Raw genomic sequence first — 72,089 nt, 5'->3', positions numbered from 1 at the left:
GATAAACGTCTTCATTGTTTCTTAATTTCCATACCTCTGTATTTTTTGGTGGCCCAAGTGCATGTTGAAAGATTTTTCTTTCTAGGACTTCAAGTTTGTGTAATTTGCAATTCAGCACAACACATTCGTGGTCTTGCGATAGCGTTCTCGCTACCAGCGCACGGGGTCCCGGGTTCGATTCCCGGCGGGGTCAGGGATTTTCCCTGCCTCGAGATTTGTTCATGTGTCGTCTTCATCATCATCACTCATCCCCATTATGGTCGGAGGAAGGCAATGGCAAACCATCTCCGCTAGGACCTTGCCTAGTCGGTACAGATTCTCCCTCATCGTCCCATACACTCCTTGGAGTATGGGACCTCATCATCATCACTAAACATTCACTTGCATACAGAGATTCTGGTTTTACTACTACGGTATATAGTGCTGAATCTTCAAACTTTTAGACAGACGCCTTTTGTTTTAGACTTTCCTAGTTATTCCATAAGCTCTCTCCATTTTATGTATTCTTTCTTCCAAAGCGAATTTTTCTAAGCCATTTTCTTGGATAATATCACCCAAATATTCAAATTTATTTACCCTCTTTATCTGGCCAATATCTGTTGCTAGGTATTCTAGATCATTTTTTATATTTGTCATAAATTTTGTTTTTTTCAAGAGATTCTTAAAACTACTTTGTTGGCTATTTCTTCCAAGAGATTGATTTGTATTCCAGCATTTGTTAGGTTTTCACAAAGAATGACAAAATCATCCGAAAATGCTAAACAGTGATTTTCAGGACCTTTGTTCTTAGTTCCTATTCTGATTGTTGATAACCTCTGTTCTTTCAGGTTTTATTTTTTCTGTAGTACGCAGTTAAACAGGAGGTGGAGACAGGCTATCACCTTGCCTTACACCTGTTTTTATGTTGAATGACTGATATTTCACCGCGAAACTTTACTTTTGATTTGGTGTCAGTGAGCGTTTCACGAATAAGGCTTGCTAATTTAGATTTGATGCCAAATTCTCTTATCACTTTATCTCGTGTTTCCCTATCAACCGAGTCAATGCCTTTTTAAAATCTGTAAATGTTACAAGGATATCTTTGGAGTTGGTAAGTCTTTGACGCATTATTTACTTTAGGTTGAAAATCTGTTCTGAGCAAGATCTGCCCTTCCTAAATCCACTCTGATATTCTCCAACATTGCTATCAAGTATTGCTTCTACCTTGTTTGGTAGTATTGTTGAAAATATTTACCAACCCACTGGGAACAATGACGTACCTCTGTAGTTATTTACCAATCATTTTTCTTATCATCTTTCTTGTGCAAGCGATGGATGAGAGCCACTTTCCTGTCTTCTGGTATCTTTTCAGTCTCCCATATTTCTTCAAACATCAGCTGAAGGTTAGTTATAATTTTTGGTTGAGACCATTTAATAAGTTCGGCTATAATAGAGTCTTCTCCACTGGATTTGTTGTTTTTCAGGGTACTTATTCCTTTTGCAATTTCTTCAGCTGTAGCTGATGGATCTGCTTCTCTATTTTCACCAAACACTGCGATTCATTGGCAGAACACTTAGAAGGTGCAACAGGTCTACTAAAGAGACTGTTTACACCACGCTTGTCCGTCCCATTCTGGAGTATTGCTGTGCAGTGTGGGATCCGCATCAGATGGGACTGACGGATGATATCGAAAATGTACAAAGAAGGGCAGCTCGTTTTGTATTATCACGAAGTAGTGGAGATAGTGCCACAGACATGATACGTGAATTGGAGCGGCAATCATTAAAACAAAGGTGTTTTTCGTCGCGACGGGATCTTCTCATGACATTTCAGTCACCAGTTTTCTTCTCCGATTGCGAAAACATTCTGTTGGCACCTACCTACATAGGGAGAAATGATCATCACGATAAAATGAGGGAAATCAGGGCTAGCACAGAAAAATGTAAGTGCTCGTTTTTCCCCCTGGCCGTTCGAGAGTGGAACGATAGAGATTTGAAGGTGGGTCACTGAACCCTCTGCCAGGCATTTTATTGTGAATAGCAGAGTAATCACGTAGATGTAGATGTAGACGTAGATGGAGATCTGCAAATTCTAGCTTACCGTTTGGTTCTTCACAGTTCAATAATTTTTCAAAGTACTTTCTTAGTATTTCATACTTCTGGCTGTTTCTTAGGCCTACTTTATCATTTTCATCTGTGAAGCAAATACTTAGAGCTTGGTAGCCCTTTAGATGACTTCTAAACATCTAATAGAAATTCCGGGAGTTATTTTATACAAAGTTGTTTTGTATGTCAAGAAGATGCGATTTCTCAAAAGATCTTTTAGCACTCTTTATTGTTCTTGCTGTTTCATTCCTTTGCATTCTAAATTCATGAAGGTGTTCAGGCTTACCAGAACATTTCCATTTCTTCCATTGTTTTGTTCTTTCTATAACTGCTTTTTCATAGATTTCATTCCACCAGACTTTCTTCTTCATTTTTGTTGCTCCAATTAAATTTTTGGCTGTCCTGTTGATTTCTTTCGACATTTATTCCTATTTCCCCGATTTAGTTACTTTAATTTCTTCCTGAAAATTTTTTATTACGTCTTTGGTGATGTTGAGCCTGTCTGTATTATGTTTAATTCATTTTTGCTGTATCTTTTGGTTTTTATTGGGACGAAGTTTCAGTTTAATTTTAGTCAAGTAAAGATCAAAATCAAATTCCCTGTTTCTTGTTACTTTTACATTCATGATATCATTAAAATTGCGTTTAGAAATAGCAACGTGATCTAACTGGAACTTGGATTCGGAGAGATCCATGTTTTTGGCTTTCTTGGTACTTTTTTGAAGAAGGTTGATATTACCTTCAACTGAAATGTTCTACAAAGACTGATTAGTCTTGTGCCATTTTTGTTTGTTCTTTTATGGGTTGGATAATAGCCTACTATTTTTCGAAACGAATTTTCCCTCCCTTTTTGTGCATTAAAATCCCCTATCAGTATAACAACAGTTGATTTTGAAATTTTTGATATTTCTTCTTTTAAAAGTTCCCAGAATGCTTCTACTTTACTCGGATTTCTCTTATTGTCATCATTGATTGGAGCATGACAATTACCAAAGGTATATTGTTTATTTTTGCATTTAACTGTGATAACTGAACTGGATTTGAATTCTGTAATATTATCTACTAAATTTTTATGAACATAGAAAGCGGTACCAAGTATTGGCATGACTTTCATGCTGGTTTACCCTTAAAATTCTATGGTTTTTGGTTTGTGCAACATTTTCATCCAAAAATCTTTTTTCTTGGACTGCTAAAATTTGTATTTCATGCTTATCTAAGAGAATTTCAAGTTCTTTTTGTTTACAAATTTTTAGTAATGAGTTTACATTCAATGTGCCTGCAAAGAATTTTCTTTTGAACTTGACTTTTGAAGGATTCCAAGGATGCTCCGACTCATCCTTAATGCAGATATTGGGACTCCCCAGAACCATAGGGCCCGAAGCATTGCATAAAGCAATGGTGGATTCCTCTTTCGAGTTATCACCTGGGATAGTGCTTTCTTCAAGCGTACTTACAATTCTGCAATTGAAATTATACATTGTACATGATAGGAAATAAATTCCAAGGTAAGATCGGATTGCTAGCCCGAAATGATTATTTTTCATGTTTTCTTGCATTAGGTTCTTCGATCCTATCTGCTGTTGGGAGTTAGGAATCCTTCTGCCTTTGAGGCCGATGACCGGGCTTCACCCGTAACTCTAGGCAGGGGTCATCACAGGGTGCTACCATCTGGAGCCAGAAGAACCCAGATTTTTTTTACGAGGTATTACTCCTCTCCCTCCTTCTTCCACATCCCGTGCGAGATGAGCCCCCGTACTCATCTTGTATCAAGACACTGACCATTCCGTTCAACTACCCTTCCAAGTGCTTCGCTATCTCTGACAGTATTACAATGTCATTGGCAAACCACAACGCTTTTATTTCTTCTCTTGTATTTTAGTCGTACCCCAAATTTTTTTTTGGTTTCCTTTACTGCGCACTCAATGTACAGATTGAATAGCATCGGGGTGGGCTACAATCCTGTGTCACGCCCGACTCAACCACTGTTTCCCTCTCATGCCCTTCGTTTCTTATAACTGCCGTCTGGTCTCTCTACAAACTGTAAATAGCCCTTCGGTGCCTGTATTTTATCCCTTCTGGCTTCTGAATTTCAAAGAGGGTATTCCAATCAGCTTTTTCAAATGCTTTCTCTAAGTCGATAAATATTATAATCGTAGATTTGCCATTCATTATCATACGTTCTAAGAGAAGTCGTAGGGTCAGCACTGTCTTGCGTGTTCCTACATTTCTCCGAATTCTAAACTGATCTTCCCCAAAGCCGGCTTCTACCAGTTTTTCTTCAGTAAATAACTCGTGTTAGTATTTTGCAACTATGACGGTTTGGTAATTTTGACACCTCTCAGCTATTGCTTCCTCTAGGATTTGATTTATTATTACACTCTTCTTGATGTCTGAAGGTATTTCGCTTGTGTAATCCATCTTGCACACCGGATGGAAGAGGTTTGTCATGGCTGGCTCTCCAAAGGCAATCAGTAATTCTGATTGAATGTCGTCTAATCCCGGAGCCCTGTTTCTACTTAGGTCTTTCAGTGCTGTGTCAAATTCTTCTCGCAGTGTCATACATCCCACTAAATCTTCATCTACGTCCCCCTCCATTTATATAATAATGCCTTCAAGTTCATCTCCCTTGCCTAGAGCCTCTATATACTCCTTCCACCTTTCAGCTTCCCCTTCTTCGCTTAGGACCGGTTCTCCATCTGAGCCCTTGACATTCATACAGCAGCTTCTCTTTACTCCAAAGGCGTCTTTAATTTTCATGTAGCCAGATCTATCTTTCCCCTATAAATATATGCTTCTAAATCCTTACATTTATCCTCTAGGCATCCCTGCTTAGCTATTTTACACTTCCTGTCAATCTCATTTTTAGACTTTTTATTCCCTTTGCAAGCTTCATTTACTGTGCTTTTATGTTTTCTCCTTTTAAAGTTAAATTCCATACCTCCCATATTATCCAAGGATTTCTACTAGTCCTTGCCTTTTACTTTTATTTGATCCTTTGCTGCCTCCACCATCTCACCTCTCAGAACTATCCATCCATCTTCTACTCTATCCCTTTCCCATCTTCTTGTCAATCGTTGTCTAATGCTATCCCTGAAACTCTCAAGAACCTCTGGTTCTTTCAACTTATCCAGGTCTCGTCTCCTTAATATCCTACCTTCTGGCAATTTCTTCAGTTTTAATCTATATTTCATTAACAGTAGATAGTGATCAGAGGCCATACCTGTTTTTGAAAGTGTCTTATAGTTTAAAATCTGCTTGGAAAATCTCTGTCTTACCATTATATAATCTCTCTGAAACTTTCCGGTGTCTCCAGCTTTCCTCAACGCATACAACTTTTTTTCATGATTCTTGAATCAAGTGTTAATGATGATTAAACTATCCTCTGTGTAAAATCTGCCAGGTCCTCTTCCATTTCTTTCCTCCAGTCCACATTCACCTACTTCGTTTCCTTCTCTTCCTTTTCCCACTGTCGATTTTCAGTACGTTCGCCGGACCTTCACTCATGCTTTGAGTGGTTCCGAGGCGTCCACGTTTTTACCACATAAGATCTTAATCAAGTTTAAAGCCAGATACCTTTGAACAAGGAATCAAAGCCAGTCATTGCATTCGCCACTGACTGGAATTTATTTGAATTTAATAGAATTTCTTTCGGGCTGGCGACAGGGGCTGCTGTCTTGTCAGTACTGATGCGTTTTGTTTTTTCTGATGTGAAGATCAAGTTCATGCACCACTACTTAGACGACTTAGTGGTCTAAAGTAACTCGATACAGGAGCATCTGGTACATCTGGAGGAAGTATTTGGGCGGTTGCGGAAGGCAAACCTCACAGTAAATCCTGAGAAGGTGCTTTTTGCCTCTCCTTCGATGAAATTCGTGGGACATATTGTGTCTGGAAAGAAGATCCGCATCGATTCTGACGGAGTGAAGGTTATAAATCAGGTGCTTCATCCTTGTAATGTTTAACAAGTTGCTCGATTTGTCAGGATGGCGAAATTCTTCCGTAAGTACATTGAGGGGTCTGCTGACAAAGCGGCTTCTCTGAATGAATTGCACGAAAAGGGGTGTAAATTTACTTGAGGTCCTTCTATGGAGTCTGCGTTATTAGCGCTTAAACAGGAATTACAGTCTGCGCTCTACCACGTTTTAGTGAAGAATTTATTTTACAAACTGATGCCCCGGGACGAGGACTTGGCGGGGTTCTGTTATAAGAAAACGAAGGGGTGCAGAGGGCTATTGATTATGTCTCTAAGGGGCTAAATGAGTTGGAGAGAGTGTACTCCATACATGAGCTAGAAGCCCTCACTGTTTTGTTTGGGGTGGAGAAATTTAAGTATTACCCGAAACACCAGAAATTTATCCTGGAAACAGATAATCAAGCCCCTGAAGAGAGGACGAATTGTGAGGTGGGCTATCAGAATTCTCACATTCAGATTTGGGTCCACAGTATCAAGGGCTCTGAGAAAGTTTTGGCTGACTCTTCAAGATGCATGTATGAACAGTAGGATGATAGTCCAACACATCATCCTTCAGGCGATAAACAGAAACTGCAATTAAAAATAGTTCCATCCTGAAACAGATCTCTAGTCTGTTCGAGATAACAGAGAATTTCTAGAGTGATATGAACGCCTGAAGTGAAGCAGAGGACTGAGGATGATGAGCGTGTCGACCCTAATCTGATGAAAGATCGGATGATGTGTTGTAAGGTGCGCAGCCTGGGACAACCGAAAGGTCTAGCACCTGAGGAAGTGGTTCCGCTGTTATTTAAGTATTTCCATCAACTTCCAGTGGGGGCGAGGGGCATTTCGGGGCATACAAAACACGCGAGAAGTCCTGGGAGTCTTCCCTACGGCCGAAAATGGACACAGAGGCTCACAAAACAGTAGTCAACAGTCATACGTGTGCTCTGAGTAAACCTGCTCAGGATACCAAGGTCGTGTACGTGGCTTTGTAGCCCATAACAAGGCACTTCAACACAAGTAAATTGATTTTGTCGGCCCTCTGCCGAAATCTAGATAGTGGAATAAATATGTACCTGTTTGAATTGATACCTGTACTAGATTTGTATGGTTGTTACCTACCAGAGGGGCGATGACCCGGGTGGTCACCCAGAATTTGAATAGAATAATGGAGCCCTTCAGTCCGTTGAAATCCATCGTTATTGATAATGCGAGCTGTTTTACTGCCGAGGCACATAAACAATTTTGTCCTAGCCCTTCTTGCGCTGAGTGCCTTAATTGCAATCTCATATCTGCGCTGATGGCCTACCATCATAAGGATCAATGTACTTGGGACCATTCTCTGCCCTGATTGATCAAGGCATTCAGTAAATTCTGTCAGTAGGCTCATTGATCAACGCAAGCCAAGTTACTTCTATGTTATCAGATAGCGATTCAACTGTGCAACCTGTAGGCAATCGAGGATCTGTTGCCTGAAGGGAAGAATCCCCGACAGATTACTGTGTAGTGGAGACTGACCGGCAGAAATATCCATCAGGCTCACAGGAATGAAGCTAAGCATTACAAATAGCAACACCTACTAAATACTTGCCGAGTTGGTGATTTTGTATACATTCATAATTTCCAGAGGGTCAATAACGGGGTTGAAGGGATCTCTAAAAGAATTTTTGCCCTGGAGTAGAGGGCCATTGCGTATTAGAAGAGTTCTTAACCTGGTAATAGCGCACTGGTAAGGAGATTACAGCGCTCCTCATCAGATTAAGCCGAGAGTTAAGAGTTAATGAAGCTTGTTTTCGCCACCGTCTTAAATTTATGGGGGGAGGAGGAGTGGAGTATGTGTCACGTCGACACTGTTCCCGACTATTTTCTATCGTCCGCCTTTTATAAGGATGGAGGTCGTGGTCTGTACCGCCTGTGGGCGTGAAGAGTTCGTGTGGCGCTCGGACACACTAGAAGGCACACGCTTGAAGATGCAGTGACGGACAGTTACGATGTGACAGCGAATTTAGGAGGACTATGGACTGGCGGTGCGCTCTCACTGCTGGTCTCTAGAGTAACGTGCCCCCGCCCTCTATCAGTCCTGGTGGTTTGGTGGAACAGGTCTGAGAACTCTGTGCGATGGTTGTATTCAGACACGTGAATTAGCCCTGGCTGAATTGATATCGTTCATGTGGTGGGGCACTCTGTCGCCATTCAGACTTGTAATGTTGGAAGCACGCCATAGTGGAATCATAAGACATTTCGGAGGTTGTGTAATTTCTGTGAGTCACGACTGGTGCGGACATGTTGACTGTGAGAGTAAGCTGGCCTCTTGTCACCAAGCAGAGAAGGGAAGATATGTTTTGTCTTTTAAACATTAGGGTACTGTTTTAGTGTATGCTTGTTCTGCAAATTACTCAAGTTGACAATGTATTTGACAAATAAGTTTAACGCACCATGTTATTTGCCTCTCATGGATTCTTGAAGGCTGTGCATTTCAAAGTTTTGGTCATAATGTACTGCCTCACATTCGGGAGGACGACAGTTCAAGTCCGCATCTTCCCATCCAGATTTAGGTTTCCCGTTATTTTGCTAAATCACTCCAGCCAAATGCAGGGATGGTTGCTTTGAAAGGACATGGCCGATTTCCTTGCCATCCTTGAATCGACCTGAGCTTGTTCTCCAATTACCTTACGTTGATGGGATGTTAAATCCAATCTACCTTCGTTTTTCTTCCTAATATACGGTTATATGGCTAAGACCGACTTGCTGAGTGCTTGGCATGATGATTTTCCGAACAGCCTTTTTCTAATGAATTGATGTCAATTATTGGTTCTCCACTTTGTAAACTGCTAAATTCAAAATGTTTCTTTACATTTTTATCTCATACCTACGAGCTTAATGCTGGTAATAGGAATTAGTAATCTTACGGCTGGTTGGTTAGATTCTTGTTAATGTCAATTAGTGCATAATTTTCTGCTGAATTTGTGTTTTTCAATTATTTTTGTGTTACTGAGAAAGCGTATCATTGATACATGATGGATCGTTTGGATCCGCTATATCAGTGGTTATTAGTTTGTGTTTCTGCATGAGCTCAGGTATTCATGCTGAGTCATCAGTCTGTTCCAGTCTAGTCTATATTCAGAAAATGTAGTATTTTATTGCTGTTTTCTTGAGACTGTCTCAACCTGGCAGATCTTTAAAAAATGATTTCAAAGTTGTATCCCAACTCACACTCAATTAATCGCTCTCCGTGTTTACCTCCATTTCTTGTTACAAGCCTTATCGTTCAACAGTTCATTTCCATCCGCGTTCCCCCGGAAATATCAGGGAATATTTGATGATTTATTCACCTAGAACATTGAATCAGTCTAGGGTAGTGCCTATAAAATTCACTGATTTTATACCATCGACAGTAATAGACCGACTTCCGGTAGCCTTAAATCATTCAACCTCCATTAAACTCACCACATTACATGAGAAACTATTTCTTCCACATTAACTTTCTCCTTCTCCTCCTCCTCCTCCTCCTCCTCTTCTGTGCTACAGCAGGATAGTTCTCTGTCGTGCAGGCTTCTATTCACTTCTTTCACAAGTTCGCCCAGATCGATACTTAACAATGGTGCCATTTTTCATAGTTTTCCTTCTTCAAAATAACGTTTAATCCTCCCGTATATAGTGTCATTTCTGAATGACTCTACAACTTTTCAATATCTTAACAACTCTGTTTCACACATCGCTGTATTAAAGATGACTCAACAACGGTTCATTATCTTTACAATTCTCTTTCACACATTACTGAATTAAAGCACTGCGATTCCTCTTGCTTTCTTTTTTCAGTAACCTAAATTTTGTTATTTATAACCCTGTCCTGTGTGGATTTCGTTATTTTAAATTTGTTCTGGAGAGTAAAATTTTATCAAAGGGAGAATACGTTACATTGCCGATAAGAAAGAAAAACACATAATAGTAAAACTGTAAAGAAGGTAATAGCTTTCTTAGTCTTTTCTTATGGCACCAAACGATTTTTTTTTTTTTTTTTTTTTTTGCACTGAGTTCATTTTCATTCTCTTATATGTATTAGCTCCAGGCCAAGCAGTCGTCGTTGGAAAGGAGCGAGAAACCGAATTGTCGTTAATCGTTAATGCAAAGCGTTAGTTCCTCATATCAATAATCAGACTTCATTGAGAGACATAGACTGCAGGTTAGAGTTACAAATGTTGAACTGGGAAAAAGATAGCGCCCTTATGGCGCACAGTCTTCGTGTCACTGAACTGACTACGTACTTTCAACTAAGTTACTTGCCAAAAACTATACAAAACAAGCTTCGTTAGTACTGGAACGTTGGATTCCGTGCAAGTTTAAACAGCATTATTATTCACGCAGAATGCAAGTTACAGGAATTATTCAACAATATATCAGCGTAGCTCAGCGAGGAAGAAGAAGAAGAAGGAAGCAATATCAATTTTATAAGTTTAACAAAAAAGACTCGAAAATGTCTTCCACGAATAATTCTTATATAAGATGAAGTTGATTTTCTAAGACGTAATTTATCTCTAATATCTAATTGTCAACCTCAGTCAGGTGGCTGCTTGAAATGAAATGTGTTGTTATAGAGTGTCCTTGAATAGCGGATAAAATTTCTATCGTAGCACATGGATACGTCATTCAGTATCACTTTAAACATTTCACTCAAGAGTTTGAACAGTCGACGTGCTAGAATACAATTTCGTAGCCTTTTCAAAAGGAACATGGAGGTTTTTGGTCAACACAATTGTTTCTTGACAGCAGTTCAGTAAATCCGTGTGTTAGAGAATGACCTATCTATCATGACTTGCATGTATCTGATGTAAGAATTACAGATTCGATAAAATTCTGCAGTAGAACACGAGGTGTCATGACTTAAGATTAAACTTCGGATTTAGTTCTAAGCGCAGGTATGTATTTACGTAAATTTGCACTCCCCCCTCCCCCGCACCAGGCCGCTCATTTAGGCGCAATCAAGAGGAAACCTGAGAAAATCTGTGGTGGGGCCTTCAAAGTTTGACACTTTACACGATTAAATACATCACAAGTCGTTGCAAAACACGCATTCATTCAAAATTTGATACACAACGCAGTACAAATTATGAATATTTTAGCTACCGTTCTGTGTCAAGTTAATTTAATAAAGTGTACCACCCAGGATGAATGGCACTTAGCATATATTACACAATTGTCTATATGCGCAGTTTACACTTATTTTCTTTTATACACTCACTATTTGATCAAAAGTATACGGACACCCCCAAAAACATACGCTTTTCATATTAGGTGCATTGTGCTCCCACCTACCGCCAGGTACTCCATATCAGCGACCTTAGTAGTCATTAGACGTCGTGAGAGAGTAGAATGGGGCGCTCCGTGGTCAAGTGACTGGGCGTCACATGTGTCATACGTCTGTACGTGAGACTTCCACATTCCTAAACATCCCTGGGTCCACTATTTCCGATGTGATAGTGAAGTGGAAACGTGAAGGGACACGTACAGCACAAAATCGTACAGGCCGACCTCGCCTGTTGACTGACAGAGACCGCCGACAGTTGAAGAGGGTCGTAACGTGTGATATGCAGACATCTATCGAGACCATCACACAGGAATTCCAAACTGCATCAGGATCCACTGCAAGTACTTTGAAAGTTAGGCGGGAGGTGAGAAAACTTGGATATCATGGTCAAGGGGCCTTTCATAAGCATAAATGACAAACGACGCCTCACTTTGTATAAGGAGCGTAAACATTGGACGATTCTGTGGAGTGACGAATCACGGTACACAATGTGGCGATCCGATGGCGGAGTGTGGTATGACGAATGACCGGTGAACTTCATGTGCCAGCGTGTGTAATGCCAACAGTGAAGTTCGGAGGCGGTGGTGTTATGATGTGGTCGTGTTTTTCATGGAGGGGGTTTGCACCCCTTGTTGTTTTGCGTGGCACTATCACAGCACAGGTCTACATTGATGTTTTAAGCACCGTCTTGCTTCCCACTGCTGAAGAGCAATTCCGGGATAGCGACTGCATTATTCAACACTATCGAGCACCTGTTCGTAATGTACGGCCTATGGCGGAGTGGTTACACGACAATAACATCCCTGTAATGGACTGACCTGCACAGAGTCCTGATCTGAATCCTACAGAACGCCTTTGGGATGTTTTGAAAAGCCGACTTCGTGTCAGACCTCACCGACCGACATCGGTGCCTCGCCTCAGTGCAGCACTCCGTGAAGAATGGGCCGCCATTCCCCAAGAGACCTTCCAGCGCCTGACAGTACGTATGCCTTCGAGAGTGGAAGCTGTCATCAAGGCTAAGGGTGGGCCTACATCGTACTGAATTCCGGGAGGGCGCCACGAACTTGTAAGTCATTTTCAGCCTGGTGTCCGTAGACTTTTGAACACATAGTGTAGGTGAAGTAAGTGTGGCAGTCTCCTCTATTGCTGCTCTGCGCGAGCTCGCCAAGTGAGCCAATTTGAGAAAGCTTGGCAGGCTGATCGGCATCAGGCACTGGGCACAGACAAGCATAGACAAGCAGTGAGACAGACGACAAACAACGTAGCAAGGGGGAGTGGCGCATGTTTCAGCTGTCGCAAAGAAGGGCATATGACGCGTGATTATCCTCAGAAGGTAAAGAGAGAGGAATCGGAATTATGACTAGAACGACGGGCTATATCACTTGTACGGTGCACTGTATTTTCAAGTGACATATGACGCGTAATAAACTACAATAAGACAGTGATTTCACTTCATGTTTTTCATGACATTAGATATGAGAAGTTTCGGGATGGTGGTTTGTGGTGGTGGTCGGTTGATTCAGTTGACGAAAGCTAGGTCAGACGTCCATAGGGACCCTAAGGACAAGATACAGGCCACTAATGTCAGATACACAAGGACCCATCATGAAGGACAGAATTCGGACAGTGAGGTTGATTATCGGAAAAGCAAGTGTCATGCCTCCGCGTTGTTTGGTTGCATCTCAAAGAGGTATCACGTGGTCCATAGTAATGGGTTACAAGTACCGATTGTACAAAGGAATAAGAAATACGTAATACACGACTTACATAAGTAGCAATGCAAGTAACAATTTTGTTAGATGGTGGTGGTGGTTAGTGTTTAACGTCCCGTCGACAACGAGGTCATTAGAGACGGAGCGCAAGCTCGGGTTAGGGAAGGATTGGGAAGGAAATCGGCCGTGCCCTTTCAAAGGAACCATCCCGGCATTTGCCTGAAACGATTTAGGGAAATCACGGAAAACCTAAATCAGGATGGCTGGAGACGGGATTGAACCGTCGTCCTCCCGAATGCGAGTCCAGTGTGCTAACCACTGCGTCACCTCGCTCGGTTTTTGTTAGAACACAAGTAATATTTCACATATGTAATAATAACATAGAATGACTTAAATACATGAAAATGATCCGTGTTTAGCTTAATGGGGTCGTTTATCTTTTGTATTTGCATTATTGCTTAGCGTCCATGGCACTACGATTTAAATTATCATTTATTGCTCTGAGCTGTGAGATGAGCCTAGTAACGGTCTTGTTAAATTAATATCTAGAAGATGCACCGAAAAGGGTATCTGTTGAGTAATTTTTCCTGTAAATTTACTGAACAATTTAAGTTCAAAATGGTTCAAATGGCTCTGAGCACTATGGGACTCAACTGCTGAGGTCATTAGTCCCCTAGAACTTAGAACTAGTTAAACCTAACTAACCTAAGGACATCACAAACATCCATGCCCGAGGCAGGATTCGAACCTGCGACCGTAGCGGTCTTGCGGTTCCAGACTGCAGCGCCTTTAACCGCACGGCCACTTCGGCCGGCAACAATTTAAGTCAATAGTGTCTGTGCACACAGTACTTCACTTGCACAATCAAGATTTCTGGAGTCCGACGGGATTGTCGGTTACTGCACGCTGCAACACAGTTATCGTTATGAGTTTACACAGCTGCTTAGTGAACTCTAGTGCCGATAAAACTTTCTCACCACAATTAAAGAGGATTCCAAGCTTCCACGCAGCACCACGAGCGTGAAAACAGTTTGTTTACCTCGACTCAGTTAAGTGCAAAATACTTTACAGGGTTTCTGTTGGTGTACTAATCCGGTTGTCCATTTCAAGAAGCGCGAGCACCCTACTGTGTTTACTAGCGCCCTTCTATATCATCGCCGCGCGGAGTGGCCGCGCGGTTTGAGGCGCCATGTCACGGATTGTGCGGCCTCTCCTGCAGGAGGTTCGAGTCCTCCCTTGGGCATGGGTATGTGTGTTGTTCTTAGAATAAGTTAGTTTAAGTTAGTGTAAGTAATGTGTAAGTCTAGGGACAGCAAAAATATTTTTAAAATCACGTACACTGGATCGTAGTCTTTCAGTACTTATTCCTTACAAACATGTGCATTAATGTCGCCCCACGGGTCGCAAAATTTCGGTGAAATAGTGTACCGTAGAAGTAAGAAATTTACAGGATAAATATATACACATTTCTGTGACAAAGTTATACAAAGTCCACACCAAGAAATACGTAGCCATGAAGTTTAATAATTCATTACGATTCTGGCCTGTATTAGAGAAACATCGATATTCTTTGGTACTTCACCGCTCAAGTACCCCAGAACAACATTACTTATTTATTCATAGCACAGTTAATGTTTGCATATTTTATATTGTAAATTTCATTCAGCACTCATGAAAGGTCAGTGTGTTAGCTCAAATCAGAGCAAAATAGTTTTTCGGCATTCACAAAGAACCAAGCCGTAATGCAATAGCCCATATACATTTAATAATATTGTTATCCATAGGACCCTGAAAGCCATTAATACAAATTCGCAATTTTATCCTCATATTACAGTAATCAGTTTTATTACATACGTACAGACCGACCAGTAATCAAGGCATTTCCCTCACACACCAAGGTTTTATTTATTTATTTCAGTGGAACTAAGAAAGTCAGACAAAAAATACTTCTTGCTGCTGCATACTTAACAGAATGAAAAGAAATAGAATAAGTTATTTACAAAGTCAAAAATCTAGCTTTACACACAAATGTCTCTCTTTTGAGAGCACAGGTATAGTGATTTTAAAAGAGATAGCATCAAAGCAATTCTGCCAAACTATCAAGAGTAGTGGCAATTCTTTGTTCAAGTAACGATTCTGTACACCGATCTTGAATACTTCGTCAAGTAGCTTTCAGTGCCATAGATGATAGTCCATACAAGACACATACTAACGTTGATAACGTCCTTTTGCTTTACGTTCCTAATAAGTATTGTCCACATATGTACGCTTTAGTCAGACATGTGACGCAACATGTGAAGGTTGCTGTGTGTGGACGGGTTACCCCTGTAACCGAAATTGCAGATCTGAAGATGGCTCTAGAGGAACGGAAACCGGTCATGTGAATAAACATTTTTGCAATCCAGACGGATTATAAGTAATATTGTAAAACCAGTGATTGCGGTATCCCATCAGACATTATGTCTGTTTTTGCAAAAAACCTGATCCAACTGGCACAGTTCGGATTCCAAAGTAAACTATCCTCCAGACTTCAACTTCTCCAGATTATCTAAACCATACAAGAAACTTTAAAAACCGATATTCGACAATTGGTGTTGGTGTTGGACTTCGAGAAAGCTTAAGATAAAGTATGGCGAGAAACCTCAACTGTCAAGTTGAACCAAAACACCACCATAAACGACTGTTACGTGAAACTACTTGATAATTTCCTTCAAGGCGGAAATTGTATGTGCGCACCGACGACAGAAACTCCGCCACGAAACCAGTCCATGCCGGTATCCCGCAGAGATCTGTTATCTCGCCAACACTTTTCAACATCTATATCAATGACATATCGACAGTTCGAAATGTGTCAATTAGACTCTATGCGAGTTTTTAACAAGAAACAGAAAAATAGATCAAGGGATTGCAGAAAACTAGCTCAAGGGATTTCGAGATTGCACTGAGTACTGGACCTCATGAAGCGATGCGCACAACTACACAAGATTACGGCCAACCCGTATAAAATAGTGGCCATTATTTTCACAAGAAGCCGACCAGTCATCCATACGAGGCTACGTATCAGAAACCACATGCATTGGTCACCCGTGATAAAATACCTGGGCGTATACCTGTGCACGAAACTACTCTTTACCCTTCTCGTCGCAGCAAAGAAGAAATCTGGACTAAGAACGTTGTGGCCTCTCATCCCCTTCTTCAGGAGTAAGGATCTGAATCTTGCCCTGAAGGTGAGACTATACCAAGCCACGGTGGAGCCCATGGTGCTCTATGGAGCTTGTTCATGGGGCACAACATGCTACACCAGTTTCAAGAAGCTCCAAGTCACGCAAAACGAATGTCTCCGACAGACCCCCAGAGCACACTGGAATATAAGGACAAAGGAACTCCATGCTGCACTCCACAAAAACTACTTGCGCCAAAATGGAGGGGGGGGGAAGGCTCAAAATCTATATGACAAGATCGACGTGCTAAGTCACACCACTGATCAATTAGCAACGGTAGACACAATCCTTCCCCAGCGGTGGCACAAATATAAAGTGGCACGATCAGTCCTGGCAGATGATGGGAGTTACATCTGCAGGTCACTAAATACCCTCAATTCAAGTGATAAAAATAACATAAAAAGTACGACCATCATTCCTACAGGTGAAACTAACCCTTTCTGTGCCCAACACCTGTAAATACAGACCAGTGAATAACGTCTAATACCTCTCCCTTACCTATCACACAGGTAGCAAAATCGCCATAGGTGGTAAGCCTCCACCACAACCATCACCAAAAAAAAAAAATGACGAAGATGGTGGTGGTTATCATCGAAAGTTAGGAATTTTATACAAATCTGACGTGGCAAGTAAACCAAGAAACGTTTATGCATGCTTCTTAAATTGTTTGAAATTCTTTCTTGCAGTGTTGTTTTTAATAAGACTTATTTTTCCTTGAATTCGGACTTTTCGTCACTATTTTCCAGTTTCCATTGAGTACATCAAACTGAGAAAATCAATATGTAATAACAAAATGACAGAAAACTGTTATAAAATTTGCCTTGTAAATCTGTCAACAGTATAGTGTATCGCCTTTCTTCCTCTGTATGGGTTTTGTTATTTTAGATTTGTCCGTGTAAGTAAAATTTTGTCAGCGGGAGGGTACATTACATTGCCGATAAGAAAGCAAAACATGTAATAATAAAATTCGCAAGAAGGTAGTAACTTTGTTAGTCTTTTCTTATGGCGTTAAATGATTTTTACTCTCACGAGTTTATTTTCATTCTCTTACAAGAACTGGTTTCAGGCCAAGCAGTCGTCGTTGGAAATCGGCGAGCTTGATGATGAGAAACCGTCTTGTCCTTAATTGTTAATGCAAATCGTTATTTCTGCGTGAAATTAAGTGGATTTCATATACTGCAGGTTCGATATTCAAATGTTGAACTGGGAAATATATAGCACCCTTGTAGCCCGAGATCGTCGCGTCACCGAAAAGACGTACTTCCAACTAATTTACATGCCAAATATTTAAGAAAACCGACTTCATCAGTACGGGAACGCGGCATTTCGTACTATACTACAAAAATAAGATGTTAATAATTCAAGTAGCATTATTATTTAAGACAGAATATAAGTTACAGGAATTATACAACCTTATATCAGCGAGCCTCAGCAAGGAAGAAGAACGGAGGAATATCACTTTTATACGTTTTAGAAAATAGGATCCAAAACACCCGTCACATGTGATTCATATAAAAACATTAGCTAATTTCCTGAGACGTAATCTTATCTCTCAGTATCTAAATGTAAAATTCGATCAGGGTGGCTGCTTGAAATGAAATGTGTTACTATAATTCTCTTCTAATGCATTATGTGGAACAGCTTTACTTACTCCCACTTCGTAAAACTTTCGCAGTGTCTCATTCTCTTATAACTGTCATATTTTATAGTTCTTCTGTGCCGGCCGCTGCGACCGAGTGGTTCTAGGCGCTTCAGTCTTGAACCGCGCTGCTGCTACTGTCACAGGTTCGAATCCCGCCTCGGTCATGGATGTGTGTGATGTCCTTAGGTTAGTTAGGTTTAAGTAGTTCTAAGTCTAGGGACTGATGACCTCAGATGTTAAGTCCCATTCTGCTTAGAGCGAAGAGTTCTTCTGCATTCCACACTTTATTGCCGTGACGTTATGATGTGAAACTGCATTCACATTAGAGTATCCATCCCAAAGTGGTCCTGGCTGTTCTGTATTCCAACTCCCATTTTCCTTTGCATAAAGGGGCTTTTTTCAATTTTTCTCAAGTTTTTTTTTCCATTCTTTGAGTCATCAGTCTTCTGACTTGTCTGATGATGTCCGAACGAACTCCTCTTCTCTGACAGCCTTTTTTATCTCAAAGTAGCACTTCACCTACGTCCCCAACTATTTGCTGGATGTATTGTAATCTCTGTCTTCCTCTACAGTTTTTACCCTCTACGGCTCCCTGCAGAATCATGGAAGTTATTACATGATGTGTTAACAGATATCCTATCATCCTGTCCCTTTCCTTGTCAGTATTTTCGTGTATTCTTTCCCCCGCCGATTCTGCGAAGAATCTTATCATTCCTTACCTCATCAGTCCATCTAACATTCTTCTCTTGTGCTCCGGTTTTCCCACAGTCCTCGTCTCACTACCATACAGTGTTCTGCTCCAAACATATAACATCGGAAATTTCTATCTCAAATTAAGACGTGCGTTTGATACTGTGAGCCTTCTTGGCTAGGTAGTCTGCTGTTTATATCCTCCTTGCTCCTCCGTCATGGGTTATTTTGCTGCCAAAGCAGCAGAAATCCTCGACTTCATCTGCTTTGTGATCACCAGTCCTGAATTTAAGTTTCTCGCTGTTGCCATTTCCGCTACTCCTGATTACATTCGTATTTGTTCGATTTTATCTCGGTCCATATTCTCTACTCATTATACTGTTGATTCCATTCGAGATATCCTGCAATTTTTTTTTCAGTTTCACAGAGGATAGCAACGTCGTCAGCGAATCTTAACACTGACACCCTTTCACAGTGGATTTTAATCCCACTCTTGAACGTTTCTTTTCTTCCTGTCATTGCTTCTTCGAATACAGATTGAACAGCAGGTGCGAAGGACTAAATCCATGTCCTACACCCTTTTTAATCCGAGCACTTCGTTCTTGTCTTCCAGTCTCATTGTTGCCTCTTGGTTCTTGTACATATTGCACATTAACTGTCTTTCCCCATAGCTTACCCAGATTTTTTTCTGGATTTTGATCATGTTGCACCATTTTACATTGTCGAACGCTTGTCGCTGTCGACAAATCCTATGAACGCGCCTTGAGTTTTCTTCAGTCTTGTTTCCATTATCAGTCACAACGTCAGAAAAGCCTTTCGGGTGCCTTTTACATTCCCTACAGCCAAACTTATCGTCATCTGACACTTCCTCAATTTTCTTCTCCATTCTTCCGTGTATTATTGTCGTCAGCAACTTGAACCCATGTCCTGTTAATCTATAGTGCGGCAATTCTCGCCCTTGTCGCCTCCTGCAGTCTTCATCTAATGACATGACAGAAGAATAAACAGGAGTCTTCAGAGCGGTTACACGATTACATGTGTCCTGCTGCGGAAATCTCGGGAAGTTGCGGGCGAGCATGCAGGACACAAACAGGGACTGCGAATAGCCGGCGTTAGGTGGGAGTGTGGGTCAGGCGAGGGGCGTGACGAAGCAGCACGCGCAGGTGCAGTAACCATTGTCCCCTCGTGACGCAGTAGTTCTTGCAACTGTACAGTAGGCGAGAAATCCCGGTTTCCAGTCCCGGTCCGGCACACATTTTCACTCGTTATCGCTGTATCCGCATGAAGTCCTGATGCAGATGACATCAATAGTCCTTTTTTATCTCCCCCCTCCACCTTCAATTTACTTAACAGGCACCACAGTGTTTCGGGTGCAAAACGAAATGTCTATGGCCCGTTTGCAAGCAGCTTTTTACTTCGCATAGTATTTACTGATACAGTATTTCACTTCCTTCTTATACTAAAATAACTGATTACTGTAACGTCTATACCAGTTTCTTTGGCTCTTCAGTGTAATACAGAGATGCACCAGCCTATAGCCTCTAATTTTCAGTTTGTGTCTTGAAGAAGCAATGAACGAAATAAAAGAAAGGTTCAGAAGTGATCTTGAAATTTGAGGTGAAAGAATATGAAAAAGATTCGCTGCTGCCTTGTTGTCGTCCTATAAAATGAGAAAGAATTATACGGTATGTTCAGCGGAATGAAGTCTACTGAGCAAAGAATATGGGTTGAGAGTAAATTAAAGAGAAGCGATAGCATTGAGGGGCAGCAGAAATGAGAACAGCGGTAAGTTAAACATAAGAATTGGGGAACAGGTAGTAGATAAAGCAGAGTAATTTTGCTACCTTAGAAACAAATTATCCCATGACAGACAAAGCAAAGAGGATATAAAAACAGACTAGCACAGGCAAAGAAGAGCGTTTCTCACCATATCAATTTCATTAACATTTTACGCAGGCCCAGGGAATGAAATTTCTGAGAATGTGCGTCTATGGCACAGCGCAGAACTGAAGTGACATACGGGCTGAAAAAAAATGGAGAGAAACAAAGCGTTTCATACTGTACACGAAATGCACTGATAAAGAGGCGTTCTGAGTGTAAGAATAAACATGGTGATGGGACATGTATGAAGACATCAGGAAGTACACTGAGGTGACAAAATGCATGGGATACCTTTCAACATCGTGTCGGATCTCCTTTTGCCCAGCGTACTGCGGCAGTTCGGCGTGGCATGGACTCAACAAGTCGTTGGAAGTCCCCCGCAGGACTACTGAACCACTCTGGCACTATACCCGACCAGGAGTCGATATGGAGGAGATAAGATCCAGATCCAGTATTTGAATTTAAAAGAGCTTTAGAAGACTTAAGATCGAATGTGATAGAAGGGATAGATAACATTCCAACAGAATTTCTAACCTCATTGGGGAAAGTGGCAAGAATACTACTGTATTCATTGGTATGCAGAATTTGTGACACTAGTGAAATATCATGTGACTTTCAGAAAAACATCATCTAAACAATAAGATGCATAACACTATGAAAGTATAGTGACTTCACCTGTCATTTCCAGATGTTATTTGTGACAGCTAAGTGCTGGAAACCGTGATATCAATGCACCCGTCTGTTGCTATCACCTATCTGCACACGCGCATCTCCCTGATACTCTGTCCTGTGTATTTCGTTGTACCATCGCGTTTGAATGTTATACGAAACACAGTTCGTGGAAAATGTGAGCGGAGCTGTTTGCGCAGGTTTTCAAGACTCGTAGTATTCTCGCAAAACCTTCAGTAAACTCGACAGTGCAAAATATAATTGCACTCTTGCAAAAGTGACTGTTTTTCTTGTGCTCTCCTGACGATACCAAAAGGCTAACTGAGCAATTTCATATGACCATCATTATATTCGCCTCACATGTCTTGTATTAAAAGTTCTTGGTGCACTTACCAATTTTTTTTTTTAAATGTGTTTGTCATAAGGTTAGCTCATTGTCAGAAAAGTAACGCAATCACACAGATCTAAATTATTTAGTAAATCACTACCACACCATTTATATCTGTGTGATTCCGTTACTTGTTTCACAATCAGGCTGCTTTCCCGACTAAGGTATTAGTGGATATTGTATGAGTTTACAAAGAAATGACGCGAGAAATCAACAGAAAACATTGAGTAATTTCATGTCAAACAAGACTAGTTGATTACGGCATAAGTTCATCTCTTTCCAAACAGGTTCCTGTCAACGTTATACTGAGATGCAGTGCCTCTTCGGACTTAGGATCATTCCAAAGTACATCTCTCTAGATAAGTGCCTGCGGACGGTGTAGAAACGAACTGGGAGATATATGTACTGCACGGACCCAGCCCGTTTAAAGAACGGAGCCCATTAGTGTAAACCCGCCATAGATCGACGCCAACTTCCCGTTAAACCTTCCCTTTATCCTGCCTCCGACTGGAGCCAGATTGTGGAGCAATATATTGCCTATCGGCCAAATTCGCAGTTAACTATCCAACTGAGGATTGGTGTTAATCTCTCGTAACATCTTAGAAGAGTATGAAACGATTACACCGATAGTGGTGGTTTTGGGCGCAGTGTCCCAGCTTGCTGCTACGTTTGACTGAAAGATATATAATTCCACGATAGTCCATCCTATTCTCTGAGGAACCTGCTCTGGCTCAAGAGTCTTATCTCCAACAATTCCGGCGTCGACCTATATTCCTTACCCCTTTGAGTATATATTGCAAAACTTTTCTAGGCAGTCTGTCTTGTTGTGTTCTGCCTTCAGGGTGCCTCTGTTTCTGTTAATATGTGCCGACTTTTTATGCTATTGCAAAGATTTTAAACTCATTTCCAATATCCTCGTTCCTTATTTTTGTAGCTCGCATCCTTTAACTGAGTGAGGCATTTTATTTCTGACGTCACTATTCGATTCATGTCTTCCTTGTCTGCTATCGAAACCTCAGGTCCGTAAAGTAGTACTGCAACAGATAATGTTTTACATGATTTTGTTTTCTATTACTGTTGTTGAGCGCACCTGTTGCTTCTCTCAGAATGCCATTGCTTATGTTTTTTCTATAGATATTTTTAAATAGTAATTTGGGCCGATTTGATTTAATTTAAAAATATATCTTTGCAGCTCTTCTTCTGAAGTGTCTGTTATAATCTGGCCGTCAGCACTCAATAGTGTTCTTATTTACTGGTTCTTTTGTAGTTTAACTCCGTTTATTGATTCCTCAAGAGACTTTCTTATTATATCAGTTATAATTAATAAACTTCGACAGTCCGCAACATTTAGTACTATTTTCTTTTAGTTAGGACAAACAATATACAATCCTGGAAATTGAAATAAGAACACCGTGAATTCATTGTCCCAGGAAGGGGAAACTTTATTGACACATTCCTGGGGTCAGATACATCACATGATCACACTGACAGAACCACAGGCGCATAGACACAGGCAACAGAGCATGCACAATGTCGGCACTAGTACAGTGTACATCCACCTTTCGCAGCAATGCAGGCTGCTATTCTCCCATGGAGACGATCGTAGAGATGCTGGATGTAGTCCTGTGGAACGGCTTGCCATGCCATTTCCACCTGGCGCCTCAGTTGGACCAGCGTTCGTGCTGGACGTGCAGACCGCGTGAGACGACGCTTCATCCAGTCCCAAACATGCTCAATGGGGAACAGATCCGGAGATCTTGCTGGCCAGGGTAGTTGACTTACACCTTCTAGAGCACGTTGGGTGGCACGGGATACATGCGGACGTGCATTGTCCTGTTGGAACAGCAAGTTCCCTTGCCGGTCTAGGAATGGTAGAACGATGGGTTCGATGACGGTTTGGATGTACCGTGCACTATTCAGTGTCCCCTCGACGATCACCAGTGGTGTACGGCCAGTGTAGGAGATCGCTCCCCACACCATGATGCCGGGTGTTGGCCCTGTGTGCCTCGGTCGTATGCAGTCCTGATTGTGGCGCTCACCTGCACGGCGCCAAACATGCATACGACCATCATTGGCACCAAGGCAGAAGCGACTCTCATCGCTGAAGACGACACGTCTCCATTCGTCCCTCCATTCACGCTTGTCGCGACACCACTGGAGGCGGGCTGCACGATGTTGGGGCGTGAGCGGAAGACGGCCTAACGGTGTGCGGGACCGTAGTCCAGCTTCATGGAGACGGTTGCGAATGGTCCTCGCCGATACCCCAGGAGCAACAGTGTCCCTAATTTGCTGGGAAGTGGCGGTGCGGTCCCCTACGGCACTGCGTAGGATCCTGCGGTCTTGGCGTGCATCCGTGCGTCGCTGCGGTCCGGTCCCAGGTCGACGGGCACGTGCACCTTCCGCCGACCACTGGCGACAACATCGATGTACTGTGGAGACCTCACGCCCCACGTGTTGAGCAATTCGGCGGTACGTCCACCCGGCCTCCCGCATGCCCACTATACGCCCTCGCTCAAAGTCCGTCAACTGCACATACGGTTCACGTCCACGCTGTCGCGGCATGCTACCAGTGTTAAAGACTGCGATGGAGCCCCGTATGCCACGGCAAACTGGCTGACACTGACGGCGGCGGTGCAAAATGCTGCGCAGCTAGCGCCATTCGACGGCCAACACCGCGGTTCCTGGTGTGTCCGCTGTGCCGTGCGTGTGATCATTGCTTGTACAGCCCTCTCGCAGTGTCCGGAGCAAGTATGGTGGGTCTGACACACCGGTGTCAATGTGTTCTTTTTTCCATTTCTAGGAGTGTATATAAAAGTGAGCAATTGATTTAAAAGACTCGACTGCGAGAGACAGATTATCTCTGACTCGTGATATAAAAACTGGGAAATTATAATTAGCGGCATTGTTGCAAGCTGCCATTTAGAACACCGAATGGAGTTTTATGAATTATGATAATGTTTCATTGCATACAAGAGGATGATGTGTACTGAAGTGTAGCTAGAAAAATCGTTTATGGAAAAATATAATTTCATGAAAGGAAGAGAGATACGTTCAATTATTTGGTTATTCTATCTTCTCCCTTCTCTGTGGTTCGCTGATATTACCGTCAAGTAGCTTCTGTTGTATTTTAATCTTACAGGCACAATACGTTCTTTAATAAAGCTATATGTGTCTATTTTAGATGCTAATTTTTTGTCAACAAGTACGGCCACTCCTGCCTGAGCTCTGGTGTCTTGCGGTACTCTCCTGTAAAAGTTCATCGTGTTATTAACCACCTTTGGTCCTTTTAAAATTTTCTTCCTTTCCGTTGCAGCTAATATATCAATTCTCTTGACTATCTTTATGTACCTTTTCATGCTATGGTCGATCTAATGATTGTCCATCCGTCTATGTATCTGCTAAAGCTTGTAAGTGGTTAATTTTTTACCAAGTAGATGTTTCTGGCCCGTAGTTAAGCCTCTACTGCTGGAGAAAAGGAACCGTAATTTCGGTTGCTCTTCCGCTAGAGAAGCAGCCTTCACCACGGCTGACGTACCTTCTCTATCCGTTGTAGGCCAATCTCAGCTTAGCTCAGAAGCAATAGAATACATAATAGATAAATAATTAAGTTCCTTAATTATTTTATCCAGTGTAGTAATATATTTTAATTTGGGCAATCAATGCGAGGAATCAGATGATGCTTGAGAGGAAGCACACCATGCTCATATGTAGTTTGCCACACTTTCCTATATACAACACTGATAAGTGCTGTTCGACGTGTGTCAAACATAACCTGTTGTAACATTTCATGTTTATATTAAAGACTCCAGTGTAGGAAAAGTAATTTTATTACAATGTACAGGATGTCCATAAATGTTTACCCTGACAACAAAACAATGTAACTCTTTACTGGAGACAGTAAACGAAACATGCGTTATACCGCATATGCCTCTACTCATTACGTTTTGAACCTTACTTAAACATTTAGTACGGACGATACCTTTCAACGTTTAAATCACTTGTGCACCCCTGATAACACGCAAAATATCAAGACCGCATTCAGTCTCTTGCCACACATTTCGCAACATGTCTTATGTGACTGTGTCAGTGGCAAATGGCTCAAATGGCTCTGAGTACTATGGGACTTAACATCTGTGTTCATCAGTCCCCTAGAACTTAGAACTACTTAAACCTAACTAACCTAAGGACATCACACACATCCATGCCCGAAGTAGGATTCGAACCTGCGACCGTAGCGGTCGCGCGGCTCCGGACTGAGCGCCTAGAACCGCTAGACCACCGCGGCCGGCTGTCAGTGGCAACTCTGATGCGTTGTTGCAATATCAGGACATCAGAAACTGCTGTTTCGTACACAGTATCGTCTACATACCCTCAAAGAAAGAAATCTAAGTGGAAAATTTCAGGTGATGTCGAGGGCCATGGAACTGGGGCGTCTCTGCCAATAAGTTTCACTAAGAAAATCGCGGACTTCTGAAGTCCAATCAGGTGGACCACCATCTTACCGAAAGATGATAGTGTGTTGCATATCCTGTAGCTTGGGAATGACATAATTCACAAACATTTCTAGGTAAACATATCCGCTTACATTGCTTTCAAGGAAAAAAAATGGGCCTGTCTCTCCATCACACAATAACTCAGATCACAAGTTAGCCTTTGGACTGTCCTCCATGTGTTCTTGTACGACGTGAGGTTTTTGTGATTCCCAGACCTTGACGTGATGGCGGTTAACTGAGCCACAAGCAGAGGCTGAAATGTAGACTAAGGGAAAAACACTAATGCTCCAAGAAATCATTGTTCTCATCCAAACGGTTCCGCATGTCCACTGCAAATTGTTCATGTTTTTTTGGATGACCATCTGGTTGTAATGCCTGAACAATTTTGACCTTGTACCCATTCAGTTTAAGACTTATGTGAACCGCTTTATGCACTGTACTTTTTGGCACTTGAAATGGCGGTGATGCTTGCCTAATCGATTTCTATGGTGACTTTGTGACTGCGATGTGAACTGCCAGTACAATCTCCTCCGAAGCATGTGGACTGCCGCTGCTTGTCCATTTCTGAACCGACCCCGTTGCAAAAAAATTCCCACGTTCTTATTAACTTGACATCAAGTGCTCTTTTCCCATAATGGGACGCAAACTTTCTCTGCACAATAATCACTGATTTGGTTTCTGCTAGTCACAAAGTATAACGAGTTTTCTTCTGGGAGGGGGAGGAGGAGGGGGATTGCACTTTAACGATATTGTTCACACAGCGCCCCTTGTGGCGGAAGTGTTGAATGAGACACAGCCGTATAGAGATTTTATGGATTCCCTAGTAGACCTGTAACGTTAACATCGTAAATGTAATTAATATTCAATCTTCAGATCAGGTAAACATCTACGGACACCCACTGCGCTGGCCTCTGATATTCATGACAAGGCAGCAATGTGCATTTTTTAACTCTCTGACCGAGCAGTCGTCTTCCTCTCCGCGGGGCGTGAACATTTCAGAGAGTAGTTCTGGTTAATTATTTTTGGCAAATTGACGCTTCTTGAAGTAAGCCCAACAACCTCTTTATGGAAGCAAAATATAATTAAATTATTACTGCGGCTTCTAACGTATTTAGCATAAAAAAGTGGCTAATATTAGGTCATGTGGGTAATTGATAACCTAGAGTGCTCTAAAGAAAAATAAAGAAAAGGTAAATGGAACTGTCTTTTTATCACTTAATGGTCACTACTAATCCCTTTAGATTTCTTTCTGCGCGGAATAAGCTGCCAGACAGTGACGAGGTTGTGGAGAAAGTATTTTATTCTCGTATCTCGTACTTTAAACGCCACGGTCATATTAATAACGCCAAAACGACTTTAAATTTAACATAATATGCATTCATTAAATCTCAAACTTTATCCATGAGATACGAGACTGTATTTGGCTTCGAAGTTCTGAGGAAAAAACAAGGAGGACTACTTCGTCGCTGTAAAACCGGACCATGCTGTTCATAATAAACAAGACATTTCAGTCACAAGATCATTAAACAGATGCTATGTCACCGAATTCAGACAGTCTGAGGGCATAATTTCGAATACATACATTAATACTTACATTAACACAGTGACTTTGTGACTATAATCGACGCAAGGCCCACGATGACATGAGGAGTAGCCCTTGCAAAGTATGGAAAATTCGAAAGCCGAACCGTCAAAATGTGTTATTAGACACCTCACTTCATATGGAAAAATAAATTATTGGATGGCTTAGTTTATATGAAAATCCCCAGGAGGAAACTCCGTTTCGAATCTCAGCAAAAAGCACAGTTTCAGACTGCCAAGAATTTTATTAAATATCCACTGACTAACAACGGGACGCCTTCTACATACTAAGAAAACAAAAACTTTTGTTTTGCTATAATACCTACATCGAGGTTGTTAGAGACGCCGCTAGTACATTAGTACGGCGGCGAGTAAGTAAACTGGATGCTGATTTTTCAAGGAGTCGGCCTGAAAATCGCCAGAAGTGAATCAGCGAAACGCCAAAGGTCTAGTTACAATATCCTGAGTGGAATCTCAAGAGTTAACGTCTCCAATATTGAAGTAATATTTTATTTCTTTGGCGGTATAGTAACAGCTATAGCATTATCTCTTCAGAAGCGCCTTTGAAGCAGATTGTACAGAAAAGTTAATAAATGCACACATTTGATAGCAAAATATTATCAGAAGCTATTGGGGCTTAGAAAAAATAAAAACATTACAACTCTACCTATTGACGAAAAGACTGCACAACATAAGAAGACTCTAAAAATTACGAAGTTCTCTCTTTACAAAGAAACTACAAACATACCTTTAAAATTCGTCCGAAATCTTCTCTGTCACAAACATAAACAAGAATGCGTTATATCTCAGTTTCCATTTCAACAATAAAGTATTCTAGATAGCCTTTCCCAGATTCACATAAAACAGATCTCTTTCTTCAAAAACCTCAAGTGCGTAGCTTCTCTCAGATTCACATTCTTGAAAAACCTTGAGTGCACACTACTATGCCTCAAACAAGAATGTCTCAGTGGTGTACAAGTGACTGAATAACAAGACCATCACAGATAAAACTAAAGACAGAGTTAAGGATCTTATTCACTACTCCTACAATGCGCTTATTCATTATTGTCCTTGTACACAAAACGTGAATTATTTACAATAGTAGAAAATATATGAGAACCATACGTTATCCCCTGCCTCTCCCCCCCCCCCCCCCTAGAAAAAATATCTTACGGATTGTCTTATTGTCTTAACTGTGGTAAGGCAAGGTGAAGGTATTTTTTTAAAACAATACAAAGAAGTGAGTACCATGAGTTACATTTACAAAAAAACATTACCAGTTTATGATTCGGACTATAAAATGTACAAGAGGATGCTCTGATTTGAATTTTACATGTCAAGATTGTCATTACTCAGGAAGGAAGCACACACACTATTTATTGAGTTCTGTAGATTGTAGGTAAATGTTGCATCACTTAGCACCAAGGAAGATACTGCTAATGTCTCTTCTCATTAACCTATTGCCTAAGAAACGGTAGGCAACTAGCACAATATTGATACATTTCTTGAAGTTTCTGAACCTACAAGTAAGTAATGTTGACAGATATGAAGAATGTTTCAGACTTATGGGCAGCCAGTAAAACAACTGAATGTCCATCACTCACAACACACTGAAGGTTGGAAGTAAGAACAGAATTAAATATGAGCAGACTCACAGTAGTAGTTTTCCACTGAAAACTCAGATGTCCATTCGAAATCTCGTAGATAAACTTAGTACTAATACTTCCTTTAAGTGTGTGCAGAACTTCATTTAATCCCTGGCATCTTCACTGAAATTGTGATTTACATTACAAATAGGCTATGTGAATTGCACATGCAGCATTGCCTCTGTAAGACATGACCTTAATCCTAGTAAATATTTGAAACAGTCCAAGAGCACTGCATGAAAAAGTATGATGAATTTTATGTACAAAAGATGAATATCTGTATATTACAATAGTCAGTGTGATCAGAAAACATCTATATGTAAAAACAATTATGCAATACTATATGGCAGATACAAAGTAAAGTTAACAAGAGGAGCAACTGACAAAACATCGTTAGCTTCTAATGGTGACAAATGGCTTTGAAAATGTACAAGAAAATCTAGTGTGCAAACAGCATCTCTTATGTTACAAAAATGTTTAGTCCTTCAGAACTAACAACTAACATGTAAAATACAGGGACAGTGATAATAAAAATATATACATACAAGCAACAGAAAAAGAAGAAAGAATATAGACCAGAAATAAAGGAGAAAGAAAGAAATGTATCATGATTCAAGTAAAGGAAAAGGTACCGGAAATAGATGCACTTGAAAGTAAAAGTCTCTGTTAGTCTGTGTGATGTTTTATCCTAGTGTCATGCGCTACTGTAGTCTACTGATCAACTTTCTAACTTCTGTACTGTATGCGTACATCTCATAATATCCATTACCTCAATTTATTTGCTAAAAACATCGTATTTACATAATAATACCTTTCATGTTAATTTATCTGCCAAAAAGTCATATCAATTTGCTTGCATTTCAGTATGACCTTATCAGAACCACATAACATAATCATATTCAACCTGCATATACACATTTATATTCCTACATTATTATAGTCACATTTCTTCCTCATTTCTAGATGCAACTACTACATTTTCAATTTACTCTCTTCTTAAACCCACTTTTCACAATTCTGTCATGTCATGATGTTTACCTTATTTATAACCTTCTTATTCCTATGCTAAGTGAGCTCTTATAAAACTATAGGCGCCACCATATACATATATGCACAAAAATATTGCATCAAAAAAAAATACACCCAGATTCATTATCATACACATATAAACATGATAAATATTGCATCAGAAAGGCAATGCAGCAAAGTATATTATCCTGTAGATATGTAGCAAAAGATCATTACAGTAAAAAGGTAAACAAAATGAAAAAGACATTCTTAGGCTAAGACAAAAGTTTCGTCATAAAAGCGATGCAGAAACTAAGGCCAAGTTTTCTATCACAAAAATGCAAGAGACCAGTGTCGTGACAAAATGCCAGTAAGATAGCACTGTTTGAAGTTCGTCGGCGCACCAATGATTGTGTAATGGATGAGTTCACAAGAAACAAAAGCTATGTTAAACATATTATACAACAATAATACAAATATTTCACAATACTGATACAAGTCATGGCAAGAAACTTACTTAATAAGTGCTAAAATATAAAAATGATAAGAACTGTTATTAATTAGAATCATAGTGTCCACTAAAACACACAGCTTACCATAAAATACGTCTCATGTTTTCCATGTGTGTCTAGTGTCGTCATAAAAAGTGGTTATTCAACGTGAATCCTATGTGCAACTGTGTTTCATAAATCAGGAATACATGCACAGCAGCCAAATTAATTTTAATATAAATCTATAGCATCATGTCTGACGTAATCTGATCCGAAGGCAAAAAGTTGCATAGTTAATTACAAAAGAAAAAAGTACTTATGTCAACAGAATAATGCTCTCGTATGTCATGTGCAGAAAACAAAAGAAATGTTCACAAAACATAAAACATAAATATGTTAGAAATGTATGCCATACCAGTAACAGTTCAAGGTAGTTTGCAAGAAGGTGAGATCTGGTCAAAATGCAAAAATCATTATTTCACAAATGGTTTGATACGTGACATGTGAGGGAGTCCTTTGTTCCTTTTATCAGAAGTTAGCTCCACAGCGCCAAAACATTAGAAAATCCATTCTGAGATTTTAAGAGTGGACCTGGAAGATCTACAGCTCCTAATTCTTTTAATATTTTTGATATTATGGAAAATAATGGATCATGTTGGTGTAACAGTAGATGTCTTTTTTTACACAATTTGCATACGGATAAAAATTATATGAGTCTGTTTTTCATGTTATTGAAGGAACAGGTTGCGCGAATTTCGTTGAAACATTATGTGGTCCAAAATGTGCGTAACTGATACGTGTGTAGCAAATGAGGTTGTCTACTAAATCATCAGGAATACATAAGACTCAAAGTGAGTAGTTAATAATACATTGTTTGAAGAGAATATTCTTGCGTACAAGCTAAGAATGTCTTATCTCTGTGTTTAATTTGTAATGCCATTTATTTTTCAGGTCTTTCCAGACGGGATCCTGTGCAGTGTCTTATAAAGAAGAAGCAATAAAGTTCTCAAAGGTAACTTCCTGAATATACAGTGTTCTGAAGTTTTTCTCAAGATTCGTTTCTATATCACTTTTTTTAAGTCAGTGACAACCAGTAGTATGAATTACTGTGAAACAAAATTCTTGAACATACAATGCCCAAAGATTAAACCTGTCATGATTCAATTTTGAAGACACTAAAAATTGTAACTCACGATGATGGGCAAAGACTTTAATGTGTCTGCCACACAAGAAAAAACGAAATTTGGAAAATGTCCCAATTATTGCTAGGGCTTCTAATTCAGTCACTGAATAATTTCTTTCACAATTCCTTAGAACACAGCTAACAAAAGCTGTGCTTCTTTGGATAATAGTACCATTTTCCTCAAATTTCTGGAATAAATGAATACCAATCCAACTTTTGAAGAATCTGTTGCCAAATAAAAAGCGCTTGACCGATCTGTGTGTTCAAGCATTTGGAGTATTCATAAGAGCAACCTTTAGACTTAGAAGCTCTATTTGTGCCATTTCATCCAATACCATGTTGTGTTTTAACCAGTGAGAGAACAAAGTTTTGAGGTGGTCAGATATGTAGGTAAACGGACATTCAACAATCTGCCAGGGCATTTTTTTAGTCGTCATTCTTCTGACTGGTTTGATGTGGCCCACCACGAATGCCACTGCTGTGCCAGCCTCTTCATCTCAGAGCAGCATATCCACCTTACATCCCATTTATCTGCTGGATGTATTCCAAGCTCTGTCTTCTACAGTTTTTGGCCTCTGCAGCTCCCTCTAGTGTCATGGAAGCTATTCCGTGATGTTGAAACACGTATGTAACATAGCAGCGATGGCGAGGCATTGTAGCATCTGTGACCAGAGAGTATGCGCTTGACCGCGCGAGTGTTGCGAGCGGTTCTCAGTGAGTAGTAGTCGTTGCGAGTCTGTAGCTCTGTCTAGTTGAGAGCAGTACTCAGTCTGTAGTCGTCATGCAGAGCGGTCGGTCAGTGGTAGCAGCCCAGTGCGGTTGTGTGATGTAGGCGGTCGGCAACACTGGTCAAGATGAGGAATAAGGTATACTGTTAATTAATATAATCATTAGATAATGAAAAATTTTATTTATTGTAATTATTCTCCAACAAGTCTCCCAATAATAATTTTTTTTATTTCAAAAGCATTTTCTCAAAAATTTAATTTTTTATTGAACTCAAGATTTCGTTGCACTTCCCATTTCATTCCACTTCTTTTGAAGAAAAATTTCACTAGAATTACAAAAAAAAAAGAGAATATTATTATTTGCAATGCAGTTCCTCCAAGCGGTGCGCAACAACAAGAGCAGATATGTGACATCCATTTGTTGTGAGGTAAGACTTTAATTCTGATTGTTTTACACAGGGCCAAAGACCGATATTTCGGTTTTATTGAATTTTCTTGTCACTGAATGGACTTTAATTTTTTGAAGGATTTATATTTGAGTCAGATTGCGAATTTCACATTTTTGTTGCCATTGTCAGTACATTTCATTGTGGGCAGGTTACGCATAGAGCCATGTCCATCAGCATTTCTAATTAGTATCGTGTAACCTCCCCACCGCAATTTTTAAAGAAAATATAGCAATACTTAATAGAAATGGGAGCCGAGTGTAACCTCCCTACAAAATTTTTAAACAAAAATGACGATACTAATTAGAAATGCTGATGGACATGGCTCTATGCGTAACCTGCCCACAATGAAATGTACTGACAATGGCAACAAAAATGTGAAATTCGCAATCTGACTCAAATATAAATCCTTCAAAAAATTAAAGTCCATTCAGTGACAAGAAAATTCAATAAAACCGAAATATCGGTCTTTGGCCCTGTGTAAAACAATCAGAATTAAAGTCTTACCTCACAACAAATGGATGTCACATATCTGCTCTTGTTGTTGCGCACCGCTTGGAGGAACTGCATTGCAAATAATAATATTCTCTTTTTTTTTTGTAATTCTAGTGAAATTTTTCTTCAAAAGAAGTGGAATGAAATGGGAAGTGCAACGAAATCTTGAGTTCAATAAAAAATTAAATTTTTGAGAAAATGCTTTTGAAATAAAAAAAATTATTATTGGGAGACTTGTTGGAGAATAATTACAATAAATAAAATTTTTCATTATCTAATGATTATATTAATTAACAGTATACCTTATTCCTCATCTTGACCAGTGTTGCCGACCGCCTACATCACACAACCGCACTGGGCTGCTACCACTGACCGACCGCTCTGCATGACGACTACAGACTGAGTACTGCTCTCAACTAGACAGAGCTACAGACTCGCAACGACTACTACTCACTGAGAACCGCTCGCAACACTCGCGCGGTCAAGCGCATACTCTCTGGTCACAGATGCTACAATGCCTCGCCATCGCTGCTATGTTACATACGTGTTTCATAACCCTCCACTGGGGGGGCAAAAATTTGGCAGCGATGGTGAGTCATTTGGACTTGCCAATCGCGGCAAAATTTTTCTTTAATTAACAAAATCCTACAACTTACAGAATATTTAAATGTTGTGCACACGCACTAAGTACAAAATATATCAGACAAAGACAAAATGTGAATACAAAACATAGTAGCAAATCAGAAAAAAAGTATGTACAAATTTTTTGACAGATAAAGTGCACAGGCACTGAAAAAAATTCTTTAGCATATGCAGAACAAATAAACAGACTGGCAAGAATAATTAGATGTAGTACATAAAGTAAATGTTGTGCACATGCACTAAGTACAAAATATATCAGACAAAGACAAAATGTGAGTACGAAACATAGTAGCAAATCAGAAAAGTATATACAAATTATTTGACAGATAATAAAGTGCACAGGCACTGAAAAAATTCTTTAGCATATTCAGAACAAATGAACAGACTGGCAAAAATATTATATTGACAAGTGACATAAGTGTATTCGCATTGGAGTTCAGCGAATCGAAAAATGTATAACCTATGAACTATGTGGCAAGAATCAGGATAGGAAAGGGAAGGATTGCATCATGGTTGTAGCACTTTAGATTGCACACAGCTGCTCTGAAAGTTCATATCTTTCCACAGAAGTACAACACCAAGTGACACAACTTGAAGTTCTTTCCCCATCAGAATTTATCAGTGTAGCCAAGACACTGAACTGTCGTAGTAATGTTCCATGTTTTCATTTTGGCAGTACATTAGGTACACCAAACAGTGGGACCATAATAATGTCTTCATCGCTCATGGTGGTGGACAGCATGTCGTGTCAACACCACACTCTTACAAGGCACACCAACGTAGAATTAGTGCAAAACCAAATATAGTGCTCCATGATCACTGGGATAGACAGGACAAATGGACATTGCAATAATTCAGGGTAGTCAGCTTATGAGGTGAAGGACATCAAGTCACATAATATTGACAATTACAGACTTAATTAGTAGTTTGTGGCATTCATAGCCCAGTTATTGAACATTTCTGTACCAAGTATGTAGTATTACAGAAAAATGTTCATTGATTGTTTTACATAGAATCAGTAGCCTTCTTTTCCTGGTTACAAAGCATTATGAAATAATCGCATTCTTTTCAGTTACAGAGTATAATTAAGAATCATTAACCTTCTCCTAATTACAGTTAATTAATCATTTGTCATTCCAATAATCATTAGCCTTTTCCTAATTACAGTTAATTAATCATTTGTCATTAATTAATCATTTGTCTAATTACAGTTAATTAATCATTTGTATAATTCCAGTTAATTAATCATATTAATCATTTGTCTAATTACAGTTAATTAATCATTTGTCGTTAATTAATCATTTGTCTAATTACAGTTAATTAATTGATCATTTGTCATTTCAATATAGTAAGAATTATTAGCCTTAATTAATTACAAAGCATTATTCAACAGTACCATAGTTAATTAATTATGTGTCATTACAATCTATTAAGAATCACTAGCTGGCATCATGGGTAATCGTATTACAATAAACAGTGGCGGTCCTTCGCCAGTTACAAAGTATATTTAGTAGGACAGAATAATGTTCATCAGAAGTCTTAGTTAAAAAGGAGAGTCAATTATTGGCCTAGCATTAACATAATACATTGAGTGATACAAATTATTGGCACTCATTGGCCATTAACCAAAACATGAAAACTCAACATGGAAGAAAAAAGAAGGGCTAATTAATGGCATAATTAATAACAGTTCTTCAAGTGACATTAATTATTGGCACTCAGTGGCCAGCAAGTATTGAATACAATCATCATTCAGTATTATTCAGATTATTACGAAGTCATTATTAAAAATCAGTTAATTACAGTCATAGCATTAATAATCATGGGCATTACAAGTACTCATTACAATAAACAGTGTTCCTCATTCAGTAGTATTCAGATCATTATAAAGTCATTATTAAAATCAGTTAATTACAATCATAGCATTAATAATCATAGGCATTATAAGTAGTCTCATTACAATAAACAGTGTTCCTCATTCAGTAGTATTCAGATCATTACAAAGTCATTATTAAAATCAGTTAATTACAGTCAAAGCATTAATAATCACAGGCATTATAAGTAGTATCCTTACAATAAACAGTGGCAGTTATTAGCTGGTGACAAAGCATTATCTTAAATATATACTTTTTTTTGTCTCATTAAGAAGTTATTACTCAAGCGACATACTATTCAGAGCTAATCAGTATTATTCAGTATTTTCTCAAACTGGTATCACTATTTGGTTTTTTTTTTTTTTTTTTTTTTTTTTGTTAGCAATGCATTGCATTGGGATCGATAATTAATTGCTGAGACATAACACTATTTGCTTTTGACCTATTGCTGCAAACGAGGATAGGTAACGTCATTCGTCATGAGTCAGCTGTACCAAGGTTATGTAACAAGGCAGTACATGTGATCACATTTATAAATGATAAACACAAATGGGTAAAAAATATAAAAATGCAAGTACTAGAACAGGTATAATAAGTAACAGGTTTAGTAAGTGTCATGAAAAACTTCTCCTGGAAAAAATACAAAATGGATTATTGACCTGAAAGAAGAAACGCACACTATGCTGAAAAGTAGTGAACTTCGAATTAACAGGTAGTGAAATGTGTATAAAAATGTGTTCTATAGCTGTCCTTTCCAAAACTTTCCGTCATCCTACTATGCAATATAACACCTGCTGTCAAAGCAAACTGCAACAATTACTTAAATAACTACATAACATAAATACATAACTTCAACATTATCCTCATCTGTAAAGAAAACTTCATTATCCATATCATCATAACTTCACTATTATCATCACCTGTAAAGAAAAACTTCATTATTCATAACATCATATCCTTCATCATTATTCATCAGTATTCATTATCATCTGCAAAAAAATCACTTCATTACTCATTACATAACTATTCCTTATCTCTAGCATATTTCATCACTAAAACTAAGATGTATAGTTCTCTCTGACAGCCTGCATTAATCACCTTGTAATCTGAAAGAAAAAATTAGTTAAGACTGCTATTCTGTGATGAGTACAGTATAGTCTTGTTAATGCTTGTTAATCCTGATCCATTTACTCTTCCTCATAAAGTTATTGCATCTCCTTTCGTTTATCCCGTAGGTGAAATTCCCATTTATGTTAAATTTATTTTTTAGAATCATCATTCCTTTCTGAAATTGATGAACAAAGATTAATGTCCTGCATTTAAATCATATACCCACTAAATAATGACTGGTTTATGGTGACACAATTAACCATACAGCATAGCATGACAGAAAACGTAATATGTTAAAGACGTTGACAGTGTTCAGATGCAAAAATGTACACAGAATAATACAATGCAGTAGCAAAAAAAAAAAAATGTTTAACAGTCACGATGTTGAGACGTCATAAGGCAAAAAAAAAAAACGTCAAAGTCGACTGGTGTGTGTTATATCTTAACTATTTCATAGTGCATACAAACAAAACTGGAGTACAATCATATACACAAAAAAGTAGAAAATGTGCACGGTCTGATGTGTAACGACAAGAAAAGCGACCTGCTAACCTTACCTTGCCGGGCACTTGCCAAGAAAAAATACGATAATCATCAATAAGTAGTCACATAAATATAATTGCAGAAATAGTCATAAATGTGTAAATTCATCTGGAAAAATATGCACGGTCTGATGTGTAACGACAAGAAGAGCGACCTGCTAACCTTACCTTGCCGGGCACTTGCCAAGAAAAAATACGATAATCATCAATAATTAGTCACGTGAATTAATTGCATTAGTAAATGGCATCATAGTGTGTTGAATCATACAGTGGTTTCACTCAATAAACGGTTTAATGTTTGATATATGGTGATTGCCTTTCGATTTTCTAGTTCTCAAAGTTTCGACATGTACAACATTGGGGTGAGGGATGCTGCGAATCCGATATGGACCTGCGTATAGAAGTTCAAATTTACTGCACTTACCTTTTAATTTGCTGGATAAATAGTGTGTACGTACTAGTATCTTCTGTCCAACGTGAAAGACGCGGCGTGTACAAACCTGTTTTTGCTGTCTTCTCCGGCGCTCTGCGGCACGTTTGATGTTGTTCAGCGCAATGTCAATTATTTCGTGGTGTCGTAGGCGACGACTTTTGGGAAATTCTATTAATTCTTTAATTTTGTTCGGTGGTTCAACGTTTTTCAGTATAACAGTCGGAGATAGCATAGTGGATTCATTTGGAATGGAATTAATTACATCTTGGAATGAGAGTATGTGTGTATCCCAATCAATATGTCTTTTGTGGCAGTATATTCTACACAGTTTACCAATTTCCTTCATTAATCTTTCACAGGGGTTCGAAGAAGCATGGTACTTGGATATATAAATCGGAGAAATGTTTCTGGCTCGTAACATGCGTGTCCATACGCTACTACGAAATTGAGATCCATTGTCAGAAATTACTTTCATTACATGCCCTACCTGAGATAGAAAATGTTTTATAAATGCTTTCGAAACAGTTTTAGCAGTAGCTTTGCGTAACGGAGTGAAAGTAACAAATTTTGAAGTGAGCTCAACAGCGACAAAAATGTAGCAAAAACCTCTGTTAGTTCTGGGAATCGGACCAAAAATATCTACTGCGGCCATGTGTCTTAATTTAACAGGTATAATGGGATATAAAGGAGGAATATGTGAAGTGGTGTCTGATTTAGCTTTCTGGCAAATTTTACAAGACGCTAAAACTCGTCGAATACGTTTCTCCATGTTAGAAAAATAACAGTTCTGTCTCAGTATAAGAAAACATTTTCGTGCTCCGTAATGTGCGTAACTTAAATGAGTGTACCAGATTAGTTTGTTAACCAGTTCGTCAGGAATGCATAACAACCAATTGTTGCTGTCAGGATGAGAGCGGCGAAACAGAATGTCATTGCGTACAGTGTAGTGGTTCCTAATCGTAACATTATTCTTATCTAGCCAAAGGTGTTTAATTTCTTTCCACACGTTGTCTTTATTTTGTTCTTTTGCTATGTCCTGTAATGACGACGAAATAAAATTTTCAAATGCTACTTGTTGAATGTACATAACACTGAAATTTGCTTTGCAGAAGTTGGTTGCTACGTCTTGCTGATTGTTGCCGAGAGAACGCGATAGTGCGTCCGCTATAACATTTTGTGTGCCGGGAATGTGAACAATCGTAAAATTAAATTCTTGTAAATAAAGTTTCCATCTACTTAACCTGTCGTGAGTAAATTTAGCCGAAAGTAAAAATTGTATCGCTCTGTGGTCTGTGTAAACGGTGGTATGTCTGCCATAAAGAAAGTGCCGAAATCTCGTAAAAGCCCATACAACACATAATGTTTCAAGTTCTGTAACGGAGTAATTTCGTTCAGCAGGTGACAAAATGCGACTTGCAAATGCGATGTTTTTAATTACTGTAGAACCATCTTCTTCAATTTCCTGGAAAATATGTACGCCTAAAGCGGTGTTAGAACTGTCGGTGGCAATGGAAAAATCTCTAGTAAGATCTGGGTGCGATAATAGTGGTGCATTCAACAAAGCATGTTTCAGGTTCATGAATTCAGAGTGTGCTTGCTTATCCCAAGACCAAATACTGTTTTTACCTGTTAATTGACATAATCTGGGTGTGTCTAAAGCAGAGTGATGGATAAATTTGCGAAAAAAGTTAATTAAGCCTAAAAAACTGCGTAATTGCTTCTTCGTCGTAGGAACAGTAATGTCACGTAGAGCTTGAAGTTTTTCTGGATCAGGCGCAATGCCTTCTGCTGAAATTACGTGTCCAAGAAATTTTATGGAAGTTTTGCCAAAATGCGATTTACTGAGGTTAACTGTAATTCCTTGTGCATGAAAAGTTTGCAGCAGTTGTTCAAGAATCAGATTGTGTTCAGACCAGTTAGCTTCTGCAATAAGAATGTCGTCTACATACGTCGTGATTCTGTCCTTAAGTTCTGTCGGAAGTATTGTGTTCAAACCGCGAATAAAAGCTGCAGAAGAGATAGTTAAGCCGAATGGTAATTTGCAAAATTGATAACAGTCGCCGAAACAGAGAAAAGCTGTATATTTTCTACAATTCGGATGAAGTTGAATTTGCCAAAATCCCGATTTCAAATCTAATGTGGAATAAATAGCAGTGCCGTGAAATTTCTGTAAAAGTTCCTCTAATGTCTGTGGTCGATCTGTTTCATTAATAATAATGTCATTAATGTGACGTGAATCAAGTACAAGGCGAAGTGAGCCATCTTTTTTCTTAACAATATGTAGTGGGTTTATGTACGGACTAACTGCTGGTTCTATAATTCCTTGGTCGAGCATATCCTGCAATTCTTTTTTAACTTGTTCTCTGTGAATATATGGAATGGGATAATGCTTTGCTTTAAATGTGTCGTGCGGTTTGACTTGAAATTCATACATAAAGCCGGACATAGTACCAGGAATGTTGTCAAAAACTGGAGCTTGCTGTAAAAGAATTTTGTGTAATTGCGTTCGTTCGTCGTCTGTAGTTGCACTGCTCTCTTTAACCTTATCAGAAATTAACTGCATAACGTCGTAGTCAGCTTCGTCTGGAGTATTATAGTTATGTACGTACGTATCCGTGAACAATGTGGGATTACAGTCTATGTTACGTGTTGCGGAAATCACCTCTGTGCGGTTAATTGTTTGTTCTTCCGCAGATAGTGAGTGCTGAAATTCTAAAGCAAGTTGTACATTTTCATCCTTTAACATTAAATAAGAATTCTGAAAGTCGATAACTGCGTCGTGTTGTACCAGAAAATTCGTGCCTAAAATTATGTCTGTTGTCAATAAAGGAACAATCCAAAAATTAGAGTGGAAAGTATGACCTCCAATACAAAATGATAAATGCGTCTGCAATTTAACGTCTACACCTTTACTCGATACTGCTCCTTTCACTTTTGTTTTGCCTAAAGGTAACGTCGGATAAGTATTCTCTTTGTTGCACTCATTAAAAGTCTCCTCATTTATTACTGATATAGGTGAGCCGGAATCAATTACTGCTGAGAATTTTGATGAACCAATTTTAATTTCGATAACAGGATGTGAAATGGTTTTCTGAATAACTGGTCTTTCCTGTAAAAGAGTGTCTCTGATGTCGTCAAAAGTAATTACATTTTCGTGAACAACATTTTGCGTGTCAAAGGTAGTGCTTGTGTTACTAGAAGATGCGTCCTGTGCAGTATTTAGTCAGATTCTATCTGACGTGTTATTATTATTAGGAGGATTCTGTGGCATTTCGACTATTTGAACTGTCCTATTACTTCTTCCAGGCGTGTTACGCTCTGGATGGTACCTACTGTCGGGTTCATTCATGAGAATATGTTCTTGTGTATGATTTTGCTGTTGGTGAGACCGACTGTTATTATATGTTCGCTGAAAATTGTCCTCATTATTTTTACGTCTGTCGTAATAGTCATTCCTATACGGTGCATTACGATAGGAATTGAAATACTGTCTTCTTTGTACGTAGTTGTTTCCTTGCTGACGTACGTTACTATTTGTTGTACCAGGGGCTATACGTCCACGCGGCGAAACATTAAAGCCTGGTTGACCTTGTGTATTCCATTGTTGGTTAGGTATGTTAACCGGCTGGTTTTGATGTTGTTGTTGTGAAACACCTCTATTGTTACTAAAGTGTTGTTCCTGTTGCTGAAAATTTTGACGGTATTGATAATTAGAATTTTGCCTGTTATTAAAGTTTTGGTAATTGTCGTTCCTAAAACGTCTGTTATCTTTCCGATTGGAATTACGTCCCTGATCATAATTGCAGTACTGTTGTTGACCTTGGTTGTTACTCGAAAAGTTTTTGTTTACAAAAGAATAATCGGATTGCTGTACTTCCAAGAGCTGTAAAAGATCTCTGAATGCTGAAATGTTTTCTTTTTGCTGGCCCGTTAGAAGTGACACTCGTAATGACCGTGGTAATTTAGAGATGCATAGTTGTATAAGTGCGGATTCACTGTACGGTTCACTTAGGTACTGGTTTTGTTGTACCATATGCTCAAAAAATTGCGTTACACTGGGAAAATTTGAGTTTTCATAGTTTGGCAAACTAATTAGTTGGTCTTTAATTCTGCGCTGTGTCGTCTTCGACCAGTACGCTGACAGAAAAGCATTCTGAAATTCCTCTACCGAGTAACACTGTCTCGCGATCGGTCTCATACGAGTTGCCGGTTCGCCTTCCAAAAAACTGCAAATAAATTCAAGTTTATGTGTTACAGGCCAAGTCGGTGGAAGAGCAAAACTAAACTGTTGAATCCAATCCAGTGGGTGAATCTGCGTTCTATCGTTTTTGAAAACCTTAAACTTTCTCACTGACAGAAAATGTTTGTAGTCGAAGTTATCATCTCTGCATGATGGAACAGGTTCAGGATCGTAAGAGTATCTATTGAACTGTGGTTGTTCGGAATCTAAGTCCCGTACTCTCTGCAGATTACCCAAATTATACGCGCTGCGTGAGTCTGACACATGTTCATAAAGTGGCGTCTGTTGTGTATTATTAACAGAAGTGTTTTTCATTTCTGTTACTTCTTGTTGTAAATTTGATAATTTCCTACGTAACGTGTTGTTAGATGAATCGATCTCATTAATAGTCTGCTGTAAATTTTGAAATTCAGGCGTTTGGATAAATGAAACCGGTGCAGTATCGTCTGATTTATTGTCATTAGCATTTTCGATAACATCAATACGACTGGCCAATTCATCACATTTTTCAGTCAATATCTTAACCTGATCATCGGTTTTAGAATCAGACGCATTAATCTGTTTTTGCAACTTGCGCGTAGTTTCGCTCAGTTTTTTAACATCAGCTTTGATAACATCACAATCCTGTGTTAGATCTAACTGTTCGAATCTATCTGTCACTGTTTGAATATTTACTGTGTGTGTATCTGTTTTTGATCTAAGATCAGAAATTTCATCCCGTAATTCCGCGTTCAATTGTTCTATGGTATTAATTTTGTCGGACACTGTAGTAATATTATTGTCTACATACGTCTTCGCTTTCGCGAATATTTTACGTTTGTCCTCTTGTCTTTGTGCAGTGATTGTTTCCATGACTTGTCGTTTTACTTTGTTTTGATCCTGAATAAATCTGCGGAAACGCGTATCACTGTTCTGTATGTGCTGATTAAAGCGCTCGTTAATCTGAGTGTTCTGCTGTTCGAATTTCGTGTCTATCTTTGCGTCCATAGTGCGCGAAAGTTCTACCGTCATTGCTCTAAACTCGTCCCGTAATTGTGTAGCTTTTTCAGAGCACTGTTTAGTGACTCCGCTAATTTCGTCTCTGAGGGTTTCTGTTGCGGCTGTTTGCATTTCCCTTAATTCTTGCGCAACAGACTTAATTTCTTCGCTATTTTTTTGAGAACAAGCCTCAATTTCCACGCGCAACTGTTCCTTAGTGTCATGGCACTGCGCGGCAACGGCTGTAATTTGTTCACTAAGTTGTTTGACCTGTTCATTGAGTTGTTGTTTGAGATTTTCGTTATCTTGTTTGTTATCTTCCCTTAGTTGTCTGAAATTTTCATCATTTTTATTAAATTTTTTGTCCTGTTCACTGAATTGTTGTTTGATATCTTCACTCTGTTGTTGTAGCAATCTTGTCATAATTCGTACCAAGTCAAAATTAGCGTTTATATTCTCTGTGCTGTTTAGTGGTGGATCTAGAACTCTCTCGCTTTCCGTGACCATTTGGTCATTCTGTAATTTCGAAAAAGGTTTGTCAGTCGGATGTACATTGTCAGACACTGTTCCGGAATTAAATAAATCCGCCCTACTTTGTGTGATCTGTTCATTTTCATTAGACAGATTTGTCTGTACATTACTTGAGTTTTCCGAATCGGGTGTGTTAAGCTGGGCAGCGCTCATTACAATAGAGCGTTCTGCGTCATCAATTGTCAAATTAACAGACGAGACATTTGAGTTCGTTTGCTCATCATTAAGGTAAAAGTCATCACTAGTGGTTGGAATGCACTGATTGTTAGTGAACGCAGGATTGTCATCATTACGCTGCGTATCACAATTACTATCGGTCACGTTGTTTAAGTCGGTAATTTCATTCACAATACTTCGCGATACACTATTCACAGTCTTTCGCGGCATTTTTGCAATAGTCACAATTATTCACAAAACAAATAAGCACAATGCAAAAGCAACACACAAATACAACAAAGCAGCAAATTGCCGTTGACCTGTAGAGAGAAGGTCACAATATTATTAACAGCGTTGCGCTAAATCCTAATTATATCTAAGCAAACAAGAGCAGATATCTAACTGTTGCTCAAAAGACTCTCAACGAAATACGATCCTGGACTGGGTGTCGCCAAGTGTAACCTCCCCACCGCAATTTTTAAAGAAAATATAGCAATACTTAATAGAAATGGGAGCCGAGTGTAACCTCCCTACAAAATTTTTAAACAAAAATGACGATACTAATTAGAAATGCTGATGGACATGGCTCTATGCGTAACCTGCCCACAATGAAATGTACTGACAATGGCAACAAAAATGTGAAATTCGCAATCTGACTCAAATATAAATCCTTCAAAAAATTAAAGTCCATTCAGTGACAAGAAAATTCAATAAAACCGAAATATCGGTCTTTGGCCCTGTGTAAAACAATCAGAATTAAAGTCTTACCTCACAACAAATGGATGTCACATATCTGCTCTTGTTGTTGCGCACCGCTTGGAGGAACTGCATTGCAAATAATAATATTCTCTTTTTTTTTTTGTAATTCTAGTGAAATTTTTCTTCAAAAGAAGTGGAATGAAATGGGAAGTGCAACGAAATCTTGAGTTCAATAAAAAATTAAATTTTTGAGAAAATGCTTTTGAAATAAAAAAAATTATTATTGGGAGACTTGTTGGAGAATAATTACAATAAATAAAATTTTTCATTATCTAATGATTATATTAATTAACAGTATACCTTATTCCTCATCTTGACCAGTGTTGCCGACCGCCTACATCACACAACCGCACTGGGCTGCTACCACTGACCGACCGCTCTGCATGACGACTACAGACTGAGTACTGCTCTCAACTAGACAGAGCTACAGACTCGCAACGACTACTACTCACTGAGAACCGCTCGCAACACTCGCGCGGTCAAGCGCATACTCTCTGGTCACAGATGCTACAATGCCTCGCCATCGCTGCTATGTTACATACGTGTTTCAATGTCTTAACAGATGCCCAACAATCCTGTCCCTTCTTCTCGTCAGTGTTTTCCATATATTCCTGTCCTCACTGATCTGCGGAGAACATCTTCATTCCTTATCAGTCTCCAAGGCTACTCCTCGCGTCTGCACAGCGGATACACTCGTGTTAGTCAAAGGGTGGCCTACATTTAGATTTAGGTTGTAAATGCTGCTTCCCTACTCTTAACTTTACTCATTGTTGTAAGTGATGCTGGGCGATATACTACCAAATTTAACAATTCGCTGATTTTGCTGTACAACAGTTATTTCGTTAAACGCACGAGCATTGGTATTGAAAGGCACAATTAAAGAACACTTCAAGCAAACTGTGTGTCATTACACAGCAACCACATACATGACCGACTATCGGCTCTGCCTGTACGGTACTGCTCCCAATCAGCGACTGTCAGTTCTGCCTGAACGCTATGTCTCATAGATGGGTCACTAAATAAAAATTACACTTTTACTTTCTGTTACCTGCGCGTACTCGATCCAAAGTAACGGGTACTGTACACTTACATATCCTCATAAAAACAAGACTTTAGTATTTACAAATTAAATAAAAACATGCAATTTTAATATTTAAGTGAAATGGTTCAAATGGCTCTGAGCACTATGGGACTTAACATCTGAGGTCATCAGTCCCCTAGAACTCAGAACTACTTAAGCCTAACTAACCTAAGGACATCACACACATCCATGCCCGATGCAGGATTTGAACCTGCGACCGTAGTGGTCGCGCGGTTCCAGACTGTAGCACCTAGAACCGCTCGGCCACTCCGGCCGGCAATATTTAAGTGAAAAGAAAGCAAACAGGATGGTAAAAGTTACGTATCTTATGAAAAGTTAACTAAACATACAAATAGGCACAATCACTTCATAAAGATGCTAAGGTATCACCATATTTATAAAGTAATAATTATGCAAAATACAGATGCATTAATTTGAAGACATAAAAAAATCGATAAATCATGAAGAGAATGTTCTGAATTGTCTGTATGTTTGATCAGAGTCCATATAGAATTTACTGATCTGGTGGTTGAATGCCCTATAAATGTAATGGTATACCTGAAGTGGCCTACACATGTGACTTCGCTGTCCCTAATAATGGACTGTAATCGGTCTCATCATTTAATTACGAAAAATCATTAGTTCTCATAAACAAAGATATAATTTTCATATATTATTAAAATTAAATGACATAAAACATGTAAGTCTCTTTCTACCACTACAAAAATAAACAGGGCATATATGGAATTGTTATGATTTTGCTACCTACTTAAAATTACCCCGGATTTAGTAATAAAACTAAAGGATTGAACTACTTTGGGATACAGTGTACAGATTATTTAAAAGTTTACCATAGTATGACATTCCTTGTAATTGGTATCCAATATTTACCTCATAAAATATCTGGGGACACACTGTGTTACACTAAATACATTTGATAATACATGTCGTTGTACTGTTCATAATACCTGAAAATCACTGTACCGTGTGCTCTGCTTTTGGTCCTTCCCCCCCCCCCTCCAGCCCTTTACGTTGAGTATCGGCATAGCTCGCTCGCAGTCTGCTTCCATGGAACAGCCAGCCAAGTTAACAGCTCTCGAGCAACGACAACAGGGATGCTCGCACATTTAGACAGCTCGCCAACATGCGAACACAAAAAACGTTCTTACGGCAGTGGTGCAATAACACTGAAGCTGCGCGCATCGCCTAGCCTTCTCAGCAGCCTGTAGCGACAAAACACTCACATCACGTGAGACAAATATAGTCTGCTGCAGCGCTCTTCAGGGTAGCACAACACAGTGCATAGCAACACTGTGTGACGTTAATATTTGCTTGATCCTCTCTCACTGTAGCTAAGCACTTCATTCTATTAACCCTAACTCACAACAGCTACCAACTATTATCCATTTCTATAATTCACTCTACTGTCATTTGTAAACACAGTAATACTGTTCACAAAATTTTATCTTTGCTCTCTTTCTAGCTGATCGTATATTTTGAAGTTCTCGACGTGTTGAGGACTGTGATACTGCCCAGACTGTATCCTTTCTACTTCATTGAATGCGGATGTACTAGTTTTCTAATCCTAAATGGCCCGTGGTAATAGTGGTGAAACCTTTATTTCGTTTTAAACACGCGATGATTTCGTGCGCATTTGGAAAAGTATCAAGTCACTAACTTCGTAGGCAATAAGCCTAACGATTTTGTCATGTGCTAACTTCCTTTCTTCTGCTCACTTCTTCATTGTCCCACACGCAGTTTTTAAACGTTCTTCTTGCCTGATGTCATCTTCTTGCGGACTCTTAATGCAGTCATGAAATACGCTGTCCGGTGAGAACAAAAATGATTCAAATGGCTTTGAGCACAATGGGACTTAACATCTGAGGTCATCAGTCCCCTAGAACTTAGAACTACTTAAACCTAACCAACCTAAGGACATCACACACATCCATGCCCGAGGCAGAAATCGAACCTGTGACCGTGGCAGCAGTGCGGTTCCAGACTGAAGCGCCTAGAACCGCTCGGCCACACCGGCCGGCAGCTACAGTAACACAATACGTAATCTGCGATGGAGCTACTCAATAAACTTACGAGAAATGTCACGAATAACAGCAATCACGCTCAATTGCTCCGTTAATTTCTATTAGCTGATATAATCCTGAGCCAACAGCATAGTCACTTGAATCGGTTCCGAGATAAAATTGCTTATTTAGATCACTGTGGTATCGGTGCTTCATTTAGTTGTTTCTCAGTCAGTTGGAGCGCGTCTTGGTGTTCCTTACCTCACTTCCAAATGGTATCTTTGTCTAAAAGTTCCGTTAACACTGGAGAAGATAAGCAAAACCCAGGCGCCCGCATCTCGTGGTCGTGCGGTAGCGTTCTCGCTTCCCACGCCCGGGTTCCCGGGTTCGATTCCCGGCGGTGTCAGGGATTTTCTCTGCCTCGTGATGGCTGGGTGTTGTGTGCTGTCCTTAGGTTGGTTAGGTTTAAGTAGTTCTAAGTTCTAGCGGACTGATGACCATAGATGTTAAGTCCCATAGTGCTCAGAGCCATTTGAACCAAAACCCAGGCAGGAAACGACGATAAAAATTACAGAAACCGATAAAAGATTTCAACTGCTTGAGGCATTTCGGTAACGGAAAATTCTTCACTGTGTTCATTTTTGCACCATCCGCTTCAGTTCCAAACGATTTCATAACATGGCCAAGAAACGTTACCTGTGATTTGGCGAATTCTGATTTTTGGAAGTTAATGATAACTACACCTTTTCTAAAAGCGTCAAGTACTCGACATAGAACACCCTGGTGTTCCTCCCAGGTGACAGTACTAATTATTGTCACCAACATGGAGCGCCACATGCTTTAATAAATCTCCTCCTAACATTTCATCAAGCGCTCGCATAAAATCTACAAGGTATTCAAAAACCGAACGGCATCTTCTTAAACTGGTAACGACTTCCGCTGTATAGTAATGCAATATATTTTCTACGGTCTTCGTCTAGGAGTAGCTGCCAATAGCTACTAGTCAAGTCAAGACTACTCAAATATTTGACTCCTTTGCACTTTTGTAGTAAACACTTTGAGTGTTCCGCCTAATCACGTTGCGGGAGAGTTACGTGATCTATCACACGGGCATCCAGAACAATAGGAATGCTGCCGTCTTTCTTGCAACAGCGTGTATTAGGTCTGAGTATTCACTATCTGAGCGCTAAATTATTTGGTTATTCAGCATTCTCGTGATTTCTTTATTAGCGGCTTCCCTCCTGGCTAATGGAACTGCGTATGATTTCCTGCGAAGCGGCTCATAGTCCCTCACTTTAATTCTGCGAACACATCCTTTAATTAATACAGGTAATTTTGAAAATAAGTTGGCACAAAATTTCAACACTTCAATCAGTTCTTTTTGCTTCGGTTCAGACAGTTCTATTAACGATCGAATCTTGATATGCACACATTTCAGAGCGTTCTCATCATCGTTCTTCCCTAGCAGTTCAACATAGGTCTCAGAATGACTAACATTTAAATTTCATTTTCTCTTCGAAAACAGCCGGCCGCAGTCGCCGAGAAGTTCTAAGCCCTTCAGTCCTGAAGCGCGCGACTGCTAAGGTCGCAGGTTCGATTCCTGCCTCGGGCATGGATGTGTGTGATTTCCCTAGGTTAGTTAGGTTTAAGTAGTTCTAAGTTCTAGGGGACTGATGACCTCAGATGTTAAGTCCCATAGTGCTCAGAGCCATTTTTCTCCTCGAAAACAAATTAAACCTTGACTCTAACAGAGCTACTATCATCTTCTATTATCAATCCTTTAAACAAAATCTCCCTCTTCTTTCCATTATTCATCTTAATTCGCAGAGAGCTTTCCTCAAAATCAATACTACACTTCATTTCACTTAGCCAATCTATCCCGAGAACCAGTCCAACATTAAGAGAGCCAACAATTAGTACACTCTGTTCGTATTTATAGTCTTTAATCCGAAACTTCATGAAGGCCTGTCCTTAAATGGGTTTGCTTCTGTTACCGACTGCACTGACAATACGTACGCCGTTCACAGGGAACGTTGAGAATGTCATCCCACTATTTAAATGCGTAAATAAGCTTTCAGAAATTGTGCTCGTTTCACTCGCTGAGTCTATTAGAGCATCTATAATTAAACCACAAGTTTCAATTTCAACAAAAGGCATTAAAATTTCATTTTCTGTTTCTTTATTTTCCTGGTACAAATCTTCTGCTGCCGCGTCAATGCGTTCACACTGAACAGCAATCATCATAATTTCTGAGCCTTGCGATGCTGATTGAGTTTTGGAGCGGATCGCTTCCGAAACTTGGCTTAGTTTAACCGTTCATTACTTCGCTTTTTACGGTCACAGCTTTCACGATGTTCCGATGTTCGATATTATGTTCTTTCTCCCCAGGTTCGGCGGACTGTTTTGGTTGAACCGCTCGCGTATGTCATAACTATTTCTTCGATGCCTCCCGTTATCTTGGCGATCAAATTTACTAGGTCGTCCGTGCCCTTGCAATTTCTCTCGCAGCGGGCCATTATTTCGATTCTCTTAATTACTGTTGTTATTACGTTCTCGCTATTCTCGTTCCATGTTAAGTGTTACCAAGTATTCAATTAACAAACACACTTGTCCAGTTTTTAACTGCGACGTAAGCGCTAACTACTCACGAACTACGAAGGGTAATTTCTGTATAAAATCAACATCAGCTTTTCTCTCTTGACTAGATCGTATAAATATGCAGTGCCGTTCCAGTACTTCTGTATATACTCGCGCATGGTGCTGTGATGTCTTGCATAATTTGGGGGGGGGGGGGGGGGGGGCAGTGCCAGAATTTTTGATTTATTTAACGTCCCACTGTTTCTTTAGACCAATAGTTATTTAAAAATGCGGACTCAAATTTTTCATGCTTGTGGTGATTTTCGGACTCCGATACCCTAAACATGAGCCGCCCCTTCCATGTAACTGACGCAAGTTGGCTCTAAGACTATGGGACTTAACATCTGTGGTCATCAGTCCCCTAGAACTTAGAACTACGTAAACCTAACTAACCTAAGGACATCACACACATCCATGCCCGAGGCAGTATTCAAACCTGCGGCCGTAGCGGTCACGCGGTTCCAGACTGAAGCGCCAAGAACCTCACGGCCACACCGGCCGGCCAACTGACGCAAGTATAAATTTTAGCACGCTCATTATATTTCTTCGAAAATGCGTGTTTAAATTGCTTATTAAAGGCAACAGCATAAATATCTTGTTTCGGATCATAGTTCTGGAAATTTCGGTTGCTCAGTCAATTGTCAAGAATTACATGCGTCCCGCCAACATTATTGCTGTCTGCTTCGCGTAATACAGCATTAATTTCGTCAGTCACGCAAATATCTTTTACTACATGCAATCGATTTTTCATCACTCCCAGTAATTATGTTACAGATTTTGTCTACTTCACGGTTCAATTCGTTGCCCTGCGTCGTATGCCGCTAACCATTATACGCATTGATTCTTTGCCCTTCCTGCACGTATTCTTGATTTTAACGATTTCGTCATGATCGCCCGTATTTTCTTATGAGCTTTTAACAAATTCGGTTGTTTGCCTGCATTTTTCATCAACTTCAGTCCGAAGCTATGAGATTTCCGTTTCAATTTCTTCGTGTTTGACTTTACATTTCGCCCTGACTTCATCATGTTTTTCATCGAACGTCTTAGTTGGCTCGATTCGCAAATTATTGACAGTATCTGTTAATGTGATCAATTTAGATTCCATTTTTCCCTGCTTTTGTTTGTTTTCCTCCTGCACTTCCTTTTTTTCTGCATTCCTCCCGAATAGATTCTAACTGCCTTTGCGATTCTTTGCTTCTGTCATCCATGATTAATTCTATTTTCCCTAATTACTGAGTAAGGAAGTCATTAATAACAATAGTGGTGCCCGTTTGTTGAATAGCCAACGGTGTTTTAACTAGGTTTGGGCAGATCAAAGCTAACAATACCGCTATCTATTGCTAAACTGGCTGCGGTATTTTCAAACATAACACTCTGTTCTCCGTTCACTGATTCATTCAACTGTCCTTCCTCATTTGCAACACTACCGTTTTGTTTTGTGTCGGATATGTCAATGTTATCAACAGTCACTGGTTGTTAAAAGTTACTGCTCACGCGTAATTAAAAAAGTTCTTCCATGTAATTAAATGTTAGTAACACTATTACTGTTCCTTTCCCAGGCACACCTACATAACGCTGAATCACTTCCACTGCTGTGCTGCACTGCTGAGGGCCCAACTACTGCTGTGATGTCTTCTCCATCGTATCCGAAATTATGTTGGAATCGAAGTTCGAAACGCGTCGCCATATGCAAGGCTACTCTCCGCGTCTGCGCACCGAATACCCTCGTTCTTGTCAACGGGTGGCCTGCATTTAACTGATTTAGATTGTAAATGCTACTTTCCTACTGTTAAGTTTACTCATTATTGTAAGTGATGCTGGGCGATATACTACTGAAATGAACAATTCGCGGATTTTACCATACAACATTTATTTCGTTGAACATACGAGCATTGGCATTAATAGACACAATTAGACACACTTCAAACAAACTGTGTGCCATTACACAATAACCATTTACGTGACAGACTATCAGCTCTGGTGTAAGGTACTGCTTCCAGTGAGCGACTATCAGCTCTGCCTGAATGCTACTGCCACCAAGCTCAATCGCTCCACAACAATTACAACTGTACTGTCTGTTACCTGAGCATGATCGATCCACAGATCGTATGTTAAGGGTATTGTACCCTCACAAGCTCACCTAATTTTCAACATTCTTTTGTAGCACCACCTTTCAGATGTTTCGTTTATTTTCTGCTCCGATTATCCCACAGTCCATGTTTTACTACCACACAATTCACGCAATGCCATGCTCCAAAAGTACATCCACGAAATTTCTTCTTCAAACTAAGGCTTATGTCTTATACTAGCAGGTTTCTTCAGGAATACCTTTTTCGCCCATGGTAGTCTCCTTTTATGTCCACCTTGCACCTTCCGTCAGTTATTTTGCGACCTAGGTAGCAAAATTCCTTAACTTCATCTACTCTGCGATCATCAGTACCGATGTTACGTTTCTCGCTGTTCTCATTTCTGTTACTTTTCATTACTTTCGTCTTGCTTCGATTTATTCCCAGTCCATGTTCTATACTCATTACGCTGTTCATTCAAATCAGCTGATCCTGTAATGCTTCTTCACTTTCACTGAGGATAGCAATGACATCAACGAATCGTATCATTGATGTCCTCTACACTTGAAGCTTCATTCCATTCTTGAACCTTTCTTTTATTTCCTTCATTGCTTCTTCGATGTATAGACTGAACAGTATGGGCGAAAGGAAAAACTACATTCCTGTCTTAAGCCCTCTCTAATCCGAGCACTTCATCGTCCACCCTTACTGTTCCTCTTGGCTCTTGTACGTATTGTATATTAACCGTCTTTTCCTATAGCTTGCCGCTATTATTCTCAGAATTTCGAACATCTTACACCATTTGACATTGTCGAACGCTTTTTCCAGGTCGATAAACCCTATGAACCTGTCTTGATTTTTCTTTATTCTTGCTTCCATGCTCAACCGCAACGTCAGAATTGCCTCTCAGGTACCTTAATCTTTTGTAAAGCCAAACTGATCATCTAGCACATCCTCAATTTTCTTTTCCATTCTTCTGTATATTATTCTAATCAGCAACTTGGATGCATGAGCTGTTAATCTGCTTGTGCAATAATTCTTGCGCTTGTCAGCTCTTGCAGTCTTCGGCATTGTGTGGACGGTATTTTACCGAGATTCAGATGGTATGTCGCCAGACTCATACATTCTACACACCAACGTGAATAGTCGTTTTGCTGCCACTCCCCCCCAATGATCTTAGAAATTCTGACGAAATTTTAGCTCACACTTCTGCCTTCTTTGATCCTAAGTCCTCCAATGCTCTCTTAAATTCTCTCTTCTAAATCGACTCCTGTTTCTTCTTCTGTCACATCAGACAAATTTTCCCCCTCATAGAGGCCTTCAATGTACTTCTTTCATCTATCCGCTCTCTCCTCTGCATTTAACAAAGGAATTCGCATTGCACTCTTAATGTTACCACTGAAACAGGTGTACTGGTAGTTTGTCATTTGCATTTATGGAATTTGTGCATACTCTGGATGTCTCTGACGCTAAGGGACAATTTTGAATTCATTATGATTCGTGCGCAGTCTTTGGTCAGAGCAGCTGTGTCGCTTGAAGATGTGCTTGATCTGTCATCGCTGCGAGGAACTCAGGAGCTCTGTCGTTCGAGTAGTAGTGAGTCAGACGCCCAGCCTAGGACTCGTGTCATTGTAGACGTAAAGTTAAGAGCATCTGTGTTTAAGTAAAAGGATTTGTGTTTGAATATTGTGAAATAGAGGAGAAAGAAGCGATTAGTGATTCAGAATGAAATCAGATGTAATGAGAACAGAAAACCTTATGAAGAGGAGTAAAGGTACCGTAATACCTTTTTCGTTTAGTTGCATTGTAGTCGCGCGTTGTTTGGAACCATTGTTGAATGAGACGTTCATTCCAGGGAATTTTAGATTTTTTATTAAAGATTAAGTAATTTTCACTGTACGGTATTTTTTACGTTCATTAATCGTGTGTCCAAAATTTGTGAGAGTAAGAGTTTGATATCAAAGTTGCCTTTTATCAGTGTTAATGAGTGTTGTAGCATGAATTCCAAAAAGTAATAATACCATATATCAGATTATTTTAAAAACATTTTGCTATAGGAATATTTCAGCTAAGAGCATTTAACACATCCTCGATGAAATTCATTTTTATTTAAAGAGTTTCTCACTCAATGATGCGTATAAAATAGTTTACTTCTTGTCTGGAGCATTTCACTTAGCTCTCAGCAACTATAGTTAGAAATTTGCAGCTGGCGCACGGAGAACAGCAAGCACAGTATTTCCAACCAGTTACATTACGAGGAACATTACCAGGTAAGGTATTTTTCGTTTCAGGATCAGTTTGCTACGAACATTATGAACGCACCGGGACCATTTCATGAACAGCATTATCAGGCAGATCATTAGCACATGGGAATGGCTTTATTTAATTAAAGAGATTGATAGTTAAGTTCATGATTTAATCAGTTTGCGCACGTTATGAAAGATTATAAAATAGGGCAAAATTCATGTTGTAGCCTATGCTCGCAGGCAGATGTATTTGGTTTCTGTCGCAGCTGGAAATGCGGAAAGTCACCCAAAGCTAAACAATAGCAAAGTCACAACCAACAGCCAAACCAGTACGAGCTCGAAATGAAACAAAAAATTAAAAAAAAACTTTCACACCCTTGCATTTTCCATGCTGACATTTATCCTTAGCTTCCATGCACTTCCAGTTTATCTCGATCCTAAGTGACTTGTATTTCTTTATTCCTGAATTTCCCTGAACATTTTTTTTTTACTTGCTTCTTTCGTCGACGAACTGAAGTGTTTCTTCTGTTACCCATGGCTTCTTTGCAGTTACCTTCTTTCTACCTATGTTTTTCTCTCCATTTCTGTGACTGTCCTGTTTAGAGATGTTCAGTCCACATCAAATGAACAGCCTGTCGAGCTATTCACTATCGCAATATCTATAGCCTCGGAAAATTCTTCAGTTCTATCTAATTCTGTATCTCTCTCTTTTGCCCACTGATTCTTCCTGACTATGCTCTTCAACCTACTTTTCATCACTACTGCATTGTTATCTGCGTCTATATCTCCTCCTGATGCAACCTAACTGAGATTTTCCCGCATCACGCGGCCTTTTCTAAGTATACCTCCTCCTCTTGTGATTCCTGAACAGAGTATTCGCTATTACTAGAGGAAATTTTTTACAGAACTCAATTAGACTTTCTACTTTCTCATTTCTAGTACCAAGCCCATATCCTACCGTAACCTTTCCTTCTACTTATTCCCATACTACCGTATTCCATTCCCTTATGACTATTAGATTTTCATCTCCCTTTAGGTACCGAATTACCCGTTCAATATCCTCCTATCTTTTCTCTGTCTTCTCACCTTCCGCTTGCGACGTCGGCACGTATACCTAAACTGTCGTTGTCGGTGTTGGTTTGCTGTCGAGTCTGATGAGAAGAACCCTATCGCTGAACTGTTCACAGTAACTGACTCTCTGCCCTATTTTCCTATTCCTAACGAATCCTACTCCCGTTATACAATTTTCTGCTGCTGTTGGCATTATCCTACACTCAACTGACTAGACATCCTTCTCTTCTTTCCATTTCACAACACTGACCCCCAAAATATCTACACTGAACCTTATAATTTCCCTTTTCATATTTTTCTAGCATAGCTACCACAGTTAAACTTCTGGCGTTCGACGTCCCGAGTCGTAGAACGTTACCCTTTCTTTGTTTATTCAGTTTTATTTTTTTTCTCATTGTTACCTCCCCGTAGGCAGTCCCCTTCCGAAGATACGAATGGTGAACTATTCCGGAATCTTTTGCCAATAGAGAGAACTTCATGACACTGTTCAGTTACAGGCCACTTTTCCTGTGGATATATGTGTCATGAATGTAGTGGTTTCCATTGCCTTCTGCATCCTCATGCCATTGATCGTTACTGATTCTTCTACCTTTAGGGGCAGTTTCCCACCCCATGGGCGAGCGAGTGCCCTGAATCTCAGTATGCTCGTCTGCCTTCTTCGACAAGGCCGATGGTTAAATGCGGGTAACTTCTTATGCCGGAAGCCTTCGACCGCCGCAACTGATAATTTTTATTCAAGGCGCTTCAGTCTGGAACCGCGCGACCGCTACGGTCGCGGATTCGAATCCTTCCTCGGGCATGGATATGAGTGATGTCCTTAGGTTAGTTAGGTTTAAGTAGTTCTAAGTTCTAGGGGACTGATGACCTGCGATGTTAAGTCCCATAGTGCTCAGAGCCATTTGAACCATTTTTGAACCATGGTTCTAGAAAAAGAATTGAAGGAAAAGATACCAAGGTTTCTTCTTTTTTATTTATTCATTTATTTGTTTTTGTTTTAATGACAAAGTAAGTACCACACTAACCAGGTAATGAAAACCCTTCAAGAGCTGAACACTGCGATTGTCCAGGTCGTCTTCTCGTATGATGAAGAGTACTGTCGCCTGTGCACACAGGCTGAAAGCGATCCTGAATCGTAGACCTTCGTCATAATATTATTATATCTCTTCTCGCAGCTGGAACACTCCAGTTACCCGGAAGGTCTATGAACAACCAACCGAGATGGTTGGCGAAACAGGACAGGTATGGCACCCGGCACTGTAAGTCCGCGTGTTTGTCCAGCAGGAAGGACCAATAATCTAATACGTCTTTGACACCGCCACTGAAGAAATAGTACAGCGACATACCTTTAATCCAACTGATTGCATTTGTCCGGACGGCTGAGAAGTATACGACAGTCGGGTAGAAAAGAGCTTCAGATTCAACCGATGCGGGCGGTAGTCGTCAGAGCTCCGTTGTGTGAGCTTCATTGTGTGAGCAGCAAACATGCAGCTGCTTACCTCATGTTTACCGATGTGCGTCAGGATCAGTTAGACAAAGTCGCGTCCACCAGATGAACGGAGTGCAATCATTGGCTATTAGCGAATTTGTCATTCACTATCATGTACCACGAAGCCCGCACTTCCGTGGGGAGAAAGGATAGATGGATCACACGCCATACTCTCTTCTATCGTAGAGCGGGGTACCGTCGTTGGCGTGTTGGTGTCTTTGCAATTGGCGGTAAGAGTCCTTCGTCGTGGACGATCGTGTAGAACGTAGGTCATCCAGCAAATAACTATCACGAGGAACGTCCTGCTGTGATTGAATGGCGGCGAAACATGATGGACAGGGACTGGAGGGTGCAGCGAAGGTGGCGCTACCTTGTCGATGACGGTGCCTGTCGGGTTGTCTTTTTCAGAATGCCACAGTCGGCGCGTCGTTCCAAGAAGCAGTGCCCGTTCGCTAGACCATCGGTCCTTCCACCTAGAGGCTAAGAGAATGAGGAAAAGAGCTACCAGTTGGACTAATGCTCCGGTGCCGCTGTAGGGTATCTTCACAGATACTTTTAAATTTGCTGATTTGCGTTATTTTGTAATTAAAACTGTCATTGTAATACAGTAGCCTTTCTAATATTAGGTCATTATACAACGTAGCGATGTAAATTGACGATTAGGAAGCGTAATACTTGTCTGAGTAGCCTCCTGTCTTACTGAACGCGTTTCCACGCCTGTAGGTTACCAAATGCCTTCTCACAGCTCCCTTATTGCAGATCCGTCAGTTAAAGTAAAAGTTACGTAATTTTTCAGTTTTCAGACAGTAATTACCGTAAAATGTACCGAATGGAAACAGTTTTTTGTTTTCAAAGAACAAATCGGTAACTTTAACAAAATATATTAAAATTAAGAGTTAGACTGGGTTGTACATCTCGTGTCTGATTTTAATCTTATAATTAATTCGATGAACCCTCTGCCAGGCACTTGAAAATGATTTGCAGAGTATCCATGTAGATGTAGATGTAGATTTGATTTGGGGCCTACCTAATACTTTCATAACATAAAAAATACAAACTTGGTGTTTCCTTCCACCCATCGTTTCCAGATCAGCGTCTCTTACCTCAAATTGATACATTTATCCTTCTCCATTATCCCTGAAAGTTTGTAACATCGTCACGGATTCACCCTGTACACTGCATTTGGGCGTGTTTATTTACAGATGGTGCGTCACTATGTCGTCTTTTGCGTCCAGTTCGCAACCAGCAAGCGTGACATCAGCGGTTTCTTAATGCATGTGACTACATACTTCAATTGGGAAAGTGACTGACGGTGTAAGTCTCCAAGTTACAAGGCTTATTGCTCATATTCGTACATAGATGATGTTTTGAACATCCTGACGTAAACAGTGGGGTGTTAAAAATACCGCGTATACCTGTTAATCTGTCTGTGGCATCACAGCTCCCATACGGAAGGTCCGATTTTACCGTGTTTTTTTTTATTTTATTTTGAAGATGGTTTAATCGGGGTGGTTCTTAGCTATGTCCCTCCGAAGTCTGTTCAGTCTTTTAAATTCCATCAGATAAATTAATTAAAAATTAATTCTTCAACTTTTGTAGTCCTGTCGCCCTCAGTGGCCTGTAATATTACGATATGTTGACTAGTTTTACTTCTGGAACGTCTAATATCAATACAGACTATCTCCTACACTTAATGAAAGAAATAATTAGATAAAAATCATTCCACTTGTACATGTAGTCACATTAAAATAAATACATATCTCCTCCCCCCCCCCTCTCTCTCTCTCTCTCTTTCTCTCTCTCTATTCTCTCTCTCTCTCTCTCTCTCTCTCTCCCTCCCTCCCTCGCTCTCTCCGATCACACACACACACACACACACACACACACACACACACACTCAAAATTGTAAATAATAATAAATCATTGGAAAACACACACACACACACACACACAGATGCATATGCAAACATATCACAGAAATCTCAAAATTAAACTCAAAAGTTGCCAATAACATTCGATCTTTGGCAATATCATTCGACGCTCTATAACATAGCATCAAAACAAGTGTTGAGTTTCTAGTGCTATGAAGTCTGGAGAACAAAAAGTCAAATGGCAATAAGAAGACGAACAGCGCCAATTATGGAACAAAAACACAACATGTAGAACATCATCCACGGAACGTGTAGGCAGAGTTCTAAATTATTACTGCGTCATAGAAAAGCCAGCCACCAGAACTATATCCCCAAAATGTAAACTAAATAGTACGAACAAAAATATGTACATATTCCAGGCAACTGAAGATTCCTTGTAAAGGACAAAGGCGAAACGCGAATGACACAAAAATTTTGTTTCATTCAGTTGTTAATTAGACGATCCAAAAGTAAAGATTATCAATATACCCCAATTGCCGGCCGGTGTGGCCGTGCGGTTCTGGGCGCTACAGTCTGCAACCGAACGACCGCTACGGTCACAGTTTCGAATCCTGCCTCGGGCATGGATATGTGTGATGTCCTTAGGTTAGTTAGGTTTAATTAGTTCTAAGTTCTAGGCGACTAATGACTTCAGAAGTTAAGTCGCATAGTGCTCAGAGCCATACCCCAATTAAAAATGTTTGCCGACAGCGCTCTCTCTTGATCTACGCTACGTAATGTATGAGAGCTAGATCAAGTTACGTAGTGGCAGACTGTAGACCTCAAAAAGATCCAAACAAAAGTCCGGGAGAACAATGATGATTTTTATACTTTGAAGTCGCCCGTTTCAGCACCTACAAAATGACTCAACTGTATAAGATAAGCATACGCTCCCGCAGACTTTTTTGTAGTTCTTTTTGAATTAGTACTAAACAGAATGATTTTTTCGTAATAGTTTGGGCAGCGTTTTGAAAGACAGGGCAGAGTCAGCCCACTTTCTTTCGAATTGATTAGAATTATCTGTGTGGATTATTTCTTATGTTACCTACATTAGCTAGATATATTCTAATCATAGTCAATAAATATTAGTCTCAATTAAAAAAAAAACGAAACACGTGAATAGCAAAAGTGAAAAATATCTCGCGTTGCAGTTACGTCTTCCACGAAGTATAGGTGTAAATGTGGGGACAAAATGTCGACTGTACCGTGTCTACTAGTAACATACGATGTTTAAAAAGCAAGAAGTAAAACTTAAATTAAATTAAAAGTTTCCCCTTTTTGTTTAATATAAGTAGTAATACTTCGATCCAAGCGTCGATATGTCGGGAACCGCTAAGTAAATAAAATAAAAACAGAATACATCTAAAAATGATAAAGTATGAAATTTAAATACAAATAAGCTACCTAGGCAACACAGGTAAATATCAAAACGACAATGTCTGATTGTTCAGTCTAAGTCTCCCAAAAATTCACAGTATAGACACAACCGTCCACGACGCCTACCCTCACGCGGCTGTCCGTTCGGTTCGCCCCACTGGGTCACGTCCCGCGCGACTCGCGCTCGCCGTCTAGTGAAGCGTGAGTTGGTACGCTGATACCAGACCACTGCAGGACAAAGGCCTCATAGGACAGATTACTGCAGAAATTCGTTCGTAATTATGTAAAAAAATGACTTAAAATAAATAGGTAGCTCTTTTGTCTAACATTGTTAGGCTAATTAAAGTCGGATTGGTTTTCATTTTTCATATAATAAGTATAATAACTTTAGTACCTATTTTGAGTTGTGGATGTGGGACGCGCAGGACTGTAGAAGACAGAAGAGGCATCCCAGAAATAATGAAAGTATGCTGCTGTAGAAAGGATAGCTGCTGTTAACATCCAATTTCTGATACTTGCCGGTCAGTGTGGCCCAGCGGTTCTAGGCGCTTCAGTCTGGAACCGCGCGACCGCTACGGTCGCAGTTTCGAATCCTGCTTCGGGCATGGATGTGTGTGATGTCCTTAGCTTAGTTAGGTTTAAGTAGTTCTAAGTTCTAGGGGACTGATAACCTCAGATGTTAAGTCCCATTGTGCTCAGAGCCATTTGAACCATTATTTTTTACTTACTTAGCGGTCCTCCGACGTGACGACTTTAATGAAATTAAATAAAAAAAAATAAAAAATAATCAGTTACCTTTTTTAAATTTGTTTTTAGTTAATTTGCCTTTCTTTCTTTCTGTACGAACTTTGTTGTAGAACCTCTTATTTACGTGTGGTAATAAAAATTCATTTAGACAGAATTAAGTACATTTAAAATTACGTGAACTTAGTCAACCCTCTCATGCTGATAAATTCATATTAACTGATTAAGAATATATAGTTGAGAATTATATCCTTTACATAATTCGGCCTTGGCAGACATTTTCTAAATGCAGTGGTTTTTTTTATATTTACTGAATTCTTTCCCGGCGTTAGCTATGGAACACAAGACTGTCTCTATTAGCAGAATATGGTTAAATATTGCCAAGCCGACGTTTAATTATCATTCATAAAATACACTTCACTATACATTTAAGTTATTTGAAAGAACCAACAAATTGTTAAATTCCGCCTATGAATGCACAAATGTGAAACTAGTAATAAATTCCGTCAGTCTCAGGATCGCTGTAAAAGAAAAATATTTTCTTAATTCTCTGCTAATTTTTATCTGCTCCCGATTTACGGGTTTAGTTAATTTTCCTTAGCGGAACAATTTTTTAAATGTGCCGCCGCTGCAAATCGTTCGGTCGCGGCACAGCTCAGCAACACCAGCGATAATTGCTAAAAATGCTGAAAATTCTTTACAGAAATATTATAGATGACATGGGCAAGCTAATTTACATTAGTAATACACACTTTTGATAAATTATAATGAATTTAGACCACAACAATAATTCAACTTACATTAGTTTGTAATTTCTCCTCTAATGGCGGCTAAATCTAGATACAGACAAATGAAGTCTACCCATTCATAAAATGCTACGTCACAGGTTCCTCTCTCTCTCAGCTCTCGAGGAAGAAGACAAAGAATGCACACTATGTATTCCTATTTATACGACTCTCAACCGTTAATGTCTCTTTGCAATCTGCGGCTGTATTTATCATTTTTGTTATCGCAGATATTGACACATTTCGTAATTACATTATGAGTATAGAAATATTACAATCATAAATACATCGAGAATATTACTACAGAAAATATTACAATAATAACGAATGTCCTTTACACAAAATTAAATAATATTTTTGTTAAATAATTACAGTATATACAAATTGCTTCATAGCGGCGTATATAGTACAATTAAATTTTAGTTTATTAATAGTGTGTGTTTTGCCAGGGAACGTTACATTGCCCCCTGGCAGCATTTGGCAAAGAGTTTCTATACTTTGACACAATGGTGCCAGTAACGTTCTTTACAATTCTGTATTTTTTTATGGAATGGCTCTTTTAATTAGTCCCAGGGTTATATATGTTCATGGCTCCCCCATGTGGGCGAAGGCAGACAAGAAACCTGGGCAAAACTGTGCCGGAACCCAGCCATCCCAGTTGGTTCATGATTAATGTTGTCTCTTTAACAGTCATTCTTTTGAATTGATTTAGCATTTTGTCATCAACGGTTACATAATATGACAGTCACATACAGCTCAACGAAAGTTTGTTGTGTGTGATTTACAACTCGTAATTATTATTTTTGCGATATACTGAAAGGTCACTTGTCCTAGGATTATCACTTACTTTTTTGAAATAATTTAGCACAACGTCACTTTTCATAATGTTCCCACTACCTACGTGTTACAAATCTTGTTAGTGTTCATTTTCTCTTGTCAATTTACGGGTATACATAATAAATGTTCAAGATTATCAAAAATTGAGTTCATTGACATGCTATGCAGTTTGTGTAAATATTTTGGAGTATGTCAATAATGCTGTAGTTGGTGAGCGGTGCGGAGTGACTGTTCAGCGGCGCTCGGCGCGGTGCGCCGGCTCCGTGTAGGTCACCGCCCCGGGTGTTGACAGCTACGGTGCGGAGAGGCGTGTGGCTGTCTGGTCTGCTAAGGGCTGCGGCGGCCGCTGCATGGCTGAGGTAGACGGATGCGCGTTGTATATCAGCTCGCCCGTGGGACATCTTCTTGCAGTGCTCCAGCAAACATGCAACAAGTTCACAAACAGTGTACTATCCTGATGAGCATTTTTCCTGCTGTGGGCATTTATTATCCAGTAGGCCTTCACTAGTCTGGTTTGCACAATGTTTCGTTGTCACAGTAACACGTTTTATGGGCACACAATATTTTTTCACCATGTCATGACTTGTCATTAGTCACACGCAAGTTTTCACCTTAGGACAAAATGTATCTCTGTAGTCAATGCGCTTTTCTGGCGTCCCTTGACACACAAAGAGTTATAGTTTGACACTAACTTGGTCCACCGTCTGTTATCGGCTCACTGTTCGTGTCGTGCTAGTTCCTTGTCCACTTGCACACACGGCGATGATACAGTTTCTTATTGCTTGTTCAAAACAACCTCGTGACGTATTGCTGCAGGTTTAACAGTCACTGTCTGTCTCTGCCACACAATACTGCACTTTTGTTTAAGTTTTTTCAGTTACAATGTCCGTTGTGCATTTTTTTTTAACAGCACATTCGTAACTTCTTTGTTCGCTCTTTACCAAGGTGTGTGATAATTGCGTACATGGTAACAAATATTAAAATTTCGTATTAGTTTGCCCAAAAATCATCTATGTTTATGTTCGAGTAGATTTTATTTGTGCATTCCAGCCGGATTCAGGCATATTGTTCAATAACTCCTTTGAAATCATGTCTCACTTTACTTGCAAGGTCCTACGTAACTACAGTGTAGTCTCTGTAGGCTAAAATTGACTTGGACTGTATCAGGCTAGCTCTTTTAACTGATTGGATCTGCACATGCTTCAATTGAAGCTTCTTTGTGCGTAACTTTGCGTTACTTAAATTTGCAATAAGTTTGCCTCCCATGGTGCCCTCGGGTCACTACTGGGTGCATTATTCTCTTTGATAACACTGGTTTGAAAATAAAGTTCTCAGAGTCTCATATTATTGATATTATTCTGGGTTCTAATCTGTCAATCTGACAGCTACACACACACACACACACACACACACACACACACATATATATATATATATATATATATATATATATATATATATATATATATATATAATAGAAAAGACTGTACCAAGAAATATTTCAAGTTTGACACACATATAGAATATTGGTGTCACCGCCAGACACCACACTTGCTAGGTGGTAGCCTTTAAATCGGCCGCGGTCCGCTAGTATACGTCGGACCCGCGTGTCGCCACTATCAGTGATTGCAGACCGAGCGCCGCCACACGGCAGGTCTAGAGAGACTTCCTAGCACCCGGCCCAGTTGTACAGCCGACTTTGCTAGCGATGGTTCGCTGACAAATTACGCTCTCATTTGCCGAGACGATAGTTAGCATAGTCTTCAGCTTCGTCATTTGCTACGACCTAGCAAGGCGCCATTATCATTTGCTATTCATCTTGTGATGCATGTACCGTCAGACCGATGTTCACCAATTATGGATTAAAGTTAAGTATTCCAGCAGCTACGTACTTTATTTGCTTGTCTCAATTACTTTACCTGTTCCAGACCTCACGCCAGCCTGCGTGAGCTTAAACGCGTGCCTTTCGGCTACCTCGTAGTGGCTTGGCTGTCTCGCCAATTCACAACAAATATTATGCAGTACACAAACTAATCACTACTAAAATGTTCCTCCTGACTAATCTCTGTCACAATTTAACAGTACAAGTAATTGCACTAATCAGGTTATCTGTGCAGACATTTAGAGCATGTTTAAGCTAACACTAATTAAAAGAAGACATAACACAAATATTCATAAACAAAAGAGAAAGTCAATCATATTCTTATAACTAAATACACTAGTACATTATCTCTACAGATCACACATCATTAATGTCATTCATTTTCAAAAGAATGGTGTACCTTTTTACACATAACACATAGGACTATTAGTCATTTACTGTAGGAATATTTTCACATCCTTAAGCGGATACAGTCCCCGTACTCTCCCTGATTGGGGATCTGCTAAGAGATAGCTACTATTTCCTTCTTGGACCAAGGAATGGAGTATGAGGCTCGACATTAGGTTTTGTGAGGCTTCACCTCGATATTGTATTGATACCCCTTAACAATTCCTGGTCGTTCTGAAAATACATCTGCATAATAACTGTACCAAATCCTGCTGTTGCGTTGAGTTCAAATTTTCGGACTGTGATACTTTGTTCACAAGTGCGTTCACATTTGCTTTTAATTGATCACCTTGTACGTCTGGATAATAGAGATTTTGTCCTAGAGAATGATTGTCTAAATGTAGTAGCCACTGATTCCTACATTTTATGTTACTAGCATTACAATTAGGCACAGGTACCTCTTCAGATCTGAGCATGGACAATTCTATCCTCCTACCCGCGTTCATCAAACTTAATTTTTCCCGAGAAAGGTCGATTACTGCGTCCCTTTCTCTCAAAAAATCTACCCCCAAAATGCAGGCTACCCTTAAACCCTTTACTACCAGGAATGAGCACGCTATGGCTTCTCCCCTTATATACATCTCTACCCGCACTTGGAGTTTAATTATTTGTCGCTGTGCACTGATGGCTCCAGTGACTTTGCAATTGTTCACAGGAAAAGTCAGCATACGCTTTTCTTTCCCCAGTACTCTGAATAAGTCCATACTCATGACACGGACAGTAGCACCTGTATCTACGATTGCTTGCACATCAATATTGTTAATTTTGATCTCTATTATCGCTTGTACTTTGTCTTTGTGCTCCTTTATGCACGTGGGTGGTTCAGTTATTAATTCATGTCCCATCTGTACATCGTCATTATACCTGAGGATACACATTCTCGATGTTTTGTTCTGTGTCGGGCTGCTCTCACTCCAAACCTCAGCCGACGATGGAGAGCGTATCTCGGCTGAATCTAGTTTGTTGGATTATTACTGGTGGATGGGTGTGGCTGCTCTGTGTCGCTGACCTCCACTATGTGTAAGTTGTGTTGCGTCGGCCGCCACGGTTGCGCAATTGGCGCATTTTGTGGTGGCGGTCGGTTATTGTCATATCTTTCACTATTTTGCCGGTCCGGACTGGGTCTCTGGTTCTGTGGCCAAGTTCGGTTTGCATCGTTATAGGTATTAGTGTTCCACGGCCCCCTGGCATTTTTCCATCTACTATTGCTTGGTGGGCCTGTTTCATATCGGTCATCAGAACTCCTTTTCCGCTCATTGTTCACCGGCGGACTATTGCCGTTCCGGTCTCTGCCTCTATTCCCGTTTTGTACATAATCTTGTCTCCTATTGTTACCTCCGCCGTTTCCATTATTTGGTGGAGGCGTGTTATTTCGACCATTTCTGTAACCGTTTCCGTTACTTCTAGCCTGTTCAGAGGCTGCTTTAACATCCTGAATCAGGTCAATTGAGTCCAGAACAGACAAGAAATGTTCCATGTCGTTCTCCGGTACGTGTATAAGTTTTTCCTTTACTTGTATCGGCAAGTGTGATTTCAAAAGTCTGATCAAATCCCGGGATGAAATCTGCTCGTCCCAGTAACGGGTCTTATTAATGTATTTCTCAAAATATTTTCGCAAATTGCCTAATCGTGGAGAATACGGCTCTGGATTATATAGCTCTTTCCGTAATCTCTCCTGAATACATGTTGACCAATATTTGGTCAAGAATGCCTTTTCAAATTGCTCATATGTGTCGCAACTGTCAGCTGCTTCGGTTGCCCATAATGCAGCATCTCCTTGTATGTAAGACATAACGAACTGTATTTTCTGTGTATGACTCCAAACGCTAGGCAAAATGTTTCTAAATCCCTTGATAAATACTACAGGGTGAACAGATTTCCTCTCCGTTGTAAAGATCTGAAACTGTCGGTTTTTAATCAGGCTTTCTTCAATCACCATTTTGGAGTGACATTTGTTTGTTTCGCTAACATTGGTTGCCTGATCTGTCGCAATTTTTCACTGCTATATTTATATGCTTATCATTGTTGGACCTGGCTGGCGAGACACACGCCTGTGCGTCGCCGTGCAGCAAGCCGTTTTCCAGCTCCGCAAGACGACGGTTGACATTCCGATGTCACAGCGGAATGTAGTCGTGTGAAGTTAGCACCCCTTTTTCGAGAAATATACATTTTTTTCACAGTTCTTGTTAGATGTGCCATAGTTCTAGAGTTCTTTCGACAAAATTTCAATAGTTCTGCAAAATGTAACGAAGAAAACAACAATACTCGAAAAAATTTTCGTATCGAAAACATTCTCTGACAATTTCCACAAAATGTAAATAAGTACAAGAGTTCTGAGCACAGTTCTGAACAGAACTCCAAGAGTTCTATCGAAAACCCAAGTAACATTTTTTTGTGCAGCTAATAGTTTACGAGATAATTGCAATTTAAGGAGAAAATCTTTTCACTTACTGTGAAGTTGGCACCCTTTTTTTTACAAATGTATACTTTTTTCAGATTTCTTGATAGATATGCCATAGTTCTAGAGTTCTTTGTACAAAATTTCAATAGTTCTGCAGAATTTAGCGACGAAAACAACATTCGAAAAAATTTTCGTATCGAAAACATTCTTCGTCAATCTTCGCAAATTGTAAATAAGTACAACAGTTCTGAGCACAGTTCTGAACAGAACTCCAAGAGTTCTATCGAAAACCCAAGTAACATTTTTTTGTGCAGCTAATAGCTTACGAGATAATTGCAATTTAAAGAGAAAATCTTTTCACTTACTGTGAAGTTGGCACCCTTTTTTTCAGAAATGTATACTTTTTTCAGATTTCTTGATAGATATGGCATAGTGCTAGAGTTCTTTGTACAAAATTTCAATAGTTCTGCAGAATTTGGCGACGAAAACAATATTCGAAAAAATTTTCGTATCGAAAACATTCTTCGTCAATTTTCGCAAATTGTAAATAAGTACAACAGTTCTGAGCACAGTTCTGAACAGAACTCCAAGAGTTCTATCGAAAACCCAAATAACATTTTTTTGTGCAGCTAATAGTTTACGAGATAATTGCAATTTAAGAAGAAAATCTTTTCACTTACTGTGAAGTTGGCACGTTTTTTTTCAGAAATGTATATTTCTCTCACAGTTCTTGACAGGTGTGCCATAGTTCTAGAGTTCTTTGTACAAAATTTCAATAGTTCTGCAGAATTTAGCGAAGAAAACAACAATACTCGAAAAAAATTTTCTAACGAAAACATTTTTTGTCAATTTTCGCAAAAATTAAACTTGTACAACAGTTCTGAGGACAGTTCCGAACAGAACCCCAAGAGCTCTATCGAAAATCCTAATAACATTTTTCTATGGCGATAATAGTTTGTGATAAATTGATTTAATGTGGGACACACTTTCTCTACAGAAAATATAAATATATTCGTACAACAGTTCTGATGACAGTTCTGGACACCACGTGAAGAGTTCTATCGAAATTCCTGGTAGAATTTTTTAGTGCAGGTAATAGTTTAAGAGGTAATTGCAACTTAATTAAGAACCCCATAAGAGCTACTACTGTGAAGCTTTTTTTCAGAAATATATATATATTTTTCAGAGTTCTTGATATATAAGTCATAGTTATAGAGTTTTCTGTACAAAATTTCAATAGTTATGCAGAATTTAGCGAAGAAAACAACATTGTATAACAAAGCTGATTCAGGAACCCTTTCCTTCTGATACAGTTCTTACTGTTGCCACAATAAATCACTTGTGCATAGATTCCAACTGTACTGATCATTACAAAAATACAACCATTGACCAGCGGCGCACATTTCTTGCAGCGTTGTACAAAGCATTCGGCTTATCCGCTGTGAAAATACCACACTTAACGCTATTTTAAAATTCACGGTGGATGGCTTCCGTTTATCTACAATGTCAGCATCTATCGAATTATCTTCATGCAGACGTGATGCCTGGATCACTCACTTCCCCTTTTTAGGTACGGAGGAAACTAGAGTTCAGTCTTGTGGAAGCCAAAAAAGGAAATGTGGGCAGCCCTTCTTTTACTGATAGCAAACTCTAGAGAAATCTCCACGCTTGTCTTTCTTCATCATGCCAACAAAAGAAAATTCTCCCTTCATAGCTCTATTATCATTCCAGTACTAGTAAACCAGTTGTCCGCTTTCACATTTCGACCTGACTGATAAATAGGTTTACACAGTCACAGAACAACATCAAAATGTTTATTGCTCAGTTGGTAAATCCTTCTGATTGCAACACAGCGTATATTTCCAAACCGTACAGGTAAAATACTTAAGAATCCACACTTAAGAATCCATACTCGTTTGTTTTGATTGATACATATTGGCAAAAACTGTACCTTCCACAGAATCCTTCCAGCTTTTTGTCTACTGTAACATTTTCTCCAAGGATGTAAGATTTGTGGTAGTTGCGTACAAACACAGTAAATATTTCCCGAATAGCTGTTAGCTTGTCTAATTGTCTCCTTTCATCACGAATAGCGCGACTGTGAAATCTAAGGCTCTCCAGAATAAATTTGAAACGTTTTATGTTCATTTGGAAGGTGAAATTTTTCAATGCCATCACCATCAGTTCCACACAGATCTTCCAGGCTTTATCTGTTACTTTTGTTAACAACAATTAAAAACAAGAGACTGATGAAGGCTTTCAATTCAATATCATCTATTGATTTTACCCCTCTTTCACGCTGAAATGAGGCTTTGATGCTCTCAAAATTCTAATTGAAATACAAAACTACAATAGACAAATATCGTTATCTATGAGGTAATTACAGCATCACAAATGCTGCTTTGGCTGCACCTATTGGTACAGGTAAATTTTGAATAATATTATGCTCTTCGAACAATATGCGTTGGATTTCTTCAACATTATCTAGTACTTCCCACTTACAATAATAAAATTCCTATAAAATAACGCAACCAGGCGCAGTGTATTAATCTGAAATTTGACGTTCAGACAGCGGACACTGACTATTAAACAGTTCAAACAGAATTTAAGTGCAGTTTACATTCTGGATTAGCTTTGTACTACTTACTACGTTGATAAACAAATAATTTAATCGCTGAAATGAAATTCGAAAGGGCGCAGTGGATATAAACGAGCAATCGGCTCATATCTCATCAAGAGAGCATTAGCGTCGATACTGAATCATACAACATTGAAAGGCACACATGAAGTGTATATTTTTAGAATCAGGAAGAACCAGATGAATTTTATTACGTAAAACAGTAATTGTTTTGAGCTCTCATGACATCCAGGACCCACTAACAGCTAAAAATATGCCCAGGACCCTCATGGATGAAAGTTACGTGGCAACATCACCAGCCGCTAGGATACATAAAAACATGTGCTGTGTGTAACGAATAAATTTGAAATTGCTGTCGTTAATATTGTTGCAAACATTTGTTCTAGTTAGAAAGGAAGTGTGGAAGTTTGATGAGTTACACTACAGCGAGAGTTAAAAGTCTTTACAATGTATAGAAATGTAAGTATATTTACTGAATATATCGTACAAACGAACTAAGTAGTATGTTTAAATCCTAATTCAATACATGACTGATAGAGGTGTTATAATGTTGAGGGGATACAGTATTAAAGTTAATAACAAGTTCGAAATTTGTAAATAAGAACCTCGTTTATTTGGTCCTCAGTAATCCGGATTTCCGGTTTATCCGGATTCATATTTTGTGTCCCTTGGTATTTTTCTCTTTTTTTCTTATAACACGAAGATGTGTAGTCGGTGAGGTACATAGGCTGCTTATCACTAGGCTGGTAATTTAGTCTAGTACTGAGTGATTAGGAACTCGGAGTGTGTGAATGACATTGTTTCTCAAGTATTGTGCATTAATATAACGGTGTATTGATGCCCAACAAGTAAGTTGCATAGTAACCACGCCAACAGCACTCCACCACAGCTCATTGTACCTCTGGTGCGATTCTCGACAGGTGTGACACCATCTGGTTAGTGGCGCGTGTGAATGTATCTGCTCTCTCAGCCATCTGTTTGTTTTGCACTGACGAGCCTTCTCTCCTTGAATCATCTAAGCGTGCACATCCCACGCTTCCACCTACAGTTACTACAGTCAGTCTTAAGAAGGTGTACTGGCATTTGTATAGTGCTGAACATTTAGACTTTTTGTATTTAGTAGAATATACATCCGGGTTTTCGATTTTCGGTTTTCCAAAATAAAAGTGAGAATTTACGATCGTCCTCATAGCTGTACTTCCAGCAATACCTCATCTCCTGCGTTCCCAATTTCGTAGAAGTTGTCCTACGAAAATTGCAGAAGCACTCTTGGACGAAAGGATATTGTGACGATATTCTTTCGTCACAGCCTGGGGTTAGAGACCCGGTCCGGCACACAGTTTTTATCTGCCAGTAAGTTTCACATCGGCGCACACCCACTGCAGAGTGAACACACAATCTATTTTATAATCTACTGGCACCATAAAAATGTTATGAGGGTTTTTAAAAGAACTCTTTCGGTGCTTTCCAGAACTGCAGCAAAAGGGTTGTGCCAATTTATTATAATGTAGACCAAGTGGGTCTCTCGAAAATGCTATTATCTCATTAACTGTTATCCCCACAAAAAATGTTATTA

Source organism: Schistocerca piceifrons, chromosome 4 (assembly GCF_021461385.2).
Source record: "Schistocerca piceifrons isolate TAMUIC-IGC-003096 chromosome 4, iqSchPice1.1, whole genome shotgun sequence".
Classification (NCBI taxonomy): domain Eukaryota; kingdom Metazoa; phylum Arthropoda; class Insecta; order Orthoptera; family Acrididae; genus Schistocerca; species Schistocerca piceifrons.
Note: the sequence above shows the minus strand (reverse complement) of the source record.